Raw genomic sequence first — 72,089 nt, forward strand, 5'->3', positions numbered from 1 at the left:
ACATCAGAAATCTCTTTTTCCAAGACAGTAGACACTCTTTTGAAGAATTGATCGATGGTACCAGTAGCTACCGTATAAGAAGTTTCAAGGGTAATATTACGGTTTTCCCCGTCTTAGATGCCATTGTTTCAAGGAAGAAAAAGAACTATAGTACTTTCAATACATACTCACCCCAAAAGAAGTTAGTCTTATCTAAGATAATCAGTGGCTAATTAACTTCATAAACCGCACCACGCGTGCACAGTGATTTTGTGTGGCAGAATTAGGGGGGTGGCCCAGCCCGGCCTTGTTTGGCCTTGGACGGCCTTAGACGGCCTGCCCTTTGCCCGGGCTTAGGGGGCGGGAAGAGTCACAGGTGCGCTTGTTGTAGATTGCGCACTGCACGGTGGGACTCGCAGTCCCACACCCTCTCCTGCACAGTCCGTCGATTTCCCTCCTGGGAGAATCAATTAGCACCAGCACTTCAGGTGGAGGGTATGGCGTTTCCCAGTACGCCTTACAGTGGTCCAGGAGACGAAGGGGAGACCAGTTCACCAGGATACTCCCAAAGGGCAGAAGGGCAGAGTAACACCAGGCGGCTATGAGCGGCACTTTTGGATTATTTTTTAGTGGATAAATTAGTTGCTAGGGGTCCGGCAGAAATAGTTGCAAACTCTTTTACCGACCACTCTTTAGTCTGTTTTACATTATTATTAAATAAGAGTGTGAAAAATACACCCAAATAGCAATTTGATAAATCCCTTCTGTAAGATGCGATCTGGTTAACAGAAACCAGACGGTTTATCAAGGAGTTTTTTCAACTCAATGTAAATACGGCCCCTTTATTTACGGTATGGGAGGCCCTTAAAGTCATGTTTAGGTTATTTCCTATAAGGCAAGAATTAATAACTTACGGAGACATAAGTTTGCCACACTTCAAACTGCTGTGGAGGAGGCTAGACGAAAGATAACTCTTACAGATTCCTTAGCGCCCATAATAAAGGCACAGCAGCAAGAGCTAGCAAGGGCAGTGGAGAATCTTAAAGATTTTTTCTTACCAAAGGAAAGTGCAGGAAGTAAGTCTTACCAACAAAAACTTTAATGAGGAGAGTCAGCAGATTGGCAGATTTCTGGTTTGGTCCACGAAATCACAAAAAGCTGCACAATTATTCTCTCAAACAAAAAATCCAGCAACAGGTCTCCTAGAAGATGATAAACAGGTTATTGGTGAGGTGTATAGTTCACATTTTAATCATATCTATGGAGAAACCCAGGGGGTGAATGAGGCAGATCTTGAGAGATATTTTCATTCATTGGAGCTACCTTTGCTATTGCAGCAGCTCTCAGAGGCATTGAGCTCTCAAATAATAATCCCTGAAGCACAAGTAGTATTAAAGAGTGTGGCTAATACTAAAGCTAGTGGAGCAGACAGGATTCCTGTAGAAATTGAAAAGGTATTTCAGGATGAACTGGTTCCCTTTTTGGTAGGATTGTTTAATGAAATTAAGGATGGTATAGATATTCCCAAACGTTTTAAGGAATCGGTAGTACTAGTTTTTTTTTAAAAAAGGCTAAGGATCCTGCCGATCCAAGTTCTTCTCATCATATCAGTCTGGTAAACAAAGATTATACCTTTCTTATGAAAATCTGGGCAAAAAGGATAGCTCCCTGCGCACAACAGGTGGTTCATAATGATCAAAATGGTTTTATTCCTTGATGTTTAATGGCATCAAATACGTATTTTTAATGCAAGCCATCAATTACTTTTACTAATCAGATTGATGCGGTGATCATGATGATGGATGCAGAAAAAGATTTAATTTGGTAGACTGGAGTGCTATTTTTATTTGACGGAACATTGGTTTTCCACAACAACTTATACAGATATTAACAAAAATGTACATAGGGGCAGAAGCTACAATCATGATTAATGGTTTAGTAAATGGTAAGGTTACTATCAAACGAGGCACCCGTCAGGGGTGCTCATTGTTCCCTCTCCTATTTTAATTGTTTATCGAACCCCTAGCTGAGAAGATCCGGAAGAGCATAAGAATTGTCCCCCCAATTGATGGTATGGCAAAAAATTAAGCTTTATGAAGACAATATAATTTTATATCTGAAGGCAGGGGCAGATAACCTACAGAATGTGCTGGATGAAATTCAAAACTTTACGCAAGTCGAAGGATACAAAGTTAACCATGCAAAAACCGAAATTTTACCATTTAATACGATTCCTTTGGATTTTCCACAGGCCATCAATCTAAAACCTCCACACCCAATCAGATATCTGGGGATACACGTCACTAATGATTTTATGCAATTTTTTTCTTTGAATTACACTAGATTGCTCATGAAAGTCAAAAAATGATTTGATAACTGGTCTCTGCTCCAACTGTCCTTAGTTGGGAGGGTCTCAATGGTTAAAATGACGATCCTCCCACTGTTTTTGTTTCTATTTATTAATCTGCCTATGAAAATACTGAATTATTATTTTAAGGAGCTGGATCAAATAATAAGGAAGTTTGTTTGGACTAATAAACAACCTAGGGTTAAGTTCGCTATTTTGCAACTTGATGTAACTTCAGGAGGACTGACACTCCCACATTTTTTAATATATCATCAGCCTTCTTTACTTAATTTATTTTCTCAATTGGGTAAGGAGAATTCTGTTTTTGATTTAAAAAAAATGATACGCATGTTGAATGAAAGCGCAATTGGATTTCCTGTGTTCCTACGTTTGGCGAAAGTCCCAAAAAAAACGCAATATAAGGTTATCCTCAGATTGGCTGATAGAATGCAGTTATTTTTTAAATCATGAGATGTCCCCTTATTTTACGCTTACACCCCTATACAGGATCGGTTAGTAGGTGGTCTTAAACTCTCTAGAGGGCTTTTTCAGGACTGGCAGGAACTGGGTTAACTGGGAAACGGTTTGTCCCCAGGCCACTACACCGAATGCTGCGCTGGCCCTGAGCTTTGAAACAAATATCCAACTACCTTAAAATTAACTTTGCAATGCTAGATGAGACGATAAGGCCAATTGTTAAGCAGATGGTAAATAGAATGGTAGCGGTTGGCTGTTGATATCAGTTACTTCATCAAAAAGCCAACTCGGAAGAAATCCTGACAAAAGAGCTCCAAAAAAATAATTCAGAGACAGGCTGCAAGTTCAATACCAGAGAGTGGAAACAGCTTAATAATCTAGCAAATAACGCTCTCAGAGGCGCCAATTTTAAAAGAATGAATTTTGTATCTAGATGGTTATTATATTTTCACCCCTGACATGGTCTAAAATGTTTCTAACCTGCCCGAATAAATGCTTTAGCTGTAACAGAGAGGGTGAAGGGGGCTGGGTACATACATTTTTCTAATGTAATAATTTACAATATTTTTGGACGAGGGTTTTTGCAGAAATTTCTTTGATTCTATCCTTGGAAATTAGCCAGTCAGTCATTTGGTTCTTCAGGAGAAGTGACATTTTTACAAAAAATCAGCAATACTTTATATTAATTGCCATTGCAGTTGCCAGATCACTTGTTCTGCAAAACTGGAGAACTACTCTACAACCTAGCATTGAACATTGGGTTAATAAATTGTCCAGGACTTGTAGAGTAGGAGAGGCCTATCCCAAACGTGTAGGAGCTGTGGTAAGATTTAGGGGTATTTGGCGACCTTTTCTCCCTTATAGATTCATAGATGAAACCTGATGATCATGAATTAGTTAAAAATAAGTTATATATGCACGTGGCACTTTGTAGAAATGATGGTATATTTAAATGCGTCAGACAAAAAAACAAAATTATTTGCACTTGCCACTTTATTTATTAATTCTATTTAATGTAACTTATTATTTATAAGTTTAGTCAGGATGTTTTATTTAAAGGCTGTGGGAGTCTGATTCCTTATAAGTTGCCATTGAGAAATTGTAATATAGTATCCTTTTTATAAATGTTGACTAAGCCTGATTGATTTATTGGTCTTGCTATTGATATGTAAAATGACATGTAAACTATTTACTTTATCTATTTTTCCTTTTCTAATAAAAATATTTTTTAAAAAAAGAGTTTCTGGATATATTCGCAGGTGAAGCTTATTGGGCAATCGATCAATCCACAGCATTCTGTTCAGGCATCCAAACTGCTGAATCTCTTTTAACTGTCTATGTTATAAGCGCTACAGATCACCATGCAGTGTGAACTATTTGCACACAATTTTCGGGTTTCTTAAAGTATTGTGATGGATATGTACTAAGGGCCTAATAACAAATATGTTGGTCGCCGGACTGCCAGACTCATGGTGGGGCAGTGGTGGCAGTCTTCCGGCCGCCACATTACGACCTTGGTGGTAATACCACATGGGGACTGCCGACTCTGCAAGGGAACCACCATTCTCTGGCAGTGGCGCAGCGGCCAACAGGCATCAATATGCTTGGCAGGACTGCCATGCTCACCAAGCATATTACGACTTTTCTCACTGCCACTGATTTCATGGAGGACAGAATTGTAAATAATTTTGTATATGTGGCAGGATGCACTCCAATCTTTCTTTACAGAGATGTGCAAAGGTACAATTGGTAATTTGTTGAAATTTTTTTTTTGCAACATGGATAGTTTCAGTTAAGCATTAACCCTAGCCCTTTTAAAGCAATTGTTTATGTCGATGACTGGATCTTTTTATACCTGGCTTTAGAGCACCATGAGCACCGGGGTTTCTAGAATTGCGTTTGTTTTCATCACAAGCACAGTTTCAGTTTGGGGCTATTTAAAGAGATTAGTTTCACCTGAATTTCCTTATGGAGCAGGCATTGGAGGTGCTTCACTCTAGCAGTCAGATTTCGGATTTTCTTTTTACTTCAATAAGATATGGTCATCGTAATTACGACACATTGTAAATTGATTGTATTACATTCCTGTAGTTTTGCATATTTAATGTGCTCTCCCTGTGGCGATTCATTAATCAGTAGAATTCAGCATATAACTTTTTTCTATAGTTTGTCCAAGGGCTTTAACAGCAAGCACATGCTGGGTTTTATTTTGATTCAGACAGCGCTTCTTGTTTTAGATTAACCATGGGCAGGGATCATGGGGAGGGTTATGCATGAGTTGATCGATAATTTATATGTCACACAAGTTTGACTTGATTTAATTCTGATTTTTACTAGACTAACATCACATACTTCTGACAAGATTCTTGTCAACCTTTTCTAGTGCAGTTACCCCTCCAGAAGGGAATTTTCCCAAAATGCACTGGGTATATGTTAGAATGAATTACAGTTACACTGTCATAGGTGGTGGAAATGCGCTTGAAGCGACTCTGTGCACGTTTTCTAAACACTACTATTTGCTAATAAAAACATGGAAGATCTTGAAATCCTCATTTCGTTTGGAGTAATATCGAAGACTTTGACAAAACTATGATAAAAATGGTTAAAAAAAATGCTTAAAGAATGATGAAAATGATGGAGTGATGTTGATATGGGTGTGTATTCAGTGACTGATGCACCATGTGGGGACCAGCTTTTTGATTATATGTCGTTACACACACAACGTTCTCTTTCTTTATTTTATGGTTAGGTGGTTCTATGAGTGCTTTCCCTTTTGATTGTAAAAGGCTCCTCCTCGTGTCTTTTTTATGATTTGGTCGGTATAGTTATTCATTTATTATTTTATGCTCACTGTTTCTGCTTGTGTGTTGAAATCTCTCAAATTGCGGACCAAAGGGTGGGTTCACATGCAGTGGATGTGGATGAAGCTATCAAATTTAAGAAGTCAGTTCGTACATATGGATTTTTTATATGTTTTTGTCTTCGGAAGGCGTTCTTCATGAAACATTCTAATATCTAAGAAGATTAGAGTGTTCATGCCCATAGAATATGTGAGTTTAATAATCTCACTCTGTTCATTCAGCCAATTCACGAAATCCGATATGCTTCCCTCATCTCCATCTAAAATCACAAGGTCATCATGGATATAATGTTTCCAATGTAGGTTTTTTCCACTGAAAAGGCTGTCCCGTGTTATGATCACAGATTCCTTGAAGTAGTGTACATATAAACAAGCTCCTAACAAGGGAGTATCCCTTGTTTTTAATTTACAACCCTCATCCATATGCCAATGTATGCTCATCCATATGCCATTGTGTGTCATGCTTCATTGTTTAGTTCACGTCCATTCATCTAGTGCCCTCAGACCACTCAACCTTCATCCTTTCACGGATCTTTTCACAGATCTTTAGGGAACACCATGCTGTATCAAAACCTTAGGAACAAAAACATAAATCGCATTGATTTCTCCCTTTGGTACTACCTAAAGAATCAATAAACAACTGGACTTCAAAATGGGCCATCTAATTACTAACGTTGCAATTGATTTTACCAGACATCAGAAAGCAAAAGGACATTCAATAGCCCATATTGTTTGTGATAATATTAATGATTGTTGATGATGTAAGATTGGATAAGGAGCCAGCTTAAACATCTACAAGCAAACATATACCCCCTGATTATCTGAACATATCTCAAAAGCAGCGGATTTCAAAAGGCATATTGGCACATCAACTACATGCAGTTCAGATAAAACAGCACGTGCTAGCTTGTTCTGCATAGTTTCTTGTACTAAACAAACTGCATCATATACAAAGCCATCACTCCCACACCTATCTGGCTGACAGACTCACCACTTCTGGTGGCTCTCATTACACCTGCGACCTGTATACTATTAGAATGGCGACGAAGAAGTGGCAAAAACAGCAACAGTCCTTCTCCACTTATGCACCCAAATCTGGGAGGACATTCTTTATTCATTTGGACTGGCACAACAACGCGCCATTCTAGGAAAGAGCTGAAGACGCACCTCTTTACAAAATACCACATCACAACACTATAACGGTCCACATCAACTCTCAGACACAGATACCTCTCGAATTATTAAACAACTTCATATTTTTCTTTGACACAGTCCAGTGATTAGCTGCTTTTCAGCTACGTATCTGTTGCACAAAAATATCATATACATACATATATACATTTCCATCTTCTATAAACCAACTAACCCTTTTTCAAAGGCCCAGACCAAAACCTTCTCATAAGTTCTAAAATCAATATCTTGACCACATTAATTTGCACAAACTCAACACCATCCTCCTCCTATGTTTGTGAATTAACTTGTCTATCATATTTATAATCAAAATAAAATCTTCTTACCTATATTATATGATAAGTTTCTTAGTAAATAAATAAATATTGTATTTATTTATTTACGAGCTCCGCTACATTGGCGCTCCATCCCAGGTGGTAATTACACAAAAGGTAACTATTCATACCGTCAGCGGAAGTATTTACCAGATTTGGGATTACCAAACCAGCACATGGTTCGCTCTCTGAATGGGGAAAACACACTGTGGAGTATATTCACAAGAATGTGTGATAACTATTGCCAGAGTAGCGTAACGCAACTTTCAACATCGCAGCCTATCACGGAAAAATAACCCTGTGTCAAAGTGGAATTTACAGCAAGGCAGTAGCATGCGATAGACACCAGATAACGTGGCAAATGTCTGCGTAAAAATCAATGCCGCGCCACAAAAATGCAATCTGCAAACGCAAAAAACATGCGATGAGGCCAACCACGGTATAAAAAGTAGCGAAAACCAGCCACAGGCCTGCAAATCCCACGTGTCTGATGGGACAATGCACCATAAAAACCCCGGAAAAAGTACACCAGAAACAAGCCAAAGCATGTAGCAATATGGATGCACCCTGACCCAGCGCAGAAGCCAACTCAAACCCCACAACCCCCAGAGACTACCAGCAAGGAACAACGGGGTCGGGAAAAGCCAAGGAGAAGAGGGAGAGGAAGACGGGGTGCAGACCGCAGGAAAACAAGACCAGCGTCATGGAGGTGACAGAACACTACCAGCAACTGACCCAAAAGCAGACCACCTGTAATGCAGTCGGAGTGCAGAGGAGGCCAATCGAGGAGGACAATAGGCGACGGCATGACGTGACAACCCAATCTAGGCACCAACCCGCTGCCAACAGGAAGGCAGCAACAGCGACAGGAGGTGGCAGTCCAGCACCACCAGAGGAGCTGGATGAAACCCAGCCCACAGTCATCACTGTGGAGATGGTGCAAGGAGTAGGGAGTACGGACACAGCTTGGGAGGATCTAACACAACACCAACAGGGAGTGCAACGAACAGTGCCTGGGGGGATGGGATGAGATGGGCACAATGGCATACATGCACAACGAGGCATAGCTCACCTCACACCCACAAACACCAAGGATCATGTCCTAGATCCCCTTGGCACACTGCAGCACAACCACATTGATGTCAATGTGGAACTACGCGCATAGCTGACACTGCAGAACAGAGGACACAACCGGCTCCGCATATGCACTGCAACATGCCCACTACAGCTGACAGAGCCAATAACAGTGAAATGGAAATGTGCGCATACGACCTCACATTTGTCATGTAGTCCAAATGTACACTGTCCCGCAGAAGAATCCTGCAGCCCCCAAACAGTCACAAAGTACACTGCCATTCAATCTGCATGCAAACTAGCACAATGCACCAACATATAGGTCCACACAAAGGCAACACACACCTCCCCTTCACATCGCAGAGGGGCACACAACACCTGCAGCAGGGCACAAATTACAACATATCAGTGATGCCGGAGAGAACTACCACACCGTCAGCACCAATGCCCTACAACAGCCCATTGGTATCCCACGCAACCCCCACCAGGACCCGGACAGCCAAGCTACTCAGAGGAGAACAACGAGCCTGCAACAGACCACACAGCAGGAAGCACCTGCAAGCACAGCTGGCTCACGACACTTCACCCACCACACATGGCACCCCAATGGCATGTGTCAGCACACCAACAGGAGGTGGCCCAACAGGTGTGGGTGCAGTCCGAACCCATGGAATGTGAACTAGGACACATACGTAGGTGTCTATCACCCTTCTGGGTTCACCCACACCCACTAAGGAGATCCATGCTGCCATAGAGACACATGCAGATACACATTCACAGCACAAAACCACGCCCAGGGGTGCACAATTATCAGTCACACACCCATTTTGGCTGTGCGTACGATGGGGTGGCCACTTCCCTCATGAATTGAGTGGGTGACGACAGAGCTACATGTCCAAGCCCCAACCCGCTGCCTCCGGTGACATGTCAGCATCCGATGTTCACTGCACAATCTAAAGTCGTAGGGCAAGGACCCACATGCATACCACAAGACCACAGGGACAGACGCAGACAACGGCCCCTTTATTGGCAGGGCCACATGTGCAGTGACTCCTGTGCTGGATGTGTGTGGGGTGAGTGAGTAAGTAAGTAAAATTCTTTATTGTTTGATTATTTAAAATCTTACAATATTTACAATACAAAAACATATAATGACAGTACAATAAAATCAATTATATCCTTAAAAAGTTCGATAAAATTTGGTTAAAGAGATTTTTAGTAATTTATTCACCCAGTTTCGTAATTACTATTTTTAAGAACCTCACAAAGGTAGCGTTCATGATTATATCATTTGAATGAAGGCAGTTTATCAATACTTGCCTGCACGTCCTTATCCCACATATATTAAATTGCAATTTAAGCAGTGCGCATCTTTCATTACGGAGTTCAGGACAGATACATAAGAGGTGCACAATATTTTCTTCACCGCTTTTACAATGTCTACACAATGTGCTAATGTTAGTTTTTTTCCACGAAAGGACGTGACTAAGGCCCTGTAGTACTCCAAATCTTGCTCTTATGAGACATTGTTTACATTTTTCAGACCAGGGTATCTCCAAGTATTCTTGTATCTTCTTTTTTTGGTATCCATTTACTACGGACCATGAATGCTTTCTTTTTGCCAGCATATCTTTGTCACTTACAAGTGATAGGTGATTTGTTGTTCGATTTACTATTTTTTTAAACGATCCGTTACTTATCATATTATTCCAAATTGGCATAAGTCCAAACTCTTCTATTGCCTCATTTAGATACTTCCATGCAAGTGAATTTGTATTCTTATTTAATTCTTGCCAAAGAAGTTGAGATATATGATTGTCATGGTCGTTTTTTTATCCTATACCACGTTTTGATAAATTGGCATTTTCTTGCGAAACATTGGTTATTTAGACCAAATTCCAATCTAATTTGTGCTGGAGAAGCATTATTTGGAAGATAAAAGAGAGATTTATATGTTTTGGAAAGTACCTTGTTTATTGTTTCTGCATCCGTCCTCGTTAGTGCCTGGCTACCGTATGTTATGATTGGGAGCAATTTAGCCCCTATAATTTTCAAAAGTGGCCGATAGGTTAGATTTCCAAGCGATTTCTGTGCTATCTTAAATGCTGCAGTTAGCGAATTAGCTTTTCTTTGTATGTCCAGTTTTTGCAGATGGTAATTTCCCTTCTGGTCAAATAGAACACCCAAATACCTGTACACTTCTACTTGTTCCAGTTGGGTGTTTTCAATATACCATTTATTTTTTTGTCTCAGCTTTATGTTCTTGGTAACCACCATGATTTTTGTTTTGGTTTCATTTATTTCCATTCCATTTTCATTAGCATACAAGGTTGTTTGATTAATTAAAGGCTGAAGGCCAATTTTAGTATGACTTAAAAGGATAACATCATCCGCATACATTAGGTTAGATATCAGTTTACCCCCTAGTTTCAGAGGATGTGCATTCAGTTCGTCCAGATTTCCTGATAGATCTCCCAGGAATAGATTAAAAAGGAGTGGGACCAACACACATCCCTGTTTTAGTCCTTCTAGTGCTGGAATCTCTTTTGTTAATGATTGTCCGTCCCCCATTCTTACTCTTACCCAGGTTTGACTGTATAACAATTTAATCAATCTTAGCAATTCAATTGGAATATCTTTTTCCAGGAGTTTTTTCCACAATACGTTTCTTTGAACACAGTCAAAAGCAGATTTAAAATCTACAAAACATAGATACAAAGGCTGTTTAACTCTGAGTGACTTTTCACTTATTAATGATAACGCCATAATGTTTATCATTGTTCCAAGCCCCTTAATAAAACCAGTTTGGTTCAATGGTAAGATCTTATTTTCTGTTACCCATTCATTTAATTTAATTAATAGTAATCCAGCAAATAGCTTGGCATCTGTATCTTGGAGGGTGATAAGTCTATAGTTTTCTGCAAGCGCCCAATTTCCTTTCTTATATATTGGGGAGATTAAGGATCCTCTCCAGGACTCAGGAATATTATCTGTCTTTATGACTTCTTTAAATACTTTTTCCAGATAGAACGACCATAAGTCTGGGTTTTCTTTATAAAGGGCAAACGGTATCCCGTTGGGACCCGGTGCCCCATTTTTCTGCTTCTTTATTAGTTTTGCTATTTGATCTTTTTGTATTTCAAACTGATCTTGCATCTCATCACTAGGAATATTAGTTAGTTGTGTTTTCATGATGTTTGATGTTGGTTTATTACGATTTAGGTGTTTTCCTAGATATGTAACCCATTCTTGCTCAGCCAAAGTTGAAGAAACTACTAATTTGTTCGGTCTTACTAATGTGTTTATAATTTTCCAAAATTCTCTTGCATTTGTTTGTTTACTTGCATCAAATAATTTTAACCACATTTCCTGTTTCGCTTGATATTTTTCATTCCATATTAGCTTCCTCAGGTGTTAATTTAATATTTTTAGCTTAATTAGGATTTCCTCTTTAGCAGTTGTATTTTTTATTTGTCTTCTTATCCTATTGCGAGTTCTTTTTAACTTCGTTATTGTGTACGGAAGATTTATGTATGAATCCTTTTCTTCTAGTTTTTCTTTTACATTCCTTTTGCTTGAGGTCTCTTGAGTTTGAGGTTTCACTAATTTCTTGGTAAATTCCACCCATTGTTCAACTGCTGTTTCCGTTGAATTTTCATTGAAGCAAGTCTCTAGAATGATCTGGATTTGTTCATTCATCCTATCCTTATTCAAATTGGTCCAGATAGGTTTCTTATAATTTATCGTTCCAACGTACCCAGAGACAGTATGGTATGGTTGGTTAATGTTGCTTCTAATATTGGTGGTTATTATCTGCTGGCAATGGTCACTATCTCCAACTTTGACTAACCTATATGAGTTTATATTCTGAAATATATTAAGTGATACCATTGTATAATCAATCCTAGTGCTTACATTCTTTGAGATGTATGTATATGCTGGGGGGATATCCTCTTTAAATCGACCATTAAGGATTCACAATCCCAGCGCTTCTATATCCTTAATGAATGTTACAGCAATTTTGTTACGTGCCTGGCTAGTCATGGCACCTAAGTGCTGTTGTTGATGAATTAACCACTGCTGGTCTTGTGTTTGTGAAACATCATCCCTTATTAATGGTACTAATAAGTTAAGGTTAAAATCCCCAGTCATCACATAGTCCACTAATGGATTCTCCAGCATATGTTCCAGCAAAATACTGTTAAGAATTGCACATATACTTGCTCTACTTGTTTTTGTTGGGTGGATATATACATTGATCATAATTAACGACCTCTTCTTTTGCTCAGTTGTTTTGTAATTCAGTTTGACTATAAGAATATTTTTACTGTTAGATACCAATTGCTCATGATCAGCCTGTATGCTACTGGAAATAAAGGTTGCTAGCCCCCCACTCGGACGACCATACTTATGAGTTTTGGTTGCATTTTCATAATATCCTACATAACCCTCCATTATAAAGGGATGTGTTTCCCAGGTTTCCTGGAGGAATAATATGTGACATGGGAAGGGTATAGAGCTTATATGTGCATTAAAGAGCTTTGTCCCTACTCCATTTATATTCCATGAGCACATTATCATTTCAGTTATTTTTTCTTGGGGGATTGTAGTTTTATTCCTTCATTGGACTACATTGTTGCGAAGAGCCTGTGCAATCCATTTTTCATTTATTCCTGGGGTGAGTGTAAGCCAACCCACACGGAATGTCTGGTGGTGTCAACCACTTGGACATTGGACACCAGTGCAATGGAAACAGAAAACATATGCAATACAGATTTAACTGCTGAGCAGCATGGGGTGAGCTGGATAAAGTCCAGAGGGCAGCCAACATGCAAACAGAAGTGTCCGTGAATCGCAGTGCACTGGGTTGGGGACACTAGAGATGAGCACACCCATGTGCAGAAAAAGTCTTGGATTGTGTCCCTTCGATACATTCCTAATGCAGATGCAGTGGCGTGTGTCAGACCTGCATCATCTTCACCATCAATGTCTCAGAGCCCCCACACTGTTTGAGATGTCATACCTGCGCAACCGCTTAACAGCACAAAACACAATCAGCTATGAGGCAATGGCCTGCGGTGCACTGAGTCACTGGCACCTGGAGTGCTGAGCAGGGAATCAGGCCACGACAGGTCTGATCAACCCGAAGTCTGTCAGGATTACTGCTTCTACTCTGGCAGATGGCATTTGGAGGTGATCCTTGCTGTGGAGGTGTGTGCTTGCTGTGGTGATGCGTCGTCCGGGCCGGTCTGGACTCGCTTTGATGTGTGAGCCCTGGTGGAACGCATTTAGGGCCGGAGGCTGCGTACAGCGCAAGGCCCCAGAGTCATGGCGTTGATGACCCCAAGGCCTACGCCTCAGGGGCCATCCTATGTCTCCGGAGAAGAGGTCCCAGACAGGACCAGCAAAGAGTTAGTGGCCCCGAATGCACCCAGCTACGGGACGGTGACTTGCGGTGCAGTCAGATGGGCCATGTGACCTGAGCATGTAACCATCATTGTCCGAGGTGTATGTTTCAGAGTGTTTCAGGAGACAGTGGAAGGTGTCCACCAGGGCCAAACGCCGAAAGGTTTGTTTTTATCCAAAAGCTGCAAATGGAGGAGTGGAATGCGACAGCTCGTTGCCACCACCAATTCTGTATCAGCTACATGGGGTGAAAACTGCCCCCTAGTCCATAGGCTCAGACGCCACCACTGATCGAACAGAGAGTGTCCATGAATGTCGGGGAACAGACTTAGTGGCATCGGAGCTGAGAGGGGATGCATACTGCAATGACAGGGTTTGTGGCAGCATGGCTCGCAGGATGGTGTTGGACAGGGTCTGTGGCAGCATGTGTCGCAAGATTTGCATATGGCACTATGCCTCACTGATCGAAGTGGGTCAGGTGCTGTGGCCGCTGTCCCGGATTTGGGGTCACTGCCATTCAGGAGCCAGGACACAGTCTCACATATGGGACCCACTGGGTCACCGGTAGAATATGTAAGCAAGAAAGGAGTAATGCTGGCCAGCGTCGGGCAGAAAGCGGTGGTCTGAAAGGCTGGCCGGGTTGTGGGCCTCAGGCTTGGAGCTTACATTGGCATGTGGTAGGCCCTCCCTGACACATGCCGTGTTGGATGCTGATTAGTGTGGCCTGGCTGCATAGGGTCGGCCCCGACGGGTTTGTGGTCCAGCAGGCAGACACACAGGTTCTCAGGCAACTCCGCTAACGAGGATGGTGTCGGCCTCGTGGCGGGGTGGGATTCGCCACCCTGGCAGAGACATTGGGCTTTCCGGAAGAGGACTACGCCCAGGGATACGTGCTTTTTATTAACACCCCTATGCTGGCCTGGCGTACGCTGGCCCATCCCACTCTGCTCACGCTTATGGGGGTGGCATAACAGGCAAAATTTCCGCAAAGACCCCCACTGGCCGGGGTGACATGGTTGCGTTCACTGTCCACTACACTCCATTCACCAGAGGTGTATGTCGCTGTGGTTAGGGGTGTGTTCTGCATACTGCGGTCTGTTCAGCACTTTGCTGCCACTCTTGGCATAGTGTACTTTCCCAATCATGGTTCTACTGCATCCTTCACACATGCCTGATTGCCTCCTCTCCTCACATTTGTCTATTGTGTGGCTGAGGTGCCATGCTGTTGATTGGTAATGTTCACGGCGTGCCCAGGTTACCATTGTGAGTTGAGTTGTTCTATTGTGTCTGGTGGGTGGGCATGTTGTTGTGCATCTTGGTTGTGTACTTGTGACGTGTGCATTGCCAGAGTTGTGGTTTGCATGGCTGTGGAGTTCAGGTGAGTGGTGTGGGTGGGAAGTAGCCAAGGGGCTGTGCATTTCCCTTGGTGCCATCTTCGGACAGCTAGTTGCTGTTGGACTGTCGGAGGGTGAAGGGATTATACACACTGGCTGTGTATTTGGAGATGAGATTTGTGTAGGTCTCGCAGTGTTCTGATGTTGCCTGCACATTGATGTGTGACGTGTGCTTCCTGTTGTGCTGATTGTGTGCTGTCACCAGGGGGCACAGGTGGGACATGTATGCAGTGGTTTGCCCCCGACACGTTCGTGCATCCGGTAATGGCCTATGGTACTTGCTTGGTCTACAGCGGTTCCTGCTCATTGTGTTGGCTGTACGGGGAATGGGGTGCCAGGGTGATGGTGATGTCCAAGACAGGTGTGGGGGTCTTGGATGTTTCTGGCTGTGAGACTCCCCCGACTGGCGGGTGTTGGTTGAGGTGTGACAGGGGCCAACAGGTGCTACACAGCCAGCAGCTTGGTGTGGGGTGGGATGTTGGTTGTCGGCTGTGTTGGTGCAGTTGGCCTGTTGGGCGATGATGGCCTGGATGCTGAGGATGGTTCTTCCTTGAAGCCTGTAGTGGACAGTGAAATTGTCAGATGTTGTGCTTGTGAGGCAGGTGTGTTTCCTGGGTGCCCGCTATCTTGTCTGCGCTGCCTCTGTGGTGGTCTGGGGGGTGTGGGGGGACTGGGTGGGTGTTGTGTCCCTCTTGGGTGTCTGTGCTGCATATTCAGTTGCTCCATGGCATCTGTTGCCCTTCCGATGACGTCCTGGGCTGGACTCCCTATTGTGGTGCAGGCTGCCGTCCGACTTTACACCAGGTCAGAGCAGGTGTAAAATTCCTTCTGCTAACGCGCCTTATCGCGTGTTATGTGTTCTTATCGCCAATCTGGCTGGTCATTGTGAATGTTGAGGTGTGGTGTTGTTGCGGCTTTTTGCACGGGAACGCCTACTATGCATCTCATTAGCGATAGTTGCGGGGGTCCTCTGTGGCGATGTATTTTGCGGCTGCTATCGCAGAAAAACTGGTGCTGTGGGCTGTTAGCACCTGCTTGTGAATGGTGGGGTAAATATATCACGACTTTGGCTGTGCAAAAGGGCCATTAATTTGGTGATAGCTACTTGTGAATACACCCCTAATAGTATATGTTTTCCCAGTTTCAAGGCTTGCATAGTTTTGCCTGTATACTTAGCACAAGCGTTTCCTGCACAAATCACGCGGTGACCAAACATGCTCCACAGCCCCTCGCCCATCCCCCCACCGGTACTTTAAAACTGCAGAAGAAATAATCCTGATTCAACCACAAACTCACTTTTTCAGCTGAATTTGGATGTATGAGGCAAGAAGAATGCGGTTCTAAGATTCTGCTTACAGAAGCATGACACGAAGTGTGCTCCACGTCCTAGTTATAAAAAAAAAAAATTCCAGGTCAATAAATTACTGTTTATTGTAAGGTAGATGTGCTGCAGTTCTGATGTTTTTCTCGTGTGTTCTTTTATGTGTCATGAGGGGTATTATTGCTCCAGAAGATGGCTTTGGTCTCTCTTTTTGCTCATTTCTCAAAGCAAAAAATTACCATTTCTGTCTCCATATCCTACAATGAAGAAAATAATTTGAAAACTGGCTGCATTTTTGCAATATACTGATTCGTTTACACTAATCAGCAACTGGAAGGAATCTGAGGTAAAGGAACGCTGCTTGCTGTTTCTCCTATGCTCTTACCATTTGGAGCTTCATCTGTAAAATCCTGCCATTTGGGCAACAGAATAATATGCAATCTAATGTTTCCATTGTTGCTCATGTGACATGAATGTGGATGTACTAGAAAGTCATTTTATGGATTCCAACCCGCTTTAGCACATCCCACAATAAATAATTCTGTTATATATATTTCCTTATGTTCAATTTTTAAAGTATATCTACTTTCTATAACTCTTCTGTTTTTGTTTTTTCTGCCTCTTTCTATCCACCGCTACAGAATTCAATCTGCATCCTCCCAGAGGGTACATTTAATAATTCTTTCTGTAATGTCTGCCACTTTCAGTTCTAATCAGGCATTCGAGGCTTCCGTTCTATCCCCAATATTCCCTCCTGATGTATTCACCTGAAATCGTTCTCTGCTAAGCACTTCCCGCCTCCCCGAGCCTCCATCAGACTAATGCAATAAAGCACTGATAGTTGGAATTGAACACCGCTCTTTTAAGTGATAGTCATTCGTTTGAGCTCCTCGCCGCAGCCCAGCTGCTGAAAATAACTCTGAACGCCCTTCTGGCATACATTCAATACAGCTGTAATCGTATCGAGCTACACCAAGAAGCAAGCAATTAAAAAGGCACAAGGCCTATAAAGCAGTAATAACAACCTTTGAGGAAAAGCAAAATCAGGACACTCACACTGCAGCGCTTCTTTTGAACAAGCCTTCCTTATAAGTTAGATCACTGTTTTGCACCAGAGACTGGTCAATATACCACCGGAAGTTGCATGCCTTAGGGATAATCATTGTTTGAAGTCACATATCAGTGGAAAAATATACTTTCCAGGAATCAACCACTGCAAAATGTCATGTTTACATTGATTTTTCAACGCAAATAGCATTTTGGACTGCTAGTTCAGTGGGGTTGCTGTTTTGCATTTCCAGGCTATGCCAACAGTGTGTTTTCTCCTATGCAAAATGACCAAGAAGCTTTGCAAAGCCACTGATAGCCATGTGTATAGTACTCACCTTGCTAATAAATACATTTCTTTTTTATATGTGAATCACTAAATTAATGTTCTAAAATCTAAATATATGTTTGCTAAATAATGGAAAGTAATGTTTACTCTTTTGAGTTAATTGAGGAGACTGAACAAATCAATGAAAGCTAACTCTTACCATGTTAAAGAAAGTTTGAATAATTAAATAAATCACTAGAACCGTTAGAATAATAGTCATTTTCTAATTTAAATGTTTCAGTCTATCTGCATGCATCAAAAGGATCATCATCAGGGTAAAATATAAAACATACCTTTTAAGACACACCGACTGAGACATTTAAAAGTATTTAATACAGACAGCAGCAGCTCAGTTAGCGCTGAGATGCCTTTATTGGTATTTGTTACTAGAAACAACTAGGGCTGGCTCTGATCAGTAAGGCTGAGCCTAGTAAACAAAACAACAGAAGAGAAATGCCAACACTGATACTGTGATTCATATATCAATTTGTCATCCAAATAAAGATTTTTATTCAAAACTGGGAAATGCTATTTAATAGCTGTTTATTCTACAAAATATGTTGCAAGGTACATTGGGTTTACCTTAGTACATCATGTCAGTTATAAATTGGTGATAATAATGAAAAGAGGACACAAGACAAGATAAAACCTCAACCATACAATCACTAGTCAGACATATCACAGTCATACCACTAACATTCACACATTCATACTACAATACTTCGCACAAACTGGGGGGTTCAATACACCAGTGTGAAAAGTAATAGGTCTGCTATACACTGGAAAAAAGAATCAAAAAGGGGTTTTGTGAAACAATACACTCCTTACAGTTCCATTAAATCAACTTTTTCAAAATTTCAACTCAAGTGGGTGTATAGTGGTAAACCCCGGAGTAACACAATTAAACACTAGGGTAACAAAAAGCAGACCAAAGAAAGGCCTACGCGTTTCGAATCCCCAGCAGTCTCGAGGATTCTCCTCAGGGCCCACTCTGGAAAAGAAGAAAAAGAACCTATGTATAGAGGTTTTTGACAAAAGAACACTTCAGAGCACTACAACACCTAGAGACACACAGCTTACCAAAATCAGTGTATCCAAGAAAGCGTATTCCTGGCAGAAGAATCCTGCAGTCATTAAGTAGAGAGAATCAAAAAGAAAAAATACAAAAATTGTGTAAAGAAAGGTGGGTAAATGATGTGACCTATAAAGAAGCACATATTCTAGTCATGGAATGTAGCCTGTAGAAATGACCTCTCTCGCGAGGAGCAGTGTGTACTGAATAGCAGAAGGAATGAAGGTGGCTGCCGAAGGACCTAAGGGACAGGGTGCATAGTTAGTTGCAAGTCCCTTATATCACAGAAAAGGCACTCAAATGCCAAGCGGTGCGTCGGGATCTTACCGGAGGGTCCAAGGACCGCGGGCTGTAGAATGGGACTTATATCTCAGCGTTTGAAGTCCGGTATGCAAATCGAGAGAATCGTGCAGTCGCCTAGCTGAAAATAGAATAAACGGATTTGTGAAAAACGGGCCAGTGGCAGTCCAAACAGGTCGTGCTAGTGGGAGACAGCTACAATAATACCGGAGGGGCTTGACTTACCGGGACAAATGTGTCTCGGGTGCTGCGTAGAAATCCGTTAGCGTTCCTAAGAGCGCTGATCTCTAGTGCATGCGCAGTACGTATCTATGGAGGTGGTGGCCTTCCTCTAGTTAAAGGGCTGCAGTGGAAAGCAACGCCCCCCCATGTGATGCAGAGGGCTGACGTGCGGGGGGCGGCTGATCTGGGAGGGGATTGGATCTCAATGCTGACAGTATAGGAGAGAAGTCATGCCACAAAAAAGGAGTCGAAGGCTCTACACAGGCAATAACGGGTGATGATACCCTTTCAGTGTGACATCCATTTAGGGCAGAAGAGAGAATAGGGGGTGATTAGCGTATCAGTGTAAAGAAACAGAGAAACTTCTACAGTTTAAAAATTTCGGACAATTCGTTGAGTCCTGTCACGGCCGTGTCGAACTTAACAATAAGGAGCACCTCTCTTTTAGATAGTTTTAGATCCCAATCGCCACCGCGTGGATCTTTCTCAACTCTGGATATAACGGTCCATTTTAGATCATTTATTTGATGTTTACATCGGTTCCAGTGATTTACAAGTGGCGCAGATTCAACTTTATTCTTTATTCTTGATTTGTGTTGTGAAATTCTATGGCGGATTTCCTGGTTGGTCTTTCCAATATATAAAAGTCCACATGGGCATAGTACTCCATAGACCACAAACTTGGACTTGCAATTACTGAAAGTATCGTGTTTCCACGAGATTCCGTTATGTTGGAATAATGCTCCCTCTACAGTCAAATCACAACATAGGCAGGTGCCACAATTGTGGTGACCTAAAATGGGAGTCAAACCCATCATTTGTCTTATTGTCAGTTGTGCCTCTTTTTTGGTTGCTGCTCTTACCACATAATTGGCTATACTATTCTCTTTTTTAAATGCAAACAACGGTGATGCATGTAGGCTTTTATCCAAATTTTTAACCAAATGCCAGTTTTGTCCGATGATCTTTTTAAGTTTGTTGGCATTCGGGCAATAGGTGGTAACGCATACTTGGCGTTTTAACTTAGATTTACTTTTGAGTTCAAGCAGACTTTCTCTAGGTGTCCACCTAGCCCGTTTCATACAGTTAAGGACTAACTTTTTCGGGTAACCACAACGCATAATTTGGATACCAGATTTTCTGCATGGAACTTATAGTCCTTATTGGATGAACAATTTCTACGCACTCATAAAAATTGGCCAAAAGGCAAGTTTTCTTTCAAACTCCTCGGGTGATTACTGGAGAAGAGCAAAGCCTTATTGCGATCTGTAGGTTTAATGAATAGTGATGTTGCCAATTTGCCTTCGGCCGGGAATACTTCGACATCCAGAAATGCTATTTTACTCTCTGAGTGGGATATGCTGAACTGTATATCTGATGTTCTCAAGTTCAACCAATTGAAGAAAGATATAAGTTTTTCTTACCCACCTGTCCAAATCATAAAAACGTTGTCTATGAAATGTAACCATGTAGCAACATGTTCTGCAAAGGGGTTATTGTTGTGGACATAGGTGTCTTCGTAAAGGGACATAAATAATACCGCCAGCTCTGGGGCAAAAGAACACCCCATCGCCACTCCTTTGACTTGGAGGTAGAATTCGTTCCCAAAGCAAAAATAGTTCTTTTTCAGAGCAAAGGCTGCTAAATCCACTAGAAATTGTGTGGCCACTTGGACTGGTCTAGGTCTTAAATCCAGAAAATGTTCAAGCACTGCCACTGCTTCATCCTGGGGTATTTGGGTGTAAAGTGATGTCACATCTAGTGTGACCAACAAATCCTTACCCTTATTGAATTCAACCATTTCCAACTTATTGATGAAGTCTGTCGTGTCTTGTAAGTATGACGATACGTGGTCCATGAATGGCTTCATGCTTAAAAGTGGCATTTCAAAACAAGCTTAACCATATTATTCTACTATTATAACCAAGTTATTTTTTACAAACTTCTTTCCCAGAATTCCCTTTCACTAGTTTCTGTACAAAATTCTAGAACCCACCTTTTTTCTGCTGTTTCACCTGCAACTGACCATATCTTCATTTTGATTCTACTGTAATTTGTCTTTCTTCAATTTCGGTATACTAACCGCCATATCATCTACACAAAAGTCAGAGTACCCAAATCATACTTATCATGATCCTTTCCAAAATCAGGGCATCATGGCGTGTAAGTAAACTGCAAACTATTTCAAATTGGTACGGGGGTAATCGGAGGCACGGAGTACTGGCCCGACCAACTATGGCTCTGTAAACTTGGCAAGGTACAACCCTTCTGCATTTAAGTGGCAGGATATCGAAGTTAACTAGTCAATGCTTCTCAGGTCTGGTAGTGTGGGATGCAAGCACTCAGAGCACAAAAGTCAACCAACAGACACAATAATATGCTTTCTAACATAGTACCTTTTCACTAAAAGTAGAAGTATTTCAATAACATGACAAAAATAAATAATACTACATACAGAAATGGGTTTCAGTTACAGAGTTCTTCCAATGCTTTGAGTTACAACCAATCATACAGCTCCCCACCCATGTGAGGTTCTCGATCAGGGCACTGATTCTCACCCTGCTACAGTGATCCAATACCACAACTCTAGCTTCTATCCATCCAAGGGGACGTGCTACTGTGGGGCAACTCAGTCATGTATTGGCTAGGGTGTGAGTACACTACTCGATTATGCAGGTGATTGCCTAATATGTGGGTCCCGTAGATCAATTCAACTCATATTTTGCTAGGGATTTCAGGTAGGCACTTATGTCTTATTTCAGTTTGCCGTTCTAGGGCATGACACTGCCCCTCAATCTTTCAAACTCATCCTTCTGTAAGTTGCTCACATGGAGCATTGTTTGAGGTTTTGTGGCCAAATTGAGCTCTTGGTGATCAAACACAAAGTTCTCCAACAGTGGGAGCAGGTTGTGAAGGTGAACCAGTTTCTCGAACAAGTCAGAGATGAGGAACAGCAATCTGATAACCAGTGTCATCTGTTCCTTGGCAGCTGTGCCAAGAAGGGCAATCGGTAAGTCCTTGTCGACTACAGCAAGGATGACATCTGAATGCACCGCTGATCAGCAGCAGCAGGCAGACCCTTCAGGTCTCTGTGGGGATACCAGATTGCACACTGGTATTTAAAGTTGATTTTTCATTATGTAGTTCTCCATATAAACCATGTAGGGAGGTCAGATGTGCCCTCTCAGCCTAGGTTGCCACTGGGCTCATTCATAAATGAAAGTTGGCTTCTTCAGGGAGATTCATGCACCAGGAACATGGCTGGGATTCTTTTCCTGAATAGGCCCTCCTCCTCCAGGGCAGACACTGTTATTTCCACCGTAAGCATTCTGTCAGTCAGCCTCTAGGCTCTAAGGAGACCCACAGCTTCTCCAGCAAGTTGTGCAGACGTCAGGTTATATCCGCTCACCTCTGGGAGACTGGCTGTCTTACAGACGCCAATCCTTTGAGTGCTCTGCTGGGTACTCCCTTTCTTGTTCAAGAAGAACTTAGAACTAGAAGAAAGTGGAGTGGTTTTGGCCCCACTTTTATACACATTATCCAGACAGTAGATTTGGACCCACTGTCTAAGGGCCTATAACGGGTTTGAGGTGATTCCATTTCAGACACACTTATCTGGCTGTAATGCAGACACAGCCTTTGTCCAACTTTATGGTGCACTCATAGACATATGCAAACTGAAGTGTGAAGTTGTTGTAAATGGCAGGCACCAGCCTTCCTGAAATAGCTGTCAGGGAAAGGCAAAATGGCTGTCCATGCCTAGAAACGTCCTTAACTTTAACAAAAGGATCTACTGATAGCCATGGTAGGTAAGTAATCCCTTGCTGAACGGTCCGCGCAGACATCCCTGCTCCACCCTCTCTAAGTGTCTAGGTCTGGGCTTCCATTGTTCAGCAACAGGAAAGCAGGCAATACAATTCCACTTTCCTTTGAAGGTATGTCCACACTTCATCTTTAGCCATGCTAATCGAGGTGCAATTCAAAATGAACCTTACCAACCCTGACAGTCATACTTTGCTCACATGAAACTTACTAACATGCATGTTCCACAAATCCATCATGCATGCACCCACTACACATACACAGAATGTCTATGTAATGTCTAAGTATCACATCTGAGTTTTGCCTGAGTGGAGTACATTGTCTGTACTCCTCCAAGACAAAAAAGGGGGCTACTCAGGCCTATGAATCTTCTAAAATCAGTAAACAGCTACCACAAGTGTATATCAAAACACATACCATGAATGATAGTCACATGTCATTACAGAGGACACCCCTCCAGGTCCATTAAAGATGGACCCACCCCATGGTGCACCCTTCCAGGTCACAGAACAGATTCTGGCCCTTGACCTTTTCATAGAGAGGTCTAATCCTTACCACAGCTCGATTAACATGCTAGCTGGCCTCCAAATAAGTCAGAATACAAGTTTCACCTACAGTCAGGTCATTCAGGACAGTGGTATAAACTGATATACCATACACAGCAAATTCCAGTTCAAGCAAAATATTTCTCCTATAATCTCCACCATCTTTCTGCACTACAACGCTCATTTGTCTACCACTCTTGTGATTAATGTATCTTTTTCTAACTACACAGACTTTTAATCTCTCCTTTGTACCTTGCTTTTCATACAGTTCATTGATTCCTTAACATACTGAGCAAATGTTATAGCCTGTTGTGTAGTAGGGCTTCTATTCAACCACAGCTGGTCTTGTGAGATTTTCCGACGAACATGCTAGTCCCACAATGTCAGGGTGACCCCCATTGAGTGGCTTTAGTTTTTCTGCTTTCCATACATTCATATTTCAGGAATATTAATATCATAATCTGATTTCATCATAAGTCTCTCAAGGATCTATTTGTGTATGCAACACACTCTTTACAAGGTCCTTGTACGCTTCATTCACAAGTTATAATAACCTTTCCTTAAGTTAAATACTTGCTCAAACTGGAGAACATGTCCTCCTCGATAAGGGTTTTGACTCCCAGGTGCCTGTAGGGGAGAACAACAATCCTGCTGTCAGGGATCAGTCCATGTGTCCATCAGTTCTCCCCGCTCTTTGTGTGAACCCTCTTTTTTCCACTTTCTCCACCTCTCTTCCTTTTGCAGGTTTTCCACTTACCTGTAATGAAGAACACACATTGTGCAGTTGCTAGGCAGTTTTTCTGTCTATCCATCCTCTCCTCCTCTGTGTTTCACCCTCCTTATATATTTCTTTCCAGGATCGATTGCCTCCTCTTCTTGGGCTGGTCTTTCTCAGATTGGCCTCTAATAGATAGGCTTCTCCTTTACTCAAGACCCTCTCACTGGTCTCCTGATACTCTTGAACTTGTATAACCCCATCTCCTTTAAAACCAAAGGCCTGTTGTATGAAATTTCCAAAACGTTGTCACAAATTGTACAGCTTATTCGTGAGGTAGGTCGTAGATTGTGACTCACTACAATTGGATGCTGTCAAAGGAATAGCGGCCCATGTGGGGGTAAGTAGACCACAATATACAGAAGAGGGTCCCTGTAAAGCGAATCAGCAAGGGGTAAACCAGGGAAAGAACAACAAAATATACAACAATCAACCCCTTACCAAATTATTGGCATCATACAGTAATAAATAATAAAGAATGTCCCACAACAATACAAAACTAACACAAAGGCACATTTGTGTTAGTTGTGTATTGTTTATTTGAAATATGTTGTGTCAGTTTGTAATGGTGTCTTCAGCTTGAGTCAATTGTAATATTGTGAGTCTTTGTAATTCTGTTGAAGTTTTCATTATATGTGTGTGTGTTTTTTTCTCCCTGTTGATGTTTTTTGTGGAGACATCTACGAAAAGTATGGTTTTCTCTTGAGTAGTTGGGGGCTTTTTGGTCTGAGCTGAATTATAAAGAATACTGTATATGTTGAATTGATTGTATGTGACAAATTATATATATATCTATTTAAAAAAAGGACAAAATAACACGGGATACAGAATTGGAAAATGGTTTCATTACATAGCTGAATGCCATTTTGAGGGCACAGGCTTTGAGACTGCAAAATATGTTTGTGCATCAGCCTCCTTACTCCTTTTTTAGCATCCTTCCATAGTATCTGCAAACAGTCCATATCAGAGTTCCCTGTTTTGCCCCTCAGGCAAATGGCTTCCTTCCCTACCAATTCCTGCTGTCCTACCAACCAGAGGAACCAGTCTTTTCATGGGCCTACATCTTTGAATGAAAGAGGAGGTTCCACAAATACTGCTGGTTGATGGCAGGATACAAATTGGTATCTGTAGACCTGCAGCACCTTCGTGTTGCATTGGGTCTTCTTTCACCTCTCCTTTATGGGGTCTAGGGACCTAATTACGCAAAACAAGTCCTGGGTTGCTTGTATTCCGATTCAGGAAGGACCTAGCTTCACAGTTCGGACTGGACTATTCCCACTGGAGCAGGATCAAGACTGATTTGCATATGCCTGGGTCTAAACTGAGTTGACATGATATGCAGAATAACGATAGACAGGGATGCTGCACGCAGAAATTACCAGTGGCTGAGATTATTTCAAGCATTCTACCGATCACTTTTTTGTGCACTATTTAGATGCATTAAAGGTCTCACATTAACGTTCATGAAATTATAGCAAAAAGATGAAGAAAATATTTCTTGAACCAACAATATTTTCTAGTAATTTGCTTTTAGAATTATTGCAGGTGATGAGCTGTGAAAGACAATGCCATGTAAGATTTTCTTTTTTTTTTAAGTGTGTCATTAAGGAATTGCTTATGAGATAAAGAAGTCTTTGTTATATCTTGTCTGGAATAAATTGGGGTGATTCTATAGATCCAACAAAATTCCATGGAGACAGTTGCTGGCTCTCATTACTGTTTCATAATATATTGATAGTTAATAAGGTGATGAGTGATAAAGGCCTGAGAGGAAAATAGAACGATGTATACAACAATGTAACTATATGCACCTCTGCCATGAGTAAATGCCATGATAACTTTTAAATAATAGTTTCTTTAGTGAAGCATGGCAGTGCATCAAAGAGCGGCCTCCCAAGTGAAGAGTCAGAGGAATAATCTCGCTGCTTGCTGCTTGTCCTGGGCTGCAAGTTTAAAGTACTCTTTCATTTCTAATCGCATGAAGGGTTGGCATAGCCGCCAGGCAAGCTTCCTAGTCTTTTAAACTCTCGTAACCTGTCATGTTGGCAGAATCCAGACTGCAAACCAAACAAACTGTGTTTTTTTTCTTAGACTTATAAAAGTTCTAAGATTGTGTCTTAAAAAGCAGCTGAGGGGAGGAGAGAGTTCCCTTGGGAAAATAAGAAAAACCTGTATGTTGCGAGAGTAAAAGAGAAATGTAATGTCTTTTTTCCTAGGGCAACAAATGAGACCAAAAACATAACTTAAAAATGTTATGTCGATGTAAAAAGATCAACACTTCCTCTGGGGCCCTCTATTTTTTTATTTTTATTTTTTATTTATTTTTTTGTCCTCATTTGCCATAGCCTCTGTATAGGTTATACCAACCACCTAGCGAGTCCTTCCCATTAGGGACCACTCCAAAGTGGTTTTTCGTGCCCTCCTTCCTATATCAGAACTCGAGTTATTCTATGGGTGGGAGATAACAACCAGAGACGTAAGGAGTTTGAGCTGACTCCATCTAGGTTTATTTCAACCTATTGGACCTTTATTGCATCGAGGTTAGACCCGGTCCAAGGAGTATTATCGGCATAATCATAGGACCCGGGGAAGAAAAAAAAACAAAAAAAAAAACCCCGGATTCTATTTCCACCCAGACAGCAAATCCCAAAATGCCAGATTTCGTTTACTGCATGATCTGCTAAGGTCTACTTTAGATGTTTCGTATAGTGATGTGAGCCATACAGAATGTAAAGGGGCTGTTTTCTCTGTCCAATGCATGCAAATTTGCCTTCTTGCCAATAGAATGGCGTAAAAGAGGAGTGACCTTGCTTTACCTGTAATGCTATCTTCCAGCCCAAAAATAATGAGTGGTAGTGTTATTAAAAGTGATGTATTCATAATAGAGTTTAGAGTGGACTTCACTTCTTCCCAAAACCGACTTATAGCGGGGCATTCCATAAACATATGAACATCGGATGCTCCCATAAGATTACATTTGTTACATTTTTTGTCAGGGAGAAATTTGGAAAGTTTAAGTGGCGTGATATATGCGCGGTGTACTGAGAAAAGATGGTTTCTTCTTAACCATTACTATCTTACTATACTATGCTTGGGCATTCCAGATGACACATTCGAGGATGCTTTTTAAAACACCAAACAACCTTTCGAATGGATCAATGTATAGAGCTATGTTAATCGGGGCAAACCTATCAGTGGATGGGTTCATGTTCAAATTTGCTAGCCAGAAATTTTTCAAAAAAATCAAACTTAAAATACTACAATCCTGGTCTAAGACGTGGCTTATCATAAGAAAAAAACTGTGGCTGTCTTATTACTCAAACTTTGCCCCAATTTGGGAATCCCCTGGGCTTCCACTATGTATGAGGGATAGTTTATCAGCAACACTAGAGCATGCAGGGATCACAAGATGGGGTCAATTATTGAAGGAAGGACGATTATGTACATGGGAGGAGTTAAATGACCACATTGGTCCCGGTATGTCCAGATTCAAGTACATTCAGTTGAATAGTTGGACAAGAGCCCAGGGTAGTAAAGACAAACATTTTGGGAAAGTAAGCTCTTTGGAACAACAGTTAGTGGAAAAACCAGTGGGAAGAAAGGAGGTAGCTTTGTGGTATTGGCAGATCCTTGAAGAAATAGATGGAGACTTTAGCCTCCCAGACCAATTGTGGGGGTCAGTAACTGGCCTTCGCTGTGAAGAGATATGGCTAAGTTCCTTTGCCCTTTTACACAAGATTGTAAAACCTTCATGGTCTGGGGCCCTCTATTACAATAGAAATAAGATACCTGAATGCCAATCTGACACTGCTGTACGTTCTATGTCAATATAACAATGTGATGCCTGCTTTGTTTTTGTTTTATTTTTTGGTCTTTCCAGCCCAAAAAATTATAATGTCAAAATGTAATTCTATTTGCCTTCCCTAGACATGTTTTCTTAATGAGGATTTTCAAGAATAAAACTTTGGTTCACAACGTTGATAAGTTTTTTTTGTATGTTTATGGATATCAAGGAGCATTCCATAATGGAAATATAGAGCTCTTGAAGACTTCAAAAAGAATATTAATCAGCTATTTACCCTTGTGGGCAAAAACGCTTGAAGACTAGATCCATTTAGTTTTTTCCTTAATAAATCTAAGTGTGTACTTGGTATATCTCGCCAATGTTAAAGCAAGCAACCATAACATCCTCTCAGGTAGCTCTGTACTATGTCACCAAGTAAGTAACCCTTGACCTTGGTTTGTCTTACCCAATAGGAGTGATGTCCTGCGAAATAATCTGCCAATGCCCAACTGTGCTAACCCCAGCGAGTGTTCAAACTGCCCACCAAGGGAAGCACTGAGGGGAAAGGTGGGAAGAAAAAATGGTACGTAGGGAAAGAGAAGCCGCTTGAGTGTCTGCTTCAGTTTGCCTGTGTCAGACCTTCGGAAGGTCTGTTCTTAGGAAGGGCCATGTCATCAATCAGTATTACACTGTACCCGGGACCTGCTGAATTCATGGAAGAGAGGTTACTTGTTAAAACAATCAACTTCAGGTTGCCCATTATGTGGCTTTTAACAATTGTGTTGACTGATTCTTGGTGCCTGGTGCTGTGAAGCGGTAGTCGTTCAAGCTGGACTAGAGATCCTACTGATTCATGATGCGAATAGGGATGCAGCTAAAACAGAGGGGTATATTATCAAGAATGGCGATAAAATTATCGCCGCTTTAGCAGCAGGAAACTGCCGCTAAAGCGGCGATAATGGGCTTGATAATATGCTCTTGTGAATTCCCAAAGCAGCCCAGGTTCTGATGTTAACCTGGGATGCTATGGGAATTCACAAAGGCATATTATCAAGCCCATCATCGCCGCTTTAGCAGCAGTTTCCTGCCGCTAAAGCATTGATAATTTTATTGCTGTTCTTGATAATATGCCCCAGAGTTCTGTAATCAGTGCAAACTCGACTGAGTGGATAAGGATAACTTGAGGGATTATGGGCTCATATTCAGAGCTGAAGGTCGTGGCTTCTGCAATGAATTCTTATTCACACCTCATTCACTCTATTTGAAATCTTACTCACTCAACTCTTTCATTCTATGGGTGTCAGACACCCCACCACTAGTCATGCTGAGAAGCTGGTCAGTATTGTGTGGCTGAGCCCGCTACATGTTCCTTTTCCTTTTGCAAGACCTACTCTCATACCAGCCTCTCAGGCCGGTATTCAACAGCCCCCAGAGCTCGCTGCGAATTGTGATTAAGGGGAGAATGTTCCCACAAGTTCTAGGTTTTAGGCCTGCAGTCTTTTATCTGTGCCTTTCATTTCCATCTTTGTTAAAGTTTTTGATTGCCCCGAATCTACGCGTGCACGTGCTCTATTTTGTATTTAGCTTTCTTCTTCTTTTTCTCTTATTGTTACATGTGATTGCTTCAGGCCCCGTGGTTATCTCTGGTGGAACTTGGTGAGCAATCTTGAGCTGCCCAGGATTTGCGATTCACCAATGTAGATAAGAGGAGATGCTCAGGAGCTGTTGCTGTTGCTGGTGCCGGATTGCCAAGCAAGGCGTGGTCCGATGTATGGATATATGTAGCATTGAAGCCCAAGATGGCCGCAGAGACTTCCAAGTCTCATGTGACCTTGGAACCACCAATCCGGTGGTTCCTAGTCAGGAACTGGAAAGTGTTCTGGTACAAGATCATAGTGTGTGGGCGAGCCTGCAATGTGATCAGGCATGTCTGCAATGTGAGTGGGTGTGTTTACGGTGTGTCTGCAGTGTGACTGGGCATATCTACAACATGAGTGTGTACTGGCGTGTCTTTATAACTAACTTAATATTAGAGAACAAATGCACAATGGGATTGCAATTTTTCTAACATTCATTAAGTTATGTTATGCTTTCTTGTGTATTGTTATGAGCACTTGAATTCATTTTGTACCATTAGTATGACATTTTAACATTTTGTTAATCTGGACACCCTTCTTGTATGTTTCTGGTATTTACATCCATAACTTTTTTTTGTAGATATTGGTTAAACGCATTAATAATGGTTTGCGATGACTAACGTGTAAGTAAGATGACTCATTTCCTGCTATAGATCTCTGTGGTACGTTGCAAGTATGGATGAATGTGTCAAAGAACTTTGCCAGTTCTCGGGTTCATCAGTGACACATTTGAAACTACTTGGACCAATCAGAATAATTAAACATTAGAGAACTAAAAGGAAAATGGGACTTGGTCAATGAGATCGGGCGGGGTGGGGTGTAACCTAATTCTTGTGAAGGTGAGCTGAATTCATATTTAAAAAAGGCGGTCTTACGGTATTTTTCAAATATAAGCTAGTGCATGTAACCTGTTAAACATGGCTTTATGAAGGATAACCCGCAAATGTAAGGCTTCTTTTTATATGGCTTAATCTCTTTAGATTGCTTTTCTATAAATGTGAAGCATTAATAGAGGTGAGGTATCACATGGTTCTGTTTTGAGTTTCCAGGCACCACATGTAAAGAAGGCTTGTTTCATGACAAGAGTAAATACGTCATAATATTCAACACTATCAATGAGGCATCCTATCCAGGTAAAGGAGATACTTTACATCTTTATTGAACTCTCCAACCAGGATATCTTGAAGATCCTCAGAAGCAGAATTAACAACTATATGTCATTCCATAACAGGCAAACCAGAACCATCTCCATACCAGGTTGTCAACTTCAAAGCCTGAGAATGAGGAGGCAATATCAAGATTAGCAGTAAAGATAAAATCAGATCCCTACCCATACCATACTCAAAGTGCTTGTTTTGGCAGCAGGTCACAGACTTCAAACACCTAGTCTTATGAAACAGAATATTGATTGAACCTTTAAAGAATTCAATAGTCACCCCATTTTCGACATAAAGAAGTTAGCTGTCAGGTGATACCTGATCTTAAATCATAATTTATGCAACAGAAGAGGCCAAGCAGCATCAGGAATATGTTCAACACCACAATCTGCTTTATGGCTGTCTGGTTTTATAATACAGAAACATACGGAAACAACAATCACAAACGTTACAAAGATTTTAGTAAATTACTGGGAAACCACAATTTACTAGTATTGATATTTCCGGATCATTTGGTGCCCTAAGTCTAGGAAATCCCAGCATTTTCATCGACAAACCGCACAATGATATAAGTAAAATTAGCACAGCATTTGAAGGTTTATTCACTTGCTTTGGGATCATAAGACATCCAGACATCTAGTGAAGGTTCCTCTCTATCCACCATGCCTTTCAATTTCTGCATGTGCCAATTGGCAAATACTGTCAATCTAAAGCAGATGCAATGCCAGATATCTGGTAATGCCATTGAGTTCCAAAGATTTTTTGGAAAATAAATCAGGGGGCAATCAGTTTGCTAAAAAAAAAGCAGCAACCTGATTTGATACTGTTTCAACTACTCAGAATAGGTTGCTTTTAGACTAGGTGTGGGTTGCCTTGGAATTATTTAATGTATTTTTAAACGAAATCCTACTCTGCAGAGGGACTAAGAATAAATATTAAGGCAGATTTTGTCAATTTTTCATTTTGAGAAAAGGTTTTTATCATAACTGCCCCGGAAGTCTCACTTGCTCAAACCCATCTGCAAGAAGGACCATACAGATCAAAAACGAAAAGGAAGCAACACCCTCTAGTAGTAAACCACAAGGCAGCAACTGTAATTCCTGATCCCTGTTTAGTTCATGGCAGACAAGTGTAACTCAAGTTTATAGCTTTATGACAAGCAAAAGACCAAGGGTTGCAATCTCTATCTCACATATGGCCCTTACTTAAGCTCATCCAAAATGTGCCTTTCCTACTAAAACCTTGACTCACCATCCCCCACCTCATGCTGAAGCACACTCTAAATGAAACCCAATACACATGATCACATATCCCAAACAAATAAAACAACATTTATCTCACTGAAACCCACAAAAAACACACTGGGCACTCAATAAACATAATGCTGATTAATATATACTTTTCAGTGTTACACGTAGCAGGTATAGCAGATCTTATTGCCACACATTGCCTTCATACCATCTATGTAACTGAAGCAGACTTTATTCCACCTATGTCACATGCTTCCATGATTTCGTCTTCCACCCAGTATTGAGCACACCAATCAGCATAAGAAAGTAGACATAAGCAGCACTGCTATTCACAGATTAAACAGACCCTACACAAAACTTTACCTGATCTACTGCCCACTTGAGCCTAGCCAGACCATCCATTTTGAGACCTCCAGCAGCACCACCACGGCCTTCACCAGATACTTTCCCAATATTTTCCTCTGCAACTCCAACTTGCCTGGTGAAAGCAAGTATGAGCATAATGGGCGCTTCCCTCAAGCTACTACCAACTTGCAGAAAAATCAACATCGTGGATTTGATCTATATAGACAGCCCCACTCTCACTCTCATCTTCCACACTTTACATATCTTCAACAGTACTGACGACATAACCATCTTCTTTGACGTTCCATACTTTGGATTTGCCCATAGAGGAAAACCAAAAACATCCAAGCAACAGTTGTGTTATACAAACACTTCCAGATTAAAATATTCTAAGATGACAAAGTACTAGTCAACCACTTTGATGTTCGTGGCTATTTTCTACTTTGAGATTTCAACACCATTTTCTAGACTATAGCTGCCATCATTTAACCTGCTGAAAAGAGAGCCAGGTGTCCTAAAATTTCAGCCATCCACACCATGGTACACAAGAACTCACATGCAGCAAATAAGAAGGAGTGGCATCAATCATAGCAGGAAGAAGATATCACAGTCCTGAAGACCATTTTTCCATTCTGCATGAAACCCATCACAGACATCATGGCTGCACACTATACCACAATCATCATATATCGTCCTCAACTAAAACAGATAATTTGTCAATTCAAATTGAGATTGCATCAACCCCATTGCTAATCCACCTGAAAAGCATTCTAAAGAGGAATTAAATGTCCTGTTTGCCCTATCTAGTACTTCTCAAGCTTTCTAAATTCAAGGAAATTCACATCATACAAATAAAAAATAATCCCAGGACAAATAGTGAAGGCCATCCCTAGAAAAGTTCTCGAGCCATTCCTCAAGGTAAGACTGGCGAAGCCATTGATAAATCTAGCCCCTCTGCAAGAAATCTAGGGTAGACCCCACACCCTAGCTACCTACCTACCAATCAGGCACCTCTCATTTCTCCATTTGATTATTGAAAAGAGAGAGGACAAACACTTCAATGGAAAAACAAAGACGAACTGCGACCCCCAAGATTTCTATTTTGGACTAAGACGTAAATTCTGTACTGAGAAAACCACCATCCTAGTAGACAATGCACTCCAAACCACCCAAAAGGTCAACCTTTACCTCTGCATCTTTCAAGATGTTTCTGTAGCCCTTGACACCATTGATCTTCAGACCATCTTAATATCTTGTACTGAACACTGGAGTTTAGCATTGTGCTGAAGTAGTTCATATCCTAGGCGAACAAATAATCTTAGCTCTCTCAGAAAAGCAACTACAAACATGACCCCAGTCTTGTGACCCACAGATTACCAAAAGATACATCCTATCGCTAATAAACCTCAAATCTATATCTAACCCCTGGGAGTACCTCTGTCTGAGAAGAAATTCAATGTATAAGAATTCCACCAGGAAATCAGGTTCAAAGATTGTCACAACACCACCCAGTCTTAATTATTAAATACCTATTTGAAAATCAACATCCTAAAGATTGAGTTCTCCTCCTATCAATTACAGAGGTAAACAACCTATCAACACATACTTTCTTCAGGTATTGATTGAAACGTTTCAGTTGACCTATTTTAAAATGGCTACTTCCCTATAATACTTACATCAACAAATATGATTGTAGGTATTAATATCTCATGTGAATATTTTGAAATCCTTACTTTTTAACTTATTCCAAAGCATAACTGATCCGATGGTCATTAGAGGACACGTTCTACAGTTTGTTTTGGAACTTTGAGTCCTTTGGGACCTCACTTAATTTAGAACAATCATTTTCTAATATGTTTTCAGATACCATACGCCATCTTCTTAAACTGATTTAAAAAAGAACCTGATCATGCTTCTAACTGGGCTCAAATGTTTATATAAGGAATTTTTCATAATACTTTGTCACATTTGGTGGCTCGGTCAAGACTTACTATAAATGATATGCTGACTGATTCACTCAACCTGCAGCACCCTTAGTTCCAATTAGAGAAAAACCTGTTCTTAAGAGAAACAAATCAGTCTCGATTAATTTCCTAAAATTAAGTGACTAGGTTGAGGAAGTATACCATTCTGATAAGATAAACCCCATCAAATACCTATATGATTCTGCAGCTCATTCCTAATCTCTTCCTGCTTCACAGGATTTCTGTGATCTCTGAACTTTTATTTTGTGGACAAAATAAAAACTATTAAAGATTTGGGGGCAGGGGCCTCTAGCTATTTCAGATTACAGTCTATTTAAATGGTGTTCTTCTAATATTGTAGATGGTTTGGAAATTACGTGGCTAAATTGAAATTGGGAGTGCCTTGACATCTATGCCATATATATGCATTTAAAAGCTGCACAACTGAGCACTCCAATATTGATTTACAACTGTTCCATGGAGTTGGGTACTGTGCTATATCAATTCAAATGTGCTGCCATGCCACACATTTTTAAAAAATCCAGATGATTGCAATTACTAGTGACAAATTATAGGCACATCTCTTGTGCCTGGAGCTGTTAAGGTGCTGTAAGCAAAAGAAACAAATGATGGACAAAATGCTGAACAATGCAAACATTCACACCCAGTCACAAATATCTGGGTTTAATCCATCTTTCATTTGCTCACCACATCACCCAAGTTTGGACCAAGTCATATGCAAATCAGTCTTGACCCTGTTCCTCAGGGGAACAGTTGAGCCTGTACTGCCAAGCCAGGTCCCCCCTGAACAGGAAACAAGCATGCTAGGACCGGTTTCAGAGCATCGCCCCTCATCAGCCAGATAGCTTGAACCCTGTGGAGAAGTGAGCACAGGACCCATATCTGGGCATACCCTGCACACTTAGGGTGACAACAGTAAACAAAACAAATGATAGATGGAATGCTGAACAATGCAAACATTCCCCCCCAGTCACAAAGGTCTGGGTTTAATCCATTGCTCTTTTGCTCACCATGCCACCCCAGTTTGGATCAAACTATATGCAAATCAGTCTTGACCCTGTTAACTTTGTGAAACCTTTGAACAAATCTTTGGAATCCTCAGAGACACTAATTACTAATAAGGCATGTTTCTGTCTAGGCCACAGAGCCTGGTAGTCTATGATGACAGTGTCATCTCAGTAACTGTCTGCTCCTATATGCCTCAGGGTTCCACCCTCCATGTTTTCTGCTTTTCCAATAGTGACTAATATTGTATTTTTGATGAATAATATAATAAGAAAATGCCCAACGTGTGTGCAAGTGCAGGTTAAACCATAGCCTGAGCAGCAGATGTGCCTAGTGGCTGGCACAGGATAATTGAGGTACATATACCCACAGGTGAGACAGAGGAAGAGAGTGCGCGTTTGCATTTATGTTTAAGCATGTGTGGGTGTGTAAGTGAGCAAGTGAGAGAGAGACACAGAAGGAGACATTGAGAATAATTGACTGTGAGAGAGAGTGAGTGGCTCAGCATTAGAATAATTGACATAGAGTGTTAATGAGAGTGAGACTATCAGAGTGAGTGAGAGCAATTGAGTGTGAGTGAAGATGGCATTGAGCAAGAGTAAATTAGTGTGACAGCAGGAGAAGGTGTGTGAATTAGTATGAATGAATGAGTGGGAATTAGTATGATGGGAAAGAGTGAGAAGGAGAGATAGAATCCATATGATCGAGTATGAGAGAAAGTGGATGTGTGTGAGAAAGTGTGAGAGTGTGAGTAAGAAAGAACGAGTGAGAATGAGTATAAGTGATAAACTCAGTGAATATAAGTGAGCAAGAGTGTGCTAGGGTGTGTGTATTAGTATGTTAAACTTGGGAGTCTAATGTTGGCTCTGGCATACTAGAAACAGTTATTGCTTGTGGTGACATGTTGGTACAAACACACTGGAATTGATTCTAGGAATATAGGGTACCCATTGCAAAATGCTGCTGCTGGAATACAAAAGGCATAGTTGTCATAAGGGGCACCATTGGCATAATGCTGGCACACTAGAGGTAATTCATGATACATAGAATACCTAAGGCAAAGCGCTGGCCCTGAACTATTGAAGGTAACTCTTAGCCTATGGCAATATGTGGGTGCTAGGTCACAACAGGTAAGTCTTGGCATATGGCACACCAGTAGCAAACTGTTGGCACTGACACACTGGATGTAATATATGGCATAAGGGAGGACAACCAGGGCATGCAGAGGAGGCAGTGGAGGTAACCATCACGAAAATGTCCATATATTTCTCCTCTTTGTTATTTCCAGTTGTGCATTCAATATGAGGAATTTAAGGAACAATGTCTGCTTCTTACATAGAGGAAGGCAAGAAATGGGCTGTCATGGCTATTTTAGACACATGCTTAGACTTTGCAGTATCCTTGTGTTACTTCACAGACCTGTTATCTGTATGCACTACATCATAGTTAAGGCATGCAAAATCAGGTAGCTCATTTGGCTGGTGACATTAATCGATTTAGTTATGTACAACCTTAATTGTGTTCTCTTTGTTGGCTTCCCATTGTATCTTGTTGAATAATCCCAAAATATTACCATTTTAGATGTCTTGGAGCCACGTCACAACTGCATGTATGAGTGCATAAATGAGCACTACAGACAAACTACTTTTTGAACTCCAAAATGCCTTTGTTACTAGGCCCCACTGAGTATCAAGTGGCATACTCTCTCCATTGCGTACATTTCCAGCATGCTTTCAGAGGAGAGAAAGAATTATATTGTTAAATTGTCACTCTTTAATTTTATGGGCTTTTTCACAATTTACTTTTTAACAAATGCGTCTCTCGAATCTATTGATTCATTGCTATCTGCAGTACTAAAGAAAAACAAATCAAATGTTACTTTTCATTATTTGTGAAGGTACCCCATATGTCTGATATTCCTTTTGGAGTCTTTTTTTTACCACTTCTTTGCATATGGAATGGTTTCAGCGTGTGAAGTGTTAATTATTGAGATATATTGCATTGTTTTTCTTTAAATTATTTTAGTTCTTCATTATGTCCTTTTAGCTTAAAACTTTTTCTTCAATAAAGTTATTGAAACCCTTTTATGTTAGTGATTCCTCCATTTCACATAATTGATCTTTCTCTTTAGATGTTCCTTGCGGTATTTGTAGTTATCACTTAAAAATATTAATGGAAATATCCAAAAATAGCAGAATAATTATGTCAAATCGAAGTCTACCTCAGAAATGTTAAAATTACTGATTATATTTTAAAACGAGAGATTCAAAGTAAGACTTCAGGACCCTGTTGAAAGATTCCTGAATATAATATGAAACATTCAAGCTCGTAAGACGAGGGGGACAGATAGATAGATAGATAGATATATAGATAGATAGATAGATAGATAGATAGATAGATAGATAGATAGATAGATAGATAGATAGATAGATAGATAGATCATTAATTACATAAGAAACTGAAATAATTACATAAACAGATATTAACACATTCCTCTTGATAACACCTGCTTCCAGGAGTTGTCATTTTTTTTAAAATATTTTTATTAAGCAACACTTGGCAATTGTACAAAAGAAAAAGCATATCGTATACACAGTTTTATCAGTAGTAATAATGTACAGGAAAATTAAAAGAAAATGCAGAGATTATAAACTAACATAAAAGTGTTGTTTCATTATACATATCTAATATCATTATTCCAAGCCTCAATTGGTGCCCAAATGTTTTGCTCTTGCAATCTGGCTTTTCTCCCTCTGCATGCATATATTGCCTTTTCTTGATTATAAATCCCTAAGTATCGTGTTAGCCAAATTTGAAAGTTAGGGGGCTCCTCCTCCTTCCATCGAGCTGCTAAGATGATTCTATATACTGCAGTGCCCAGGAAGAGGCAAGTTTCCTCACTCTTACTGTGCTTTAGTGTACTATCATATCCTAGTAGATACAGAGTAGGTGATAAAGATACTATATGCCCAAACACTTCTTGAAAGAATTTAGCTATCATTTGTCTGAAGGATGTTAATTTGTCACATTCATAGAACATATGAATCAGATGCTCTGGGCTAGCTCCACATCTAGGGCATTCGGCATTCGCTCTTTTCCCATATGTGTATACAGTTTGGCAGGTGTTTAGTATAAATTATATATCGTTTTATACAGTTGCGCCTTTAAGTTAGAGGAAACAAATAATTTCGATAAAAGCTGTAGTGGCATGTCTATATCAACATTAGGGTTATTCAGATTAGTTGCCCTTGTGGATTCAATATGCTCTAGGTCATCCTTCTGGCTTTCAAGTAATATATCATGTAATGTACCAATCCTGGTTGACAATTTTCCTATACATTCCAGTAAGGGGATATTTATCAGTGAGATATTTGGAATTTTTAACCTGAGGATTGTATTGACTTGAATAAACTTAAAGATATCTGTGTTCGGGATTGAGAATTTGTTTTGAAGGTATAAAAATCTAGTATATGAATCGGCATGAAGGAAATCCCCCAAAGTTATAACCCCCAGGTTTTCCCATCTCCTGGAGATGTCATCATTAGTTTGTGTCGGCAGCAGAGAAGAGTGCCATAGTGATGTATATTTGTTAAATTTTGCAATATCGAGTTGTCTCGTGGCTTTCTTCCAGATTCTCCAGGCACTGTTTATAATCTTGAACTTAACTTTTTTGTAGTATGAAGGTTCTACTTCTTTTAATAATAGGTCTTTTGCCTTATTACCTGGGTTAGTTCATAAACCGATGGTATACTATTTTCTTCTATGGTTGGACCGAACGTGGTTATGTTAAACAAAGGTGACATTTGCTGAAGTAGAGCGACCTATAGATAACACATTATACTGGGGATCGCTAGACCGCCTCTGTGTGGGGGAAGGGATAAGTAGTTCAAAGACCTCCTGATTTTCCCATAATTTCAAATGAACTTGCTCATTTGCGCTTCTATTATTTTGATAACTTTATCTTCCACTAGTAGGGGTATAACACGAAACAAATACAACAGCCTAGGTAAAATATTCATTTTCAGAATGTTCCCTCTCCCAATAATTAAGAGGTGAAGACTATCAACCCTCTTTAAGTCTTTTTGGATGTTTATAAGCAGGGGTTCATAGTTTAATTCATTAATGGTCTCTACCTTTGGGGATATAGTTAATACTAGATAAACGGCATGGTCCACCTTTTTAGGGTCATCGAACTGAATATTGTCAGTACAAATCACCATTGTTTTGTCCCTATTGAGGGAGTATCCTGAGATCTGATGAAAGCTTGTGTAATCAATTCTATTTCGGCTATTGCCGCAGAGGGGTTAGGTGTTATTACTGCCACGTCATCGGCATAGGCAAGTATCTTGGTGTCATAAGGGCCAACCGTGACAGGTTTGATTACTTCACATGCTATTAATTTAAGAATCAGGGGGTTTATGTAGATGGCAAACAATATCGGGGAACAAGGGCATCCCTGCCTTGTTCCTCTTAATATATCAAACAATCTTGATTCTTGGTCTATTTCTAATACCCAAGCCTTTGGATTGTGGTACATTGCCCTGATTGACCTTGAGAAGCAGGGCCCAAAGCTGTTTTTATCGAGAGCTGCCCATAAAAATCTAAGGAGACTCCATTGAAAGCCTTCTCGGCGTCCAGCAGGATCATCGACATCTGGCCCCCCGTTGTGTTCATGATATCGAAAACGATATAGCCCTACAAGTGTGATCCGTGGTGGACTTACCCGGGATAAAGCCGTGCTGCCATGGGGAGAGCAGATGTTCGATGACCCCCCCTAAGCCGATTAGCCAAGATCTTTGAGTATAGGTTTGAGTCTGAATTTATTAAGGAAATTGGGCGGTACGATGAGGGCAGCTTGGGTGGTTTCCCTTTCTTGGGGAAACTATATTTGTTTCCCTCCATGAGTCAGGGGGGATGCCACTCATTTGAACCCCTATAAAGAGATCCAATAAATACGATGTTACACATTCTTCAAGGATTTTATACAATTCAAGTGGGAGTTTATCAAGGCCCGCGGCTTTGCTCGAGGCAAGTTCTGCCAGGGCCAGTTGTATTTCAGTATATGTGATGATTTGATCTAGAGCCTCTCTTGTAGTGTCATCAATGATTTTATTTGAACCAGTCCCGGTTAACCATGAACTAAAAGCATCTCTGATTGCTTCTTGAGCTAACACATCCTCATTCTGGTAAAGTTTTTCATAATACTGTATTAAAACCTCCAATATATCTTCTGGTGTTGTATAGACCTGTCCTTCTACTTCGATATGAGTGATCGTATTAAGAGATTGCTTCTGGTGATTACTTAATGCAAGCTGTTTCCCAACTCTCTCCCCCTCTTCGTAGACTTTAATACGATTTGCCTGGAAGGTCTCAGCTGGCTTTTGGGTAAGCCTGCTATTAGGGCAGTTTTAAGAATCAGCATTTTTCTAAGAGTGGATCCCCCACCCTCACCTTGCATTATCTGGGCGGTATGCTCTTCCTCTATATTAGCTAACTCCTGCATCTGCATCTTATTGGTATTGTCTGCATCTTTCTTACGCTTAGCTACGAAGCTGATTGTCTCCCCTCTAAGAGCAGCCTTAAAACAATCCCAAACTATACCCCTGGACGCACTATATTGATTACAGTCAAAAAAACCTTGAGTCTACGTCTTAATATATGCAATATATTCTTGGTTCACCAATAATTTTTTATCGAAAGTCCAATTTGTGCGTTGTCTTTTAAAATTGGTAATATCAAGTATGGGAGTGAGGGGGTTGTGATCAGAAATTGTTTTTGGGGATTTGGTGATTTGTGCCCCGCTAGAGCATTCCCTAGAAGTCCAAATGTAGTCGATCCGAACATACTTATTATGAGGATATGAGAAGTAGGTGTAGCCGGGGTACGATTGCTGTTTTAAGTCCCAGATATCAATTAAGTCAAAACTCTCTTTAAGTTGGGTTGTAGCTTTGAATACTTTTGGTTTACGTCCGGCATATGTGTGAGTGTCCCTGGTTTGCCTTAATGTATTACCCCCCAGAAAAAAATTAAAGTCCCCGCAGAATATTACTGTTCTGGGCCAGGAAGCTAATTCCAACTCCAGGTCTTCGAATATACAAGGGTCGTCCTGATTAGACGCATATACTGTACAGATTGTGATACCAATTTTAAGCTCTATAATAGCCCACCTTCCTAGGGAGTCCACTAATTTGCATACCGCTTTCCCTAAAAAAGGTCTGGCTAAGATGATGACACCCCGGATTCTGGATGTCTGTGTTGTGTCTGACAACAAGTTGTACCCAGGGACCTTTAATAAATCTCGTTTGTCCCTTGTGATGTGAGTCTCTCGGAGACAAAGTACATCAAGTGAGTTTTGACTGATTATCCCTGACAACCGGGCCCTTTTATCCCTATCATTAAGTCCCGCCACGTTCCAGGAACAAATTCTCAATTTACCCATGGTGTTTTTTTGTTTGCCTTTAACAAGGGATACCTAATTTGTATTCTTTTGGATTTTTCCTGTAAGAGATCCATAACTAACAAACAGATTTTGTGCGTACAACTTTGGTTGCTTTTTTTTACTGTTTTTACCCCCCCCTTACCCCCACCCCCCCTTGCCCTTTCTCCCCACCTCCCCCCTCCTTACCCCAAAAAGTGAGGCGTTTAGACTCCATGAGAGTCTGTTTGATGAGAGTGCATCTCCTAACCAGTGCTTGTACTTTTTAATTTTTTTTTATTTTGTGACTAACCTGCGGGTTGCGCTAACTTAAAACCATATATCCCCGATATCTTATTGTGTAATTTTTACTCCTCCACCGTGGTTATAATTTCCCCTACAAGTTGAGTTTCTGACTACCAACAAACATATTATGAGACTTCCTTTGTTATGGATCATAAATCACATCTCAGCTAAGGTCATTTAAGTATTCTTTTGCTTTAATCTCGGATGTGAAAAATGTTATCTGTTCCCCATTTATAACTTTGAGCTGGGCAGGATTGTTCAGATATGCATGCACCTTCTTTTCTTGGAAGTGTTTGATGAGTTGGCGGAGCCGCCACCTCCTTTCCACGGTCATGTGACAGAAGTCTGGGCGTACAAAATAGTATGTTGTCCCCCTGAAATGCTTTGCTTCAGGCCTGGCTTTCTCAGAGATTGCTTGCCTTAAGAGGAAATTCCCAAAGTAGACTAAAATAGCCAGTGAATATCCCCCAGGCTTGCTGGGTGGCTTAGAGTCAGGGGGACTCGATGAGCCCGTTGGATTTCTAGATCCCAGTTCCAACTGGACAGCTTGGGAGAGAGTCGCAAAACAGTAGTATCACAAAAGCGCGAACATCTTCCCCTTCCATTGTTTCGGGGATACCTAGTACGCGCAAGTTGTTTCTACGCAGACGATTTTCAAAATCCTCCAGCTTCCATCTCACATCTGTTAATTCGGCCTCATGTGCATCAACCTGTTCATGATTTGCGGCAATCTCAGACTCATTTGTAACAATTCGAGACTCCAAGTCTGCCATTCGGTCACTGAATGTGCCGACTGTTCTAGTCAGCTTGCGCACCACCCCTTGTACTTTGCGTAGAGCCGCTTGGGCCTTACGCCCATCTTGCAAAGTCTCCTCTCTGTGCGCATCTATTGCTTGTAAAACGGTGTCCAGTGTAGGTGTAGTTGGATTCAGGTTTGTTGGGGAACCTGACTGTTGCAGTGCATTTGTTAGACCTGAAGATACTGCCGGTGCTGTGAGCTGTTTTGATGGAGTATATTCCCACGCTAGTTCAGCTGCACCGTGATGGCTCTTTCTGCGCTTCAGGACAGTTTTGTGGCCTACCTTGGAGGTTTTCGTAGTCATGTTCATTTCATCGGCACTTACATCACTAAGAGAAGAGTCAGTGTCATCGTCAGACCACTCAAGCTCTTCTGAAAATGAATAAAAGTCGCTTGGATCTTTCTCCTTTTCCAGATCCGTCTCAGTAGTGTTCCCTCTAGCCTCTGCAGTCCCCGACCCCTCGGGGCCCTGACCCCCGTTTGATCAGGCATTCTCTGATTATTACTGTTTTCCAGGGGAGCGCGGAGAATAGTTTCATCAATGGCTGGATATGGGGAATTTACAGAACCAGTGTCATAGGTAGCTTTATAATTTTTAGCCTTCTCGCCCCCTGTTCTGTCTAACCCCACAACACCCCCGTCTTCTGTAATGTTGCATGAAGGACTTACCGGGCTTGCTGCAGTAGCATTAGCGCAATCACAGGCTGGTTCAGGCATGTCCGTGTTGCGATCAGCAGTGCTGCACTGCGCGTTATTCTTCCCCGCTGCTGGGGTCTGCTGAACGCCCAGCTGACTCTTCCCGCCTTGACCCGGAAGGAGTTTTGCCGGTATCTTCCGAAGGAGATCTGCAACTGATGGGCCAGTCAGACTTCCTGTCCGGGTAGTCGTGGTACCCTGCTTCGGTGTCCTTGTTGCGCTGGCAGTCTCCGAGGTGGCGCTGGCTTTTCTGCCCAGGTCCACTCCATCCCGCTGGGACACTCTTGCAGGCCTTGCTTTCGCGGCCGCTGCCACTGCTGCCGCATTCTTGGGAGCCATGTCACTGCCTCTGTCCGAAGTATTGCCTCCGTCGGCCTCCTGCTCCAGATCTCCGATCAGGTAGGTCTGCTTGGCGGCACTTTGTGTTTTATTGTGATTCTTGTAACCATCCTTACACAAGTGGCGGATTACTAAAAGACCAATCAAAGATCCCAGTGTCAAGATCCGGTCCCTGACAAATGCCTTCGCTTCGTGATCTGCCGTTTTCTCTTGTGCCTCTGTCTTTCTGTTTGGGCTCTTTCGGTGCTGCCACATGTTATAACTGGCAGTTTGTAGTATCGATTTACCACAAGGGGTTCGGGATCACACCCCTGTTGCTATCCAATCCGTATTGCATATGCTCACTGCATGTCCCGCATTTCTTAGATCTCAAGCACTGGTCGACGTGCACTGCGATCTCACACTATCGCCATCTTGAGATGTTATTTTTTAATGCAAATTCTGGTCAGGCCATCTTAGCAGATGCAGCTTTGTGTGAAAACCTATGGGTGTTTGCGCTGATCTGGCCAAGTAATGCCCAAGTAACACCCCTTTGATGCGAAGCTATGCAAAGTGACACAAAGCAACACACTGGAAAGTGAATAAAAATGCAACTCTTTGCATTACTTTACAACACTTTCTGCCCTTGGCAACAGTGTAAATCCTTAGTAATTCTAGGTCTTGCTGTTTGATGGAAATTGAAATTGCTCCAATTTCTGGAGAAATTATAAACACAGAGAAGAAACCATCATGTAAATTTCCTCCACATATTATCCATGTGGTTGAGGAAATGTAGCTGGTAAAGCCTACTCCATGTATTTCCTTTAGCAGCTGGGGGCTTTTCAGTTATCTTCAATCTCTAAATGAAGCCCATGGTCTTTCTCTGCAGTCTCCATAGGCCAGTTGTACTATGGACCCTTTTGCCTTTTTGATGCAGGACAGTTTTGTTGTCCATACTAAGAAAGAGGGCATTGTCTTAGTCATGTCCAGATTTAACTGTTGCTTTGATCAAAAGTGCGGCGTAATGGGGGTAATTCTTGCCAAGACCAGTAAAACATTATGCCTCCATGGATAAGGTATTGTCTGGATGACATCTTAACTTTTCCACCTTAGGCTAAAAATGTTTTTGGTAAAAGAAGAAAATGGGGTTGGATTGCAAGCATTCTCAAGCCTGTTTTAGGTCCCAAACATAGTAATTTCCTACATTTAATTGAACTCAACTCGATTTTGAGCTTTTGAGTTTTATCATTAATTTGTCACCAGCCTTTCTAAACGTTTAATGATGTACTCTTGTGTGGTTAGTTTCGCAGTTTCTAAATTTATACGAGAAGCCCTTAAATTAAGGCTCAACCTGTGTAATTAATATACCGTTGCTTCTCTTTTTATCTATTCTGAAAGTGATCAGGTTGCTTTTATTATTGTGTTTTAATGGCTGTACCGTTATTTTGTTATCTATTTATGAGATGTCCATGCTGTGTAATATTCCAATATTAGTTTGTTTTAGGAATCATATTTATCTGTGTTGTGTAATGTACTCTTAATCGTTGTGTTGTTAGTGTAATTTACCGAAATAAACTAACTTGAATTACTAAATGACCAATCAAAAAGTATCACGTCATGATTCAGGCAGTTAACATGAAGGGACTATTCCTTCCAGGACTTCTTTTCACCTGCCATAATTAATCCTGTTTACCTTAATTTCTTTAATTGGAGGCACCACTTTCTGGGAAAGCTCTGCTGCAAGTTCAAAAGATAACTCAACAAACCCTAAGTTCAGAGGAGAAACTTGTATTTACAAATAGACACCCTCACACAGACCAAGCACTGCCATGGGATGGCAGTCAGGATTATTTTAGCATGGTCATTGGCAAAAGTATAGGTCCCTGAAATACAAGGAAAAAGTAGCCTGAGCTTCTTTGTCATAGCCATAGAGCGCTGAACACTGGCCTTGAGGAGGACGGACACAGTTCACTATCAGTGCCGCGAAAGCAAGAACAGAAGCAGTCTCTCCCCAAACAGGGGCTTCCCTCACAGATGGGTTTCTTCGTGAGCAGGCTCCGGTAGCTTGTTCAGGCACCTCAGGTTATGCGCCCCGCGCCGCGGGAGGGCTCCGATGTTTTTGAGCACCTCCGGGCGCTCTCAATGATGCGCTGTGCCTGCGCCCGGTGGAATTCTGGGAAGCGTAGTCCCCGGACTGAAGTTTTCAGCGTGGAGAGGTAACACAAGCGGCAGCGCCGCGAAAGCAAGAACAGAAGCAGTCTCTCCCCAAACAGGGGCTTCCCTCACAGGTGGGTTTCTTCATGAGCAGGCTCCGGTAGCTTGTGCAGGCACCTCAGGCTAAGCGTCTAGAATTATCTGTAATAGAACATCCTTTTATAAAACCTGTTTGATATGTATTAATTACATTGGGAATGACCTGATTAATGCGGAGAGCAAATAATTTGGCAAAAGTCTTACAATCTGTGTTAATTAGAGAGATAGGTCTATAATTACTTCAATAAGAAGGGTCTTTGTCCTTTTTGGGAATCAAACAGAGCATAGCTTGAGTGAAGGATCCTTGTGCCTTTCCAGTAGATAAAAAGTGATTTATGAGAAGCAGCAGACGAGCAGCAAGTAATTGTTTGAAATGAAGAAAGAAACGTACAGAAATTCCATCTGGCATAAGAGTTTTAACCTTTGGAAGTTGTTAAATAGCATTTGTAATTTCTTGTTCTAAGATTGGACTATCGAGACATATCAGGTCAAAGTGTTTTCTGAAAATTTGGGAATGGTTTGAAAATATGCATCAATCTGATCAGTTGAAGGGGAGTACTCAGGAGTATATAGAGTAGTATAATATTCAATAAAACATTCTAATATTTTAGAGTCGCTAATATGCCTAACCCCTTTGTTGTCCGTAATAGCAACTGTCTTGGATTTCAGTTTTTTAATTTTTAGGTAGTTAGCTAGGGATTTGCCAGCTTTATTCCGACCACTGTACATTTTAGCGTTAAATTTGAGCAGACTACTGCAAGCGTTATCCCAGGACTGTTTATTATATTGCAATTTAGCTTTAATGAGATTGGACAAGGTATCTGTACGATTAGAAGTAAAATAAAATTAACGTCACATATTTAAATGCTTTTTTTTGTTTATTGGAAACAAATCTATCATAAATCCCCTGGCAGTTGCTTTAAATACATCCCAAATGAAGTTCATTTGTGAGTCCGAGGGAAGTTATTCTTAAAAAATTCTTGCAAAAACAATGACATTTCTTCTGTAGATTGTGTGTCTAGCAAAATGGCATTATTAAATCGCCATCTGCATGAGGTAGGTGTGGGAGTGGAATAGTACAGATCTACAATGACAGGGGCATGATCGGAGATAAGAATTGAGCCTATCTCAGCATGTGTCATGAATTGAAGAGATGATTGAGTGAAAAATATGTAATCCATTTTAGAATGAGACCTCCAAATATCTATCAACCCTCTAGAAGTAATAGCATTGTGGAAGGTATTTTGCCTTTTATTTGGGATAAATTTGGTGTGGGGTTTCCGATCTAAAAAAGGATCAATAAGTTGGTTGCAATCACCACCCACTATAAGATTTTCTGAAGCATGAGAAGAAAGAAGAGTGGGGAACTCATTCTAAAATACTATGTCAATACCATTAGGACTGTAGACTTACATATATAAAACTGAATATCATTCACTTTAATGTTTAGTAAGAGGCATCTACATTATTATCTTTAACTTCATTTAGCAAAAGAGTACATAACGATTTGTGAAATAATATTACTACACCATTCTTATTATTTACTGCTGGAGAATAAAAAAAGTTTCCAAACTATTGTCTACATAAGAAGAGGATATCTTGCTCCTTAAGATGATATACTTGTAGTAAAGCAACATGGTATTTCAATTTAGCAAGATGAGACAACACACTTTGCTTTTTAACTGGGTTACAAATGCCCTTTACATTCCATGAGATAATATCACTCATCGAGGGAATATATAAGGAAATCTAAAAAGACACACATGAAACCTAAAATAAGTACAATATTTGAACAAACAAAAACCACAATGGGGGATGATAATGCAAGCCTAGATACAAATGAATGCCATTAAACAAAGAAGCAATATTAAAAAATAGAATATGAGTAAAAATTAATTAAAAGATAGAAAAGGATACAAAACAGCCAACATGTTGTCCAAATAGTAGAGAACCACAAGAACAGGTTTGTATATAGAAAGGGCAGCTGTAATATACTGAAGAGAAAAGAAGAACGAAAAAGGGAGGAGAGATAAGATAAGAGGTGGGAAAGGGGAACAAAAGGAGAGCTCAGTCTCCTCTGAAACATATATGTAGAAAAGATGACAAAAAGCCAAAAGACTTTAGCCATAGTAGTCACAAACAGAAAGGACATTAATGTTGAAAGGGGGGTACGAGAAGGACAGATGCACTCCAAAGAGGAATACTGAGAATAAATTGATGTAATATCAACAAATAATGACAGTATTAATGAAAAGTGAACATACATAACACAATGGAAGGGGACTTACCAAACATTAGGGAGAGAATGTGACACAGCGGACAACGAAACAGATGGAGAACGCGAACAAAGACATCATCGTCAAACAAGATACAATTAAGAACCTGTGGAACAAAAGAGACAGAACAATTAGGTTTTACTGAGTTCCATATCTTCTCCTTTGTTCATATGTATACATTTCTTGAGCTCTGCAGTATCTTTGAAGTTGATTGTTCTGTCTTTATATGTTACTCTGAATAAGCAAGGATGGATAAGACCGTAATGAGCATTCAAAGATTGCAGCATAGGTCTAAGGTCCAGAAACTGTTTTCAGTGATTAGCAGTGGGCTTAGAGGCACCTTGCCTAAAGAAATTTTTTTGACCTGACCAGAGCATCTGTTTACGCTGTGTAGCTGCAGTAAGAATTGCCATTAATCAGAGTACAAAAGACAATAGGCAATGATTCCACATGGTCTGCTTGAGCCTGATATGTTGAGAGGACCTATCCTGTGAGCCCTCTGAATATTTAGGTCTACAGATTTCGACAAACCTACTATTTGTGGAATATTTGCTTTCAAGAAAGTAATCATGTTGGGACCTTCAGAACCTTCTGGAATACAATAAATTCTTAGGTTGCTACATCTAATTCGATTTTCCAAATCTTCTGATATTTTCTTCAGTGTTGCGACCTCTTTAGATAAAATATGCGTTCTAGCGACAACATCTTGTGTGTCATTAATCCTTTGTTCTACACCTGTAAATCTTTAGTCCAGACTAGACCATTTCTCTTCAATTCTTTGAACCTTCGCAGTGGAATCAGCCATGAAAGGTCCTATATTTCTCAGTTCATCCATAATATCCTCTAAGGTCAACGGAAGAGGTGATTTATTTGGGGAGGGAGGATCTTTTTGACCCTTTTATTAGTGTTGCCGACAGAGTCTTTGCGTCCATTAGCACTACAGCCTGTAGACCCTTGAGATTTATTTCAATGCTCGAAATCCATGCTTAAAGCAGACTGAGGAAATTCTAAAAATGTCCATAGGAAAAATATTGTGAGGATGAGTCACTGCCAAAGTGAGCCAGTATACTCCCACAAAACTGAATAGACCTCTCACAGAGAGTATGCAAAATAATTACTTTAATTTAGCAGGAATGAGCCTTATTACTCAAAAAGGCAATACAGCGTGCTACTTCCTGAGGGAGTGACAAGCACCAAACTCACAAAATGGTGGCCGAAATACAGAACGCACAGAGGGTGATAAGTAGCCAGCTGGCAATTAGATATATTAATGTGCTAAAAACTTGCCTCTTCGTTCCGAGGGGCCTCTGTCACCATTACACTGCTTCAATATTTGTAGACGCTCAGAGCATGCTGTTTAAAGACAATAACTAAATCTTCCTGCTTTAGACATATCCATCACCTTTTAAGAATTGACTTTTCCTACTGCAGTATTCAAATGTCCTGCAAAGTCTGGGGAAATGTGCATATTTCCTTTGCAGACAGACTTCCCAGTGGCCAAAAACAACCAAGAATGGTGTATCAGGCGAGCTGACAGCTGAGGTAAATGTGAGTACCGAGCTCGCAAAATGGTGGCCGTAATGCAGAGTGCCCCGGGAGCAGAGGGAGAAACTCAGCTAGCAGATAATTAGACCAGTTAGAGTTCTAAGAACTTGCCTCTATGCTACTGAGTGCCTCCAGCGTATTTTCCCATGCTCGGAGCACCACTCAGCCGCTTAGGGAAGTCCCTCCATAACTGGACGTTCTTTGGTGTCGCCGAAGAGCTCTAAGGAGCGACCATTTTGTCTTGCCACCACCGAGTTTCACCTTTTAGAACTGCACAATCTTATAAAAAACACTTACTGCCAGACTATGAGGATTTTGAGAAGAGTCATCACAGAGAGCCAGTGCAGGATTCTATGGACATTTTTGCAGGGATGTATCAGATGTAGATATGTATAGTAAACAAGTATTATTACTGAAACTGTTTGAGTGGCAATTACATTTTCAGAATCACACAATCTTCATTCTAAAAATGACATTATTGATTTAGTACCTCTCTAAATGGCAGTTTGTCTTATTTTTATTTTTATGTTGGGTGAGTTTGTCTCTAGATTTCTTTTGGCATTTTGGAATATTTGCTTTCCTCCATATCGTGGGTGTTGTTGCATTGACAGCAAGGCATCGCAAAAAGAAACACAAAAATTCTTCAGAGTGCTAAAAATGTACCTCCACTAGGAGAAACTAAAGCAATTTCTAAGGACGAACCTCCAGAAATTCCTTGAAGTCTGCTCAGGAGAAAGCATCTTCATTAGAGGGAGCCCACACAGGTGCTAGAGGCAGATCAGGGGAAGGTGCTCAGAGGAGAGATTGAGGCCAGCTCTAGAAAGGTACACAGAATCCACTTCTGGGTAGGGTGCTTGGTGGAACAGAAGTCAGCTGAGGGTACAGAGCTCAGAGGAGTAAAACAAAAACGAAAATAGGAGATGGAGACATTTTTTTAACATGAAAAGCTGATGAAAAGAATGAAAAATAGCAATTGTCAACAGGACATTCAAAAAAAGTTAAGAAGTAGAAATAACAGTTTCATCAACACTGTAAAGACTGTACCTAAAAACGGATAAATAGAACACAATTTTAACAATTGTGATGTGGGTTAAGGGTAGATGGTCAAGCAGCAGCTTTGCTGATCTTTGATGCTGTTTCTTCATAGAATGATCTTGGGATTCCCAGAAATAAAATCAGACGAGGGAGCATAGGTGACTGCTGATAGGAGGAGAAGAGAGCCCAGGACAAGGAAGGAGTGTATGCTAGATCTATTTATTTGTTATAGTTGTATATAGTGCGAACTTGCGCATAAGGCATTAGAAGACTTTACAGGAGAACCAGATTATGCTACACATTTTTAGGCATTGGAAGATTAAGTGATATGCCCAAAATCAGAAGATATTGATTCAATGCCATGACTCGAACCAGATTCTCCAATTTAGAGGTCAGGGCTCTCACTGTTAAGCCACACCACCTCCCCTAGCTATGTTGGCCTTAAGGGGGTTGGCCTCTGGGGAAGATGGCAGCCCTAACAGTATGCTGAGACCCATGTTAAATATTGTACATCTGTTGCCCAGAGCAGTATCTTTCTATGTTATGCACGTACCATAAATGTAAAGGAGTGCCACAAGTAATTATGATATGGTTCTGATTCTGTATCTGACCCCACTATTAGAAGTGCTAGCACCTCCCACCCCCCAAAGTTTGGGTCTAGTTGCACCCCTGGGTACGTGCATTTATGTGGGCGCACTATGCTTACCTTAAGCAGCAGCTTGAAGGTGAATCTGAAGTTCTTCACAAGAAAAGGGAATAAAGGCTGAAGTAACAGTTCATTCAATCATGAGTGGTGTATTTACATGGCCAGACTAAGACTTATTTCTCATTTTGAAAGAACAAATTGGCAAAATATACAGGTTAGACTTGAGCCACACTTTCATTGTGTGGGATCTCAATAAAACAGAAATCGATGCCACAAGTAAAATGTATACAGTAGTTTATCCAATGGTGAAGTCTTTGAGGTTTTGTATTTCTCTGTTTCTGACCCATATCAAAGTACAAACTGCGGAGACAGCTGCGGATTCCCCTTCTGTCTAGTGCACAATATTACATTACAGTAAGTGCTGGCTGCAGTGCTGAAACTCATGCAGAAGTGAGTTTCTTTTCCAAAAACTGACGCGCACATGCCAAAGTAAAGAATGAATATAATGAGCGAACTGGATTCCTGAAAGATGTTGATGTGACTAAAGGCACGCATGTGCACTTTGTGCTTGTGGGCGAATGTGCATCGATCAGAAGTTACAGAACTCCATAAAGGTTCATATGACAGGTACAGTGGACCTTGTTATTATCCAACGAAATGGCAATTTTCCAGACTGTGCACACGATTCATGTATTCTGTGGAGCCACAGACCCCCAGAGAGCCCAGATGTCATGAAATTGTGCCCATCCGAAGAACTGGTTATTTTTCATTGACATTGTATTGATTTCATGTAATTACATTTTTCTACATTTCTTTCTTTGGATTCTTAGGAAGGTATGTGAATGCATAAAGTACTTACATGGTTGTCTGAACAGTGATACTTATAATGCTTAACATTGTTCTTGTTTTTATTGGGGCTGCATTTACTTTCTAATGCTCCCTAAAGAATAATTGCATATCATTCGTGTATTACTTTCACTTGTTTACAAATGGAGGCATCAGTCTTGAACAAGTTCTATTTTGTGAATTTATTATGAATACATGAAGATGAAATAAAATCTTTTACATTCACTGCAATTTGATGATACCAATTTTGCAACTATGTTGTACAGACGAAACGTGACGTTGTACTACATATATACAGATAAACAGCATAGTTAAATGTTAATTTGGTTATGAGAAAAAAAACATGTTGAGCCTTTTCAGGTATACTTCAAGAAAGAGTTTGTGAATTCCTGGCTATGCCTATGCACTGACCTTTCATTTGATGTCACACCCTATTTACAATGACTCTTTGTGCAGTGGGAAATTTTTTGTTTTTTATCTCCATTGGAAATATTTTTCACCATGGAGAAATCCCTTTCCCAAACTCAATCGTGATGATTGGAATTGTTCTTTCTTATTTCCACAGTAGGAAAGGGAATTGCACCTTCCCCTGACAGGAGTAAATCGCCAACCATATCCAGAGTAGGAAGGGTTCAGAGGGGAGTTTGGGAATACCTTCAAATGCATAGGGTGAGGGAGTGGTCACAATGTTTCAAGGGAAACCAGGAGCTGGAAACCTCATACCTTGAGTGAGATTTACTTATTTGCAGTACTATGAATTTGTGGGTGGTACTGCATATGAATAAAAATATTTAACACTGCAAGGTTAACTTTTATCAATTACATGCAGTCCTGATTCTGAACTTTTGCTCAGAGGGTGAAATAATAATAATATCAAATAATGATTAATAATAAATAATAATAATAAGGTTTGAAATAGTGCAAACATTCCGGAGCCTATTTGCAAAGGTAAATTGTTAGACCTGTCATTCTTAGGGTGATCTTCCCCAACATTTTGCCTGCTTACCTCCACTTTTTGCTGTATCTTTTTTTTGGCCTAAGGACTCTGAGCACTTTACCACTGCTAACCAGCACTACAGTGCATGTTCTTCTCCCCGAAACATGGTGACATTGGTAATAACAATTTATGAATTCATTGTACAAGACCAAGCTCTATCATCAGGTACAGAGGACATCGATGGGGAGCACATTTGCCCCCAGTCTGGCCTGCCTGCATGTGGCAGATTTTGAAGTAAAACACATGCTCCGTGCCACCAATCCATTCATGACTACCATCCTGCTGTGGAAGAGGTACATAGACGACATCCTAGTCTTTTGGAAGGATGTCAGATACAGCTGTGACTCCTTCACAGAGTGGATCAACACCTTAAACCCCTATCTCAGCTTCACCAGGTCAGTCTCCAACTCAGAAATTCCATTTCTCTTCTTACTGATCAGCCTAAAACAAGGCCAGCTGGAAATCAAAGCTTGCAGGAAAAGCACTGACTGCAATAGCCTTCTCTCTTTCGAGAGGCATCATCCCAAGGCTCTCCAAGAGAATATCCCCATGGACAGCTCTTCTGCCTCCGACGCAATTGTGGCGATCTGACCAGCTAACGCACCCAAGCCAAGGAATCCAGCAACAATTTCCTTGAGGTTTTCCAACAAAAGTAGTGAGACTGGCAGAAAAGAGGGCACAGAACAATAATAAGGAGGCACTTCTGGAAGAAAGCATACGTACTAAACATGACGTCATGACATGTGTCACCTCCTTCACTCCCCTTTCCAACACAGTAAAATCCATCATCTTAAAACATTGGAGGATCCTGAATGCAGGTCACCTAAGTTTGGAATGACCCAGCTTCACATTCAAGAGAACGTCCACTCTGAGGGATCAGCTGATACACACCTTACCATGTGTAGAAAAAAAACTAACACGCAAGCCACCCTCTGGAACCTTCCACTGGTCCCAGGATACTATCCTTGTGGCAGCTGCATGGCATGCAACTCCACAATCCACCCAACTTTCCTCCAGTTGGGAACCTTTTGATGGATACAAAGGTAGCACACTAGCTGCAACACAAAGAACTGTATTTATCTGATTACCTCCTCTTGCACCATGTACTATGTAGGTATGACTACGAGACCAGTGAAAATCAAAATGGGAGAACACAGGAGCACCATCAGATGTGGCCGGAGTGCAACCAAAATAAGCAACCATTACAAAGAGGCAAATCACTTTGCCGCAAACCTGTAATGCACTGTCCTGGAAGCAGACCCGTCCTGGAATGCTAGCACTATCTTCAGATGGGAACAACAGTGGGTGTTTCGCCTCCAGACCAACAAAAGTGGGCTCACTGATGAGATCCCCTGGACTGAGGTCTAAGTACCCATACTCACCTGTGAGGAATCACCTTTCCTCCGTGACCTAATTAATACAGCATCAGTCCCAGTGCATTCTGGACTGGGTACGTCTAAAAACCAACTCTCTTTATCACAGACTTCTGGCTACAGTGATAGTACACTTTCTTTTGAAAAACTCTATACAGGGTTCCGTTTACCCCTGCAGCTACATCGGTAAGGACCAACTAGTTAAAGCACATATGTTTTGCAACTTACCTATTGGGATCCTCTCTAAGCTCCCCTGTGAAATGTGCACTATACAACTGCCCCTTTTCTTAACATTAGCCTCCTAGAACTCACATTGTTATTATTTACCACACTTTGATACCCCAGGCCACTACAAGATGGCCACAATACATGCACAGTACTGCCGTGACAACGGTTTAGCGCTCTAGTCTTCCAACGATAGAATCGGCCATAGCGAGCCTCGGTCCCCACTGGAATCACTAGCCCTGGGACACGGAGTTGGGTAGGTGCAGACACGGTGTCCGCATGCTGAAAATGTAAGTACTTAGGAAGTCGGCCTTCTTGGCCTGTTGACTTCTTTCTAAGCATGGGCTGAAAATTCGTTCCGCTCGCGGAATTTGCGGATTTTCTGCGATTTCGCGATCCGCGAATCTCACAAAATCACGGTAAAATCCGCCAATCAGCGGGACGAATTTTCAGCCAAGCACTTACAGGGTTACAGCAGCAGGTGCAAAAGTTGAAGCAAATTTTTTGTAACCTTTTACAAAAGGGTTACAAAGAAATTAACTTCAACTTGGGCACCTGCTGCTGTAAGCCTGTAAGTGCTTCCTGGCGCCTCGTTGCCTACTTGCAACTATTCTCTGACCCTGCTCTGACCCTTGAAGCAGGGTCAGAGAATAGTTACAAGTAGGCAATGAGGTGCCTGTCACAAAAATTAAACCTCAACAGGAAGCACTGACAGATATAAAAACAAGCATTTGCAATGCAATACGTCTCGCATTAGGAAAGTTTGAGCTATTGGTCTTGTAAATGACAATTTTTTTTATTTATGTGTTGGTTTTGAAAATAGCTAAATTAATAGCTTTGTCATTTACAGTGCAAATAGTTATAACTTTCGCAAATGTGACACCTACACCATTTGTAAATTGTAATGCAACATGTTTTGTATTTACGTGACTTAGATGCATTGATATTACAAATTACAATGGCTTTTAATTTTTTTAAATAATTAATACTTAAATAAAAGTGATTTTAATTTATAATGACAATAGCTTAAACTTTTTTTAAATAACGTTTGTGAAGATTATGTTCAGTGTATTTTATTGTGACGAAAATCCAAGAACAGAAGTGAAATATTAACATCTTTTTGTGACATTTGTAATAAAGCTTGAAACATTGAGAGAACATATTTGAATCAGTTGTTGTTGAATAGTTGCGCAGATTGATGCTGGAGTGGCGCTGAGTGGTGCTGTGGTGGTACTGAGTGGTGCTGTGGTGATGCTGAGTGGTGCTGTGGTGGTGCTGAGTGATACTGGGATGGTGCTGAGTGATGCTGGGGTGGTGCTGAGTGATAATGTGGTGGTGCTGAGTGATGCTGTGGTTGTGCTGAGTGATGCTGTGGTGGCGCTGAGTGGTGCTGTGGTGGTGCTGAATGGTGCTGTGGTGGTGCTGAGTGATGCTGTGGTGGTGCTGAGTGATGCTGTGGTGGTGCTGAGTGGTGCTGTGGTGGTGCTGAGTGATAATGTGGTGGCGCTGAGTGATGCGTGGTGGTGCTGAGTGATACTGTGGTGGTGCTGAGTGATACTGTGGTGGTGCTGAGTGGTGCTGTGGTGGTGCTGAGTGGTGCTGTGGTGGTGCTGAGTGATGCTGTGGTGTTGCTGAGCGGTGATGTGGTGGTGCTGAGTGGTGCTGTGGTGGTGCTGAGTGATGCTGTGGTGGTGCTGAGTGGTGCTGTGGTGGTGCTGAGTGATAATGTGGTGGTGCTGAGTGATGCTGTGGTGCTGCTGAGTGGTGCTGAGTGATAATGTGGTGGTGCTGAGTGATAATGTGGTGGTGCTGAGTGATGCTGGGGTAGCGGTGAGTGATGATGTGGTGATGCAGAGGGCAGAAAGGCACAAAAAGCAGTCTAACAAACGGCAGAAGGGCAGAAAAACAAGGGAAAAACGAGTCTAACAGAGGGCAGAAGGGCACAAAAAAAGTCTAACAGAGAACAGAAGGGCAGAAAAACAAGGGAAAAACGAGTCTAACAGAGGGCAGAAGGGCACAAAAAACGAGGCTATCAGGGGGCAGAAAGGCACAAAAACGAGTCTAACAGAGGGCAGAAGGGCACAAAAAGCGAGTCTAACAGAGGGCAGAAGGGCAGAAAAACAAGGGAATAACAGAGGGCAGAAGGGCGCAAAAACGAGTCTAGCAGAGGGCAGAAGGGCAGAAAAACAAGGGAAAAATGAGTCTAACGGAGGGCAGAAGGGCACAAAAAACGAGTCTAACAGGGGGCAGAAGGGCAGAAAAACAAGGGAAAAACGAGTCTAACAGAGGGCAGAAGGGCAGAAAAATAAGGGAAAAACGAGTCTAACATAGGGCAGAAGGGCACAAAAAACGAGTCTAACAGGGGGCAGAATGAATCCCGCCCTGCGTGTTTGTCCACGAAGATGCACCCGTTTTGTGCAATACCTCTACTCAACTGGAGTACTTTCTACTGTCTAATCAGTAAGTGCTCCCTCGTTGGCTAAATGTATAGGGCAGATTTACAATACCTGGCGCATCCCCAGGGATGCACCAGTTATTGGGCACCGCAGCCCCGCCACCCATGGTCCGCCACATTTACAATGCGGCGCACCATGTGGCAAAAATGGCACAGATGCATCACGCATCTGTGCCGTAAAAGCAGTGCGTTGCTGGAGCTGCGTCGCAAGCGCGACGCAGCTTCAGCAATGCTCTGGGGGGGCCCTATCTCCCCAATGCTGCGTCAAGCCTTGCGCCTGCTTACAGCAGGTGCAGGGTTTTGACGCGGTATTGGCCTAAAAGTGAGTGAAATCTTTTACTTGAACGCCTCCTGATGGCGCAGGGCTTTACAACGTGATGCATCTCTCAGATGCGTTACGTTGTTAATACCCAGCACCATGGCGCATCTTTTGTGCTGCCGCTGCGTCACAAAAATGACACAACTGCGGTACAAAAGCGGCGCAAATGGCTTGTAATCTTCCCCATACTGCTTTTACTACACTGTAGCTGCATAAAGGGCCAGAAGATGTGTCTCCAGTGACCATGTGTGCCTGTGCCTGTGTTACAGGCACACATGGTCACTGGAGACACATCTTCTGGCCCTTTACGCAGCTGCAGTGTAGTAAAAGCACTATACATTTACCCAATGAGGGAGCACTTACTGGATTAGCCAGTAGAAAGTACTCCAGGGCAAATCGCAAAAAAATCTGCGATTTCGCGGGAAAATTTGCTAATTCTCTGATTTTTTGGCGATTTTGCGGGGAAATCCGCGAATTCGCGGAATGCGAATTCGCAAATTTCGCCCATGCTTACTTCTTTCCTATACCTGCTTTTCCCTGTGATTTCACAGCTGTGATACCTGCCTCAATATTTACAGATAACACTCTTTAATGCGGCACCTTCGCGCAACCTGATGTTGCCACAGTCCTGCCTATTTTAGGTAAGCGCCATCACCCTGAACTCGATGACTGTTTTGAACCCTTATATTAGAGCACTATGATTGATAACACCACACGTGTGTGATGCGAGCACATTGTCAAGGGGCAAAATACATTTATGTTTGCTGCCAAATGGCTCACCAATAGTTTGTGTGTGAGTTACCATGAGCATTTTGAGGCACAAGTTTTCAGGGGCACCTTTACATGTTATACATGTTTGTATATACCGTCTGTATTTACAATGTCAGTCTCAATTACATGATAAAGATGGTCACTTACTGCCCAAAGCGCTCTAATGGGTATTAGGTTCTGTGAGATTTATCTGCTTTATGCCACATGTCCTGTGATACATGCAGCAACGTTCTGGCCAGTACCGGTGTAGTCGTGATATACTCTTGATTTCTTGTGACCAATTACATTTCACATATGGGGCATGAGTTCATGTGACAGTAGTCTTCTTTGTGCCATATATTCTGTGACACATACAATCTGAGAGATGTTCTGGTCAGCACCGGCAGTCATGACATATTTCTGATTTTGTATGACTATTTACATTTACGAGGCCAAGCTCACTAGGCATCCCAATGGGATATAAGATAACCAGAATGGACCGCCCTAATAAATTAGGAGGGGGAGTGGCCATTGTATATGAGGAGGAGCTAAACATCATAATCTTGGAGGAAATTAGTACCCCGCGGATGGAATTACTGATCTTTAAACTTACCTCCGCATCTAGGGAAAATAGAAGGGGTGCGGTATTGTATCGACCCCCAGGTTCGAGTGGAAATTTCTCCATCTCCCTTATGGAGGCTGTAGCACCATTTATAGAAGAAAATTAGAACTTCCTACTAGTAGGGGACTTCAATATGCATAGCGATTCAGAGAAATGCATGGAGGCTAGAACCCTCTTAATGGACATGGACTATTTAGGTCTTAAAAAGATTAACCAGGGACCGACACATGAGGCAGGCCATACTTTGGACTTGGTGTTCTCCAATTCACCTCTAACCACGTGTATATCCCCCACCCAGGTAGAATGGACTGATCATTTTATTTTAAAGTTCTATACTGATGCTATGGATAAGCCACGCATACGGACCTCCTTGGCCACTAAAAGAAGACCCTGGCAAAAATTAACGGTGGACACTTTCCGAGAAGCCTATCGAGCTCCCCTGATTAAGGATTATACGGGAATAATGTCAACTGAACTTAAGCGGTTTGAAAATGCAGTTAGCAAAGCGATTAATTACACTATCCCGCTGAAAATATATAAACCCCGTCAGGCAGTCAAGCAAAAAATTTGGTATTCCGAGGATCTGAGACTGATGAAACAAAAAACCAGAAAGCTGGAAAAAGAATGGAGACAGTCTCGGAGGCCGGAGGACAAGCAACATCATATAACCTCACTTACGTCATATCATAAGGCCATAAGGACAGCTCGTAAAAGCCACATCGCAATGCAACTCACAGAGGCAGGGAAAGACTCTAAAGTTTTATTTAAAATCTTACAAACTTTCACTAAGCCTTCGGCATGCGAGACTGTAGAGGTTGCATCTAAAGATCTATGTGACGGGATCTCACACTTCTTCATGAAGAAGATAGATGCGATCTACGGAAAGATAATGGCCTCAAAGACAACTGAGGTGGTTGATCCTAACAACCTTTCCCACAACAACACACAACAGAAGTCACAAGCTAACTGCCTAAGAAGCTTTCCCCCTATCTCCTTAGAGGAAGTTACTGCTTTAGTGACCGAGATTAAGAGTGGTAGCCCTCAGGACATCATCCCTGCCCGCATCATGCCCATGCTTGCTGAAGTCCTGGGCCCAGAAATCCAGCAGCTAATTAACCTGTCACTAAGCACGGGAGAGGTTCCGAGGGATTGGAAAAGGGCACTAGTGAGACCGTTGAGAAAGAATACCACCATTCCTTGGACGGAACTTACCAACTTGAGACCTATTTCTCTCCTTCCCTTTATGGGTAAAGTGATAGAGAAATTTGTTAACAGGCATTTGTCTAGATACATCGAGGAGACAAATGGACTGGATCCATCCCAGTCGGGTTTCAGGCCGAGACATAGCACCGAGACCACCTTGCTGTCAGTCGCAGACGATCTACACATGTTCCAGGATAAAGGTCATTCTGTTATCCTCGTTCTGTTGGATCTGTCTGCGGCGTTTGACACCGTGTCATATGACATCATGACCACCAGGCTTGTTAACATCGGCCTGGAAGGTGGGGCTCTAGCGTGGTTGAGGAGTTTCCTGACAGATCGCACCCAAATAGTCACCTTGGGTGCCTATCGGTCAGAGGAGTCGGGGATCTCGAAGGGGGTGCCACAGGGCTCTTGTTTGAGCCCCACCCTTTTTAATATCTATGTGGCCCCCCTAGCGAACATCATGAGGTCCCATGGGTTTATCCCTGTGTCATATGCGGATGACACCCAACTCCTCTTTCCTTTTAAATACTTCACGGATGAGGTCAGGAACTCCTTCTCTCAGGGGATGAAGGCAGTGGCCCACTGGATGGCATCTAACTTCCTGCAATGCAATGTTGTAAAAACGGAGGTGATGCTGTTCGGTGAGGCCAAACTCCTGTGGTCCCCCGACTCGTGGCCGCAAGATCTTGGCCCAGTTCCAGAGCCCAAGCAGGTGGTTAAAAATCTTGGTGTGCGTCTGGACCAGGAGCTGTCCCTGAAGCAACATGGCAACCAAGTGGTGGGGTCCTGCTTCCATGTCATCGGAATGCTGAGGAAGGTTTTTCCCTTGCTCCCTGACTCAACCAGGAGGACGTTAGTGCAGGCCTTAGTGTTGAGTCGCTTGGACTATTGCAATGGGTTGCTTCTATCAGCAAATGAGGGAGTAACTGCCAGATTGGAGGTAGTCCAGAATACCGTGGCCCGTCTTGTTCTAAATCAGCCCCCTCGCACACCCTCCTAACCCCTCTTGAATACCCTGCATTGGCTTCCCATTAAGCAAAGGGTGAAGTACAAGACTTGTTGCATTATATACAAGTGTCTCCAGAAGAAAGGCCCTGTGTATTTGTCTAAAAGATTTTTCCCCTATAAACCTTTGAGATCCTTGAGATCTAGTGAACAAGCTCTGCTGCAGGTTCCGAGAGCAAAAAAGGCTAGACAGGGTGGTAGAGCCCTCTCAATTGCTGGCCCAACGCTGTGGAACAGCCTCCCACTTTCCTTGAGACTTTGCGAGGAGTATCTCCCGTTCAGAAAACAGTTAAAAACCTTTTTATTCCAACACTAGTGTAAATTTTATATACCTACTTTTATCCAAGCATGCTTTTTTACATACATTTTTTCATACTTTCTTTTTTATGCCCTTTTTCATCCTTCTACATGGTTAGGGTACCACTGTAAGGGTCCATGACTTAGGGACACCACTGGTCGATCATAGTCTGACCTACCAGGATTTTTAATTCTCTCTTTCACTATGTTTTCTCTTCCCTACAGGTCGGACACGGAACAACACACACAAGCACACACACAGTAGGTGGCACCTAGGGACACCAACTTAGTATGGGGTAGTTTGTCCACTTTATGTATTTTGTTCTCATGAAACACCCCGGGTCTCTTGAACCAGATTAGGCGCGAAACATGTCGACACACTTAGGTCCCTTCGTAGTTAGGTTCCTCCCTCGAGACGGTAGGAGACTCCCCCTACTTAGTCTCAACACCCAGACTACCTGGATTCCTTTTAAAACCTGAAGTAACACTCACCTGAGATAGGTTTTTATCCCTGAAAGGGCAATCCCCTCATTAAAGTATAGTGCAGTATATCCCTTACCATGTTATCCCTTTATTCACATCACAAATCACCTCACCTGCATTCATCATATGCCAGCCTCTAAAAAGATCTCTGCCAAAGCGACCCTATGGGGGACCCGTATGGCATTGCAGCACCGGCCCAACGAGGAGCACTGCCCTATGATGAAGCATGACATCCTCTAGGGGATGTGTGAGGGAAACATAAGCAGTCCTGCTGACTGTCCCATCCTATACTCTGGCCCAGGCACTCTCAACCTCCTAAGAGACCGTGCCTCCCTTCTTTTCCCCTTTTGCTCAGGAACATTAGCTTGTTGATTTTGTGATTCTTTATAGGAACCCGGGCTTTTGGAACTCTTAATCAAGCTCCTTGTCCCCCTGGTACCCCTTTCTCTCTAGCAAGGGGTCTTGTTTTAAAAGAAATTGGTATTTGCCTGGTTGGCATGTTTAGTTTACCTATAAGTCCATTGTAAAGTGGTATACCATATATCTAGGGCCTGTAAATGAAATGGTACAAGTGGACCCGCAGCACTGCTTGTGCCACCCACTGACGCATCCTTTCAAACTTTTCTCAGGCCTGCTACTGCAGGGCCTACGTGCACAATTTACTACCCCTTCAACTTGGCATTTTAAACCACTTGCCAATGCTTAAACTTCACTTTTATGAAAAATAGGTCATCCACAAATAAACCTCTAGGTAACCTAAGGGCAGGGTGCTTTGTAAGGAAAAGGCAGGACATGTACTTTCAAGTTTTATATGTCCCAGTGGTGACAAACACCTTAATTCATTTTTCACTACTGTGAAGCCTATTCCTATAATAGGCCAGTAACGGGAATTCCTTATAACACTTTTAAGCTGTAATTCCTGATTAGAAATAAGTAGCAACATCATGTTTTATATCTTTGGAATGGGAATGACAAATTCTCTTTAGTGGTAAGGTAGTATTCAAAATTACTATTTTAGAAATGCCACTACTAGAAAGTGTACATTTCTCTGCTCTTGACTTTGTTTTGTGTGCCTGCAGCCTGTCTCCAATACACATCTGGGCTGGGTGACAGCTACACTTTGTGCATTTCCTCTAGAGAGCCTTAAACAGAGGAAAGTGAGGCTCATCTGCATTCTGTGCCCTCATCTTCATTACAATAGATCGTACTGGGCAGGGAGGAATGGGAGGGGCTAACAGTTACACTTCAATACATAGTGTCCTTCAATACATAGGGGTCCATAAGCCGCCCGCCACCCTATCGGTAAACAGGACCGCTCGCCTTAAGGGCGGGGGTCCCGACACCAGCATTAGGATGTGCCCGCCACAGTGGCGGGCACATCCTGCATTTCTAGCATTGTGGCCACAATGCTAGAAATGCATTTCTGCATTTGCATTACCAGCGCGTCAGGCACCGCGCGGTGCCTGCCGCTTAGTTAATGCAAATGAAGGGGGTACCACAGGTATGACCCCATGTGCAATACCCCCCTACTTCACTCTGGTTGACACCACCACCATATTAATCATTTTCCGCCCCGGCCGCAATGCGACCGGGCGGAAAAGTGGCGGGCGGTGTTTTGCTCCTCCGTGGTCTCCCCCGCCATTCTAATATGGCGGGGGGAATACAGGGAAGGATGGCAGGCGGATTGCCCCCGCAATCCGCCCGCCATCCTAATGGACCCCATAGTGTTCACACAAGCACTGATTCTCTCCCCACAGTTAACCTCAAAGACAGGACTGGGTTGAAAGGGATCTTGGTGTACTTTATAGAGCTCCTTTGCAGTCACCCCTTTATCAAAGGTACTTTTGGGCATAAGTACTGGGGCTCTGACCATACCAAGGGAGTACACTCCTGGACCAGGGACGAATGCTGCTGGAGTAAAGACAGCTCTGCTGGAAGGATTGCCACTCTGCCTTGACTGACTAATCTGAGGAACTGCTTCTCTGTGTTGCTGAGCTGACCTGCTGATCTCTTCCCTGCTGAGGACAACAACTGAACCTATCTCACTTGAACCCATAGTGACTCCAAGGGTCTGTTGACTTTTCTACTATCTTCGTAAGTGTTAGGGGAAAAAAGACTTCCTGCATTCCTGGTGGTACTCCTTGACTCTGCCATCTGTGAGTCCCACCATTGCCTAAGGTTCCTCCTGTGGTCCTGTGCCTCAGAAGTGGGGTATAGAGCTGATTTCTGCAAACACTGACGTATCTCCTCGACTGTGTGAGACATTTTGCTCTATCGCCCTTTGACGCTGACACAGAGGCTGCTAGACAGCAGTGGGTCCCCAGCCTGCACGGCTTGACAACAACGCTCTGCATGGCTCAATGACGGTGCATTGCATTTACTTCAACTGAACTCCATGATGAAGCAGGACCCCCTTTGCATGACGAAGCAGGACCCCCTTTTGCACGGCTCAACGATGCAGCAATAGGCTCTTGCCTTCAACACTTGCTCCAGCCAAGGTATTTCTTCAGCTGGTCCTGTCTGGGTCCTAAAGCTGGTCTGCCCTGCATTGCGGTCGGCCTGAACTTTGGATTTCCACTGGTCCCTTGTGACTTCAAGTAACCTTTTGATTACTAGTGACTTCTAAGCACTATTTTTGGTTAATCTTTAAAAAATCATATCTCACCTTCCACTTATTGGATAGTTGTCATTTTCATCTTGCTTTACTCAGATAAATATTCTCTATTTTTCTAAACTTGCATAGAGGCTTTTAGTGATGCTTTCAGTGTGTTACTGTGAGTGTGTTGCACAAATACAGTACACATTGCCTCTTAAGTTAAACCTGCCTGCTCGGTGACAAGCTACCAGAGGGGGAGCACATGTTAATTTAAAGTGTGAATCTAGCTTACCCTGAATAGGAATGTGGTCCCAACTTGGACAGGGTGTAAACCTCTGCAAACTAGAGACCTAAATTCTGACATAAAATTACAAATGAATACATCTGCACATGTAGTTTTACTCTTACACTTTGTACTAAATGTGTTACTTTTTGATATTTTAGTTCCCTCTGTTTCCTCCAGGGAGGAAAAATCTAGGGAATATTTTGGATGTAAATTGCTAATTCTGTCCAACACTGCAGTGGCAGCACTGAGAGATATTACTATCCAATTTGAAAGTATGCAAGTGTATTCTGAACAGACTAGATATGTTGTAGATTTTATATTAGCCAAGTCCAGTGCGCTTTAATTGGTGACCAGTGTGTTATGGGGATAGAAACACAACAAATTTGGACATCATCGAAAATGTCAGTGGCATGGAAAGTGGGATTTGGAGTTGGCACATTTTTAGTAGTTGGGTGGATTTTTCAGCAATTGATTTATCTTATAGTGATATTGGGGTTATGTTGTGTTCTTATTCGGTGTCTTACACTTTGTGGCACTTATTGTGCATCATGCCCAAACTGAAAATATCAGCCCACGTTACAAATGCCGCAATGATGCTGCAAAATGCTATTAACAAATTAATGCATATTGATGAAGGCATATTTGAGGATTCCTCTTTGCTTAATGTATCCCTCTCTAAGGATCAGTCAATAGAATGCTCATAATTCCATTTTATACATATTTTGCTTTTTATGCTGCATTGATTTTTCAAATGTTATTGCTGTTTTTAGTATAATTGTATACATATATTAGTTATATTTCCTTTTGACTATTGGAAAATGTTCTTAGCTCATGCTTAAAGGAGGGTCTGTTAGATTAGGCCCGTAAAAGGCTTTGTAGTGTCATGTTTTAGTTAGCATTCGCTGCACCATTTCCTTAACAGGTGCCATTTTAGGCTGGTCAAAACTGATCTTGTTTATTTCTGAGAAATGTCCTCTTCAAAGTTCTGTTTCAATAATGGGCAAACTGTTCATGTCAGCACATAGCTTTCTCAGTAGATAGAGGCCCGCTCCCTCTTGTTTCGTGGCCGGCCCAGGGTGGAACGACCTTGGACTATGTTAGGTTGTTCAAGATAAGAGAACTGAAACCTTTTTTTTGTATTTCGTTGTTTAGTTGCATCTGCCTGGAAAATTCCACTGTGGGCATGTCTTTTCCGGAGCAAGAACCATACATTATTATTTCTCTACGTTTGCTGATTTTAGTTCCCTCTGTATCACTCCTAGCGACTGTACAGATGGGGCTCCACTCCGAGTGTATATGAATAAACAGTTATTGGTTTGTATTCTCCACTGGCTGATCAACTCTTCATTTGGTACGGAAGGCTGAGAGGTGGCCAGTGGTGATTCAGGTGGCCAGTGGTGATTCGGGTGGCCCTAAGCGGGTCACTTCCTTTACCCCCTCAACAGAGATGGTGAGACCATTCATGAAATCTGGCCTCTTTTGTGTTTGAAATACACACTGTATGATAGGCATTTTTCAATCAGTTCAATGATGCCTTACATATGTTTTGACTCATTCTCAATACCATTTATCAGACTAACATTTATATTGACAAAAGCCCTGTATAGCTACATTGCTATCAACTCACTTGTTCACTGTTTGGTTTGAAGTGCCAATACATGCCCTACTTCTATTAGTTTGTGTGAGATTGTGATATTGACAAGTGATCCACATGAGATGTCATGTGAACATTCTTGGCATTGTGGAACTCCACACCCAATGGCCAATAGGCATTCCATGGCAGTACTGTATACCATCTGTGCCTAGTCTAACAACTCTCTTTGTACTTTTGGGTCATTTTCACTTTGCAATACTGTTGTGCTTTTATCATTTTAATGCATGTCCCTATCCTCACTTGGCACATCAATCTCCAAGACCATAATTTCTTTGCTGTAGGAACCTTGTAACCTCACTTTTTGTCCGAGATAATTGTAGTTTAGACACTTTCAAGTGCTTAATGTGTAATTTTCCCATTTTGAATTTCCATAAGATCTTTCAGTTGCCAACTGTTGTGCTTCTTAATGACAACCTACTTATACAATCTCAGACATTCAAACACATCGCAGCAGTAGGTTAAATCACAATGTCAACACTGTCACACACAATTTCATGTGTATGATACATTAATAGCTGTATGTAGTGTTACTTGCTGTGCTGGATTTCGGCCACTTTTTATGGGGTTGCTTTCATTGTACTGTTTAATTGTCTGCAAGTTTCTACATTGCTTTAGCTGCTTGCTTTTGTTCTCTGTTTTGTTTGCTCAGCAGGCTTCTGCTTGTCTGATTCTATTTCTCCCTCTACTTGGAACTTTCTTTTTCAACATTATTCTTATAATCAGTAACCAATACAAAATCACGGTGTAAGGTTGAGTGTTTTTACGCACAGCAGTAACAAGTTTGCAACATTAACCAATAATTGTAGTAAAAAATACTAATTATGAGAAATGTCATGATAAGTGTCCTTGTGGCCTTTTTACTGGTAGCAAGGTGCATCGAGAACAAGGTGCATGGCAAACAAGCACATCAGACTGTGGAGAATCCCCACAAGAACTTCATAGAATGTTCCATAAGTGTCCACTTGGAGGGAGGGGGTTACTGAGGATTGTGGCCATATAAAATCACAAATGACAGGCAGAATGTAAGTTGGTAACTAAGTTGACTGGCTTCATTGCTTTGCTCACATTTCACAACCAGTTTCTTCCTGTATGCTCATTAGTTATATTTCTTTTCTGTTCCTTGTGAGTTCTCTAGCTACTCTTCTCTCACGTTATTAAAGTATATTATACATTTGTTTGATTTTGTTTCCCAACACTACCTCCAGTCTTTGTCTTACTTGGTCTAAAAATGAAGGTAATGCTTCTCATTAGCCAAAAAGTGGCGAGCGAGTTATTGTGTTAATTCAAAGCTACAGGCTTCAGCTGTTCTTTGCTAGAATGTGCATTTTCCAAAATGGCCTTTTTACAGGAGGATCCAGGTTGTCCAGTCAAAAATATTTTCTGACATGGCTCTTTTTCCTTAACTTTATAACTGCCCTCACTTTGTTTTTTATTTCATCTTTACACCTTCTACACACATTCTTTTCACTTCGTTGCTCAATATTAATTACATTTTCATCCATCTTTCATTTTAGTTTAATCCTCTTTATTTGCTTGTCAGCTCAATTTTTCTCTATATTTGGCAGCATGTTTTCTTTTCTTCTTCTTCCTACTTTCAACTTGTTCTACAGCATTTAACACCACTTCCACTTATGCTTGCGTACATGTTCTGTTCATGTAACAACTCAATGGCAATAGTGAATTTTGGTGTATTTCCGCAAGACATGTATAATCATGGGGATGGGGGAGGCAGAGTGAGAATCCTTTCAGTCTCCGTAGATAACTTTCATAATCAGAAGGGGGAAAGGATCACTTGTCCTGCTTAAACCTTGGGTTCACAAGTCGAGGAACTGGTATCTCCCAAACATATATGACTCTCATACACGTGTATGTTGAAGGTCTCTCTTTAGCGGTATATACTGTGTCCCCGCTTTTCTACACGTGCGTGCGTAATCATTGAATCCGTTACCAATTCACAAAGTGCATCAGTAATTTTTAGTTTTAGTCCGAATCCAGACCTATTAAATTGTTTTTGTCTGGCTGTCCGGATTTTTAATAACCACACCACTACCCCCCACTTTCCACGATCACTACTGCCTTAAACCCTAAGGCAAACCTCCTGGTGGAGGGTGCACAAGACAAAAAATGACTCAATTGATCCTTTCCCCCTTCTGATTATGAAAGTATTTCCGCAAGATACAACACTTTAAATTAAAATCTATTGGTTTCTTCAAAATCAGTTTTCACTTGTAAACTGAATGATGTGGTGCCAGAATCCGCAAGTGTTTGGTAGTCCAGAAGGATTGCTTCTTGTATAATTTGCATTACCTCCTCTCTTTTGTGAGTTTCTGTTATAAAGTGGAGGTCCAGTTTGTAGTCAGATAATATGGGATTTGTGAGAATTGTTTTCTTCATTATGAATGTTTCAAAGGTCATGATGCAGAAAGGGTGACTCGCAGAGCCACAAGAAGCTCACACATTCTCTGATAAATTCAAAGGTTTCTTGGCTTCCGTAGTTGGGAGACTGCAACCACTTTGGCAGAATAGAGAGCCGACTGCAGAGGCTACATATTCTGGTATCTCAAATTGCCAGGGGTCTGTTAACCTCTCTGCTGATTGCTATCATTAGTTAAAAGGTATGCTGTGTTGGGTTCAGTTTTTCTGGTCCTCTCAGACCAAAGATGGATTTATTTTAGAGGGATATAAGTTGGCCCTGACAGTTGGGTTGGGGGAGGGTGTCCGATTATAAGTGTCTCTAGCTAGAGGAGCAGCAGAGAAAGAGAAGGTTGTTTTAGGATGAGTTGATAGCATAACAATTACCACATATATTTTACCACCTTCCAGAACGCCCCAAACACTTTGCAGTCTGCGTTGTGTTCTCACTGGGGGTTCGGGGTGGAGCATACATTGCATTTGTTAATGTATTCCTTTTGTCCATCAATTCATGATGCTTCTGTGTCAACAGTATTCCTTTTCCTATTTGCCCAAACTGGGCGTGCATTCATTTTATTTTTGAGGGAATGTTCTAGCTGCACCACCATGATTGCCTTGGAGGTTCCAGAAACCCTTCAGAAGTTCGTTATTACTTTTATGAGAACACGTAGTAAGATAAATAACTTTTAAATTATTTATTTTTAAAATTGGTATGCTTTTTTAGGTTCAGCATGACATCACCCAGTAATGAGTTTCAATAACCTTCATTACAAATAATGTATGGCATTTTATTCAAGTTGTGTTAGACCTGGCATCTTTTATGTGTTTTTGTACTGTCTTTTTTCGTCTGGCCTCCTGGTTTTGACTGTGTGCTACATTTAATCTATTCTGGTTGTAAAACTCTGGGCACTTTACAACTTCTGAGCAGTGCTAAAGTGCAAGTGTTCCCTGTGTAAATTGTGATTATGATTGGTTATGGATGATTGGCATATTTGATTTACTTGTAAGTCCCTAGTAAAGTTCACTGTGTGTGCCCAGGGCCTGTACATTAGATGGCACTAGTCGGCCTGCAGCACTAATTGTGCTGCTCACATATGTAGCCTGAGACTATGTCACAAGACACCACTTCAGTGTCTGTGAGAGCAGTTTTACACTGCTATGTCGATCTGGCACCCCTAAGATAAGCCCTACGTAGCCCCATGTGCAGGGTGCAGTGTATTCAAAAGGTAGGACACATGCTGGTGTGTTTTACATGTTCTGAATGTGAAATACTGTTAATTTCGTTTTTCACTATTGCAAAGGCTATCTCTTCTATAGGTTATCATTGGAGATGCCTTGTAACCTCTTAAACATGTATTTTCCAATTGGGAAGATATGGAGATTTGGAGTTTTGGTTCTCTGAACTCACAATATAAAACTACATCTTTTAGTGAAGTCAGTTTTTAAATTGCTTGTTTGAAAAAAAGTGGGCATTTACTTGCTTTACTATTCTGTGCCTCTGCTTGTCTGTGAAATCCACTTCTGGTTTAGACTGACAGTTGGGCTGTTTGTGCGTTTACTCAAGGTAGTTGCACAAAGGGAGCTGAGGTGAGCGTTGCTTATCCTGATGGCCCATCTCCAGGCTGATGGGTCTTCCTGTCCTAGAGTGGCGGGAGAAGTTGGTCTGACACCTGAATAGAGCTGTGCTTGTTCTCACACAAAGCTTTCTCCACCCCCCTGTAGTGTGTCTGGAGCCAGGTCAGGGAAAGGCAGGGGTTTGTGCACTGCAAGGACTTTCCTTTGAAGTTTGACTACTTCAAAGACAGAAACAGGTATAAGTACTGGAGCTGTGACACTATAACTCCAGAACACTTCTTGAGTAAGAGGAGTTTCTGCCAAGAAGAAGAGCTGGAGAAGCTGTAGGAGGGGAACTGCCACTCTTCGTCTTGCTGTATTGTGCTAGCCTACTGCTTCCTTCTTCTCACTTGGGCAGTAGACTTTATTTTTTATGTCCTGCGTGCCAAGGTTCTCCAAGGTCTTGTTTGTGCTTGCCTCCTGTTAAGAAGTCTCAGGGCCATCAAAGACTTCACCCGCAGCTCTTGAACTCTTCTGCTAGGAGCTCTGACCTACCAAGTGGTACAAATTCCAGTTCTGGGCCCTCCGAACAAGAACAAATTGACTATCTAAAAACAATTCTTGAATCTTAAATGAGCGCACTTAAAAGCTCAAAAAGCATGATTGTTACTTCAGCATTGCAGTTACTTGCAGCCAGTATACCAGTGTATTGCCTGTATTGCTTTTCATGCAGTGTTTAAAATGTCACTGGTTTTGTATTTGAAGTGTAAAGATATCATTCCTTTTAACTTACCTCAGTTTATATATAGACTCTCCTATCTTTTGCATGTGTTTGTAAGTATGTGTAATTTGCATATCAGGAATTTACCAAAAGACAGCTAGCATCGTATGGGGGCTAAGGCAAAGATGCAGTTGAAGAGTGATTGGAGAAGAAGATGAGTTCTGGGAGCAGAGGAGGTGCTTCCTCTTCATGAAGAAATGTACCTTAAAGGCATGTATGATCATCTTGTTACTAATTTGGGGTAGTGTTGGAGTCATCCTGATTGGTATGGAATGACGTTCTAGATTATAATACCCATTTTT

This window comes from Lissotriton vulgaris, chromosome 6 (genome assembly GCF_964263255.1).
Source record: "Lissotriton vulgaris chromosome 6, aLisVul1.2, whole genome shotgun sequence".
Classification (NCBI taxonomy): Eukaryota; Metazoa; Chordata; class Amphibia; order Caudata; family Salamandridae; genus Lissotriton; species Lissotriton vulgaris.